The sequence below is a fragment of the Rhinichthys klamathensis genome, unplaced genomic scaffold (assembly GCF_029890125.1).
Source record: "Rhinichthys klamathensis goyatoka isolate OS25496 unplaced genomic scaffold, OSU_Roscu_1.1 h1tg000161l_1, whole genome shotgun sequence".
Taxonomy (NCBI): Eukaryota; Metazoa; Chordata; class Actinopteri; order Cypriniformes; family Leuciscidae; genus Rhinichthys; species Rhinichthys klamathensis.
In genome coordinates this window covers 3,887,905-3,959,993 of record NW_026606695.1, presented here as the reverse complement: position 1 = coordinate 3,959,993, position 72,089 = coordinate 3,887,905, and the positions used below count along the sequence as shown (strand labels likewise).

Here is a 72,089-nt window from a genome sequence, read left to right as displayed (position 1 = left end):
TTGAATGAATAATGTATTAGAGTCTGTTATAATAAAGACATCAACCTTACATTTCCATGCACCTAAACATGACACGAAACTAAATGAACTGTGATTTGTTGCTTTATATTTCAGTCAGATGTGATCTTGGGCATTCCTTGGCCAGTGAAATCTTTGATGGGGTCCAGACCTTCTGCCGTCAGTCTGAAGGTCTGGCTACGTGAGACTGATAACAACGCAACAAACAGGAATAAACTAAATGTATGCAACATGTTCTGAATCCACCTAAATCCCTTGTAAAGTTCTGGTCAAGTTAACATTGCTCAATTTCATTCATCACTGACAAGCAATTTTGCACTTCTCTCTTTCTTCCTGACTGCATGGACGACACTCAAAACATAAAATTTGATCTCAAAGACACAGTGATTGTAAACATCCAAACAGCATCTTGGGAAAAGACAGTGATGTCTATTCAGAGGTGCCTATTGTGAGCAATGCACTGGAGAGCTTGATGTGTAACAATCATTTCCATCCTAACCTCATTCAGCCTGGGGTCTGTTCTCTCCTGCTGAGAACAATGTGTTTGTCAATTAGCTTAGGAAGGTGTTTTTGCACTGTGGGGACAATATCTGTCTCCGGGCAGCAGACACCTTCCAGAGTCCACCATAATAAGCCTGAGATAACGCAAATGAGATCATACAGCATATTATTTTAGTGATGAGTGACTGAAAGTCCCTAGGGTGTGGAAATCCTCTGAGAATATTATTCCCCAGTCTCAATTCTAAAACAAATGCTCTGTTCGGCAAGACCAGAGTAACACTGGGTAATTTCACTTGGGCACAAAGGATAATGAATAACAATGGTGTTTCATGGTTTAATAGAATACTATAGAACAGGTTAGCACCTGAATCAGATTAGGATCATTTGTAATCCTAAATCTTAAGGAGTCTCAGACTTCCTCAACTGACCCAAGCCTAAAGTAGAAATGATGATATAATGCTGTGGGGACTGAATGAGAAAATTGTGATATCTGTTTATTATGAAGCCCCCAAATAGACATTTTCAGGTAAAAGACAAAACAAAAAAAACCTGACACTGTTTAGATAGTAAGGGTAGCATTTACATGGATGAAAACAAGGCTATGAAGTATCCTTCACAGACTTATAGGCCTGGTTTCACAGACAGGGCTTAGATTAAGCCAGGTTTAGGCTTTAGTTAAATTATGACATTTAAGTATTTTTTTAAACGTGCCTTAGAAAAATAAAACATTTATGATGCGCATCTTGAGACAAAGCAATGGCACTGACATATTTTAAGATATGTCAGTGCAAGTTGTTTTCAGTTAAAACAGCTCAAACATGCAATTTGGGACTAGGGACTAGGTTTAAGCCTTGTCTGTGAAACTGAACAGTAATCTTTATGTAACCCCTTCGGTTCTACTCTCTACACCGGTTCTACTCGCACTGTGTTGCTAACAAGGACGCTAAAAACCACAGCCTCAATCATCAGTTGCCGGTGCGCCTCTTGAGGCCAGGGGAGTGAGGTTTATTCGCACAGCTCTTACTAGCTGGCCTCCGTTACACTCACCCCCTGAACCTCACTCCCACCTGGGTCACGGCACCAATGTAACCCCTCTGGTTCTACTTGCATTGCTCCGATCGCGATTTGAACCAGCCTTTCCGGCATGGGAGGCTGTGTCACTAACAAGGACGCTAAAAACCGCTAAAAACTTTTTTTTTTTTTTTGAATAGAAGAGAAGAGAAAGTGTTAATTCTACTGAATCAAGTGCTGCCGAAAAAGATATGTCTTCAGCAGTTTCTTGAAAGTGGCTACTGACTCAGAAGCTCTGGTTGAGTTAGGCAGATCATTCCACCAACAGGGAACAGCCATGGTAAAGGTCAGAGAAAGAGATTTTGTGCCTCTTTGAGATGGTACCACAAGACGACATTCACTAGCAGAGCGCAGGTTTCTGGATGGCACATAAGTCTGAAGTAATGAGTTTAGGTAAGAGGGAGCAGTGCCAGTGGTTGTTCTGTAGGCAAACGTCAGTGCCTTGAATTTAATGTGAGCGGCAACTGGCAACCAGTGCAATTGTGTGAGGAGAGGAGTGACGTGTGCTCTCTTCGGCTCATTGAAGACTACTCTGGCTGCAGCATTCTGGATCAATTGTAGAGGTTTGACAGAGCAAGCTGGAAGACCAGCCAGGAGAGCATTACAATAGTCCAGTCTGGATAAAACAAGTGCTTGGACAAGGAGTTGTGTGGCATGCTCTGTAAGGAAGGGCCTAGATCACAAGTAATTTTCACAACTTTCAAAACTGTTTCACGGAGTTTTTGTGGAAACTTAGCTTAACAATCGGCATGTTGTTAAACAACAGTACAGTTCAGTGAACACACTGTACTTTTCTCCCTCACAGCATTGTTTTCATTTCTATCAAGAATTAAATATGGTACTATACTGATCAAAAGTCTATTCGGAATTACATACAAATATGTTCATTGTTCACAAGAACTTTTGCTTTCGCACTGAAAAATGTACATAAAATAACATGAAGAGCCATCAGAAATAAGGCCAGTTAATTGGAGTCAAATGAAAGCATTCATTGAGCCCTGTGCTCTGATTCTATAAAATGCTAAAAGATGCTAGAACAGGCCAGGTTCCACTGTCACTTCCTTACATCGATCCCCATAGCCAGAATACAAATCACCTGCACCTGACATCCATCATCTCACCAATCAGCCTTTTATGTAAGTGTTGCCTTGCTGCCCTTTCAGGCAATGACTTTGCAGGCAGCATTTGCACACGAAGGTTCCTCACAAAACTGATTTCGGACAGACTTCTTAGGCAGTGTTACGATTTTAATGATCTACAGCAAAATAGAGCGAGCTTTTGTGAAAACTGAATATTTAATGACTACAATAGTAACTTCTCGAGTAACAAAACATTGATCAAAAATGTACATTTACACAAACTGACGACCAGCCGCAACTTTCAGACGCCATCTTTATTTATCTAGCTCAAATGTCACAGAATGGAAAGCACAGGATTGTGGCATATCAAAGGCAGCAAAGGATACATCTATGCTGCTTTCAAAAATCGATCAGATGAAGGTATCTCAGGAGACAGGAAGTGAAACTAAAATTGCATTCAGACATGCCTTGATGTCTTCCGACCTTGAAATTCGTCCTCCGAAGGGAGCATTTATCAGTTTTCGGACGCAGCCATTGTCTGGTCTCCGACGTGGATACACGACTACTTACCTGCGCTGTACTTACCTGTGAAGATTATTATTCCTGCTCCTTCGTTCCAAGTTCTCCTCTCCAGCTCCTGTCTCTAACTGAGGTGTGTGCTATTCATCACTCCACTCCTGCAGTCCCGATATCCACCAATGTCCTGCAAAATAGAAAGAATGTGTTCAATTCATTCAAGTTACCGTTCTCCAGTACCATTACTATATTCATACTCACCCGTTTGATTTTCTTCATTGCTGTTCAATAAAGATCACTATTAATGTTCATCTGTTTGTTCTCTCTGAGTCTGAGGCTGTTTATGTTGTGTGCTGAATGGCAGATTGCTTGGCTAAATGAGTCTGATTTTCTCATAACTTTAAGAAATTGTTCTGCAGGCATTTTTCTTCATTCTGTGGCTTTGTGCTACCCGCATAACAACTGCAATAAAATGGTGCATTTCCACAACTAATATTGAATTACCTCTGAATTTTCAGTAACTTGTTCCAATATAGGCCACAGTAAAACATTTTGCACTGTGGTATGTTTAGAATAATCCTTCATGATTCATATTCAAGATGATTCTGAGGGGAACACATTTTTCAGTACCCTAGGTTGTGATAAAAAAAAAATACTATTTGACATGAATCGTTGCCATTTAGGTGTAAATGTCATGGCCAGTGCTACACACAACATCTTAGTGCTCCACGGGCAACTCCCAAACTCTCTCTTAAATATAACTAATGCCATTTAAAAAATTCAAAACAAAAAAACATATTTATGAAGATTGATGTAAACTTGTCGCAAAAATGTATGGCTGTTCTGAGGAGCTGAAGAAATGTACATATGTCGTTTTCCAACCTGCTAGGCTGATTTTGACATTTCTGTCAGTTTATGTCCATGTCGTTTATCTTGAACTGTGTCACCATCAGGTCTGATCAAATTGATGAAAGAGTCTCAAGTCACCAGTCTGTCCTTCCCTGTCCCGACTGAGGGGAAATGGGGGAAGAATGGGTGCCTGCATCTTGATTTAGGCATGATGGCAGTGGGAGGACCTGACTGAGTCTCTGGGCTTTCAAGAGGCCAAGGAGGAGGACATCCATCACCTAGCGCTGAGCTCAGCCGGAGAGTCTCTCCTCCAGCCACTCCATACTGTGATGGATGAGCATATCACATTGGATTTTTATTATTTCAAAAGAGGGCAACGGAAAGGCCAGTGAGTTCAAATACTGAGCGATCAGTCGCAGTGGTGGATCAGAGTTTTATCTCAGAATCTAATCCATTTATGGGCCACTTACGCATTCTTGAAGTTGTAGTTGGGGGGAGTGAGAGAAGTACAGTATTCTTCTGAGAGGATAGTGTCAGGCATGGGCCAATGCTCCCTATAGCACCACTGTATACCGGGTTTATTATAGGTTTGAATTTATTTTTTATTGCTAATTTAGGTTTAGTTTGTCTTTCCTTTTTTTTCATTCTATGACTATGAAATGTATTTTTTCCCAAGTTTTTAGTTTTTCAGTATTTTTGTGGTGCTAAATATTTTTTGAATAGTTGCATTATATTTCTAAGAGCCAAATTGTGTTATTGTAATGGTTTAACTCCAAGGATGAAGAAGGTATAAATAAAGACATTCTTGATTAAACATAAGCCTACATCTCAACAGTGTGCCATGCACAAACTGTCAGGTTTCTGGTAATTAAGGACCCAAAATCAGATAGATGCTTAATACAATCTTTATTAAGCTCAAATAACTGTCAGTGAGCCGTAGAGCTCAGGCCCGGGCTCAACCCATTAGAGGAGAGAATAATCAGTCCAGGCAATAGTCCAGATAACCAGATAATCAGTCCGTGAAACGTCTGGTCCAAAGGAAAGCAAGGAGAAGAATCAGCCAGGAGAGCAGTCAAAGCCCTGGCAAATGGCGAACAAACATAGTATTAATCCAGGTCTGTGATAAGTGACAGGCAGCTATCGTTAACAAAGATCAGTCCAGAACGGGAACAAAAATAGGGGGGAATTCCAGAAGTACGAGTCACTAACCAATGCTTAAAGTTCACTGATCAAGGAGTTCAAACAGTCAAAGAATCCAAAGGAACAACTTCCGTCCTTCGGATGAGACGTTAAACCGAGGCCCTGACTCTCTGTGGTCACAAAAAATCCCAAAGATTCGTCTTTCGAAAGAGTAGGGGTGTAACCCCGGCATCCTGGCCAAATTTGCCCAGTGGCCTCTGTCCATCATGGCCTCCTAATCATCCCCATATATATATATACCAATTGGCTTCATCACTATGTCTCCTCTCCACCAGTAAGCTGGTGTGTGGTGGGCGTTCTGGCGCAATATGGCTGCCGTCGCATCATCCAGGTGGATGCTGCACATTGGTGGTGGTTGAGGAGATCCCCCCTTCTATGTAAAGCGCTTTGAGTGCCAAGAAAAGCGCTATATAAATGTAATGAATTATTATTATTATTAAAGGGGTCATATAATGGTACATGCACTTTTACAAGTTGATTGTACTGAAATGTGTGTTGGCAGTGCCTGTACACAAACATCATATAATGATAAAAATCCATCCAGTGGTTTTGTTTTAATCTCCTTATATGTTTTCCCCTGCCTCTAATCGAGCCGTTCGTTTTTGTGACGTCAATAAAACGGACGCCCCTCCCACGATTGTTGATTGACGGGAGCGTTTCAACACAGACCCGCCCTCGCACATGAGGTAGCTGTCAATCATAGTCTGCGCGGACCGGACTGGACCGGACCGGCGCGGTCATTGTTGATGTGCCGGAGCACTGTCTATGAGCAGAATGGCGTCTAAGCGATTGTGGTGTTCTGTTCTTGGGTGTAATAACGAACACAGTCATTTTAATGTTCCTGAATCCGAACCGCTGAAGACGCAGTGGCTGAGTTTTGTTTTCGAAGGGAATATTCCACACGAGCAACGTCAATGCTCTCATGTTTGCTCTCATCATTTCACACACCAGACTGCTTTATAAACGAGGGTCAGTATGAGCTGGTTTTGCTAAGAAGCTTTGCTAAAAAGGATCGGTACCAGATATTCGTGTTCCTGCTGAACCTCCAGAAGAACGGAAGTGAGTGAAACGTTTTATTAAACTTTATATTAATATATTAATCTTTGCAAATCGCTAGCTGCACGCTTCACAATGAATGCGTCTAAGGTTTACACTCAGTCAGGGTACATTACGGCATGTTTTCTATGTATGACGTTCTCAATATAATTCATAATTCCACGTTTATACTGAACAACGCGTTATGGTTATTGTGTTATTGTGTTACAAACGGTGTATGCACAGAACAGAGGGGCGGAGTGAGCGCAGCTCATGATCATTTAAAGGCATATGCACTGAAACGGCGTGCTGAAAACAGAGCTGTTTTTGACCAGGTAAAATAAGTGTTTTCTTACAATACTAATGAGAATTTTTAATTAAAGTATATTACAAACTTTTAATTTAGACCCTAAAGAATCATATTAGCTTGTACAAAAATGGCATTATATGACCCCTTTAACTGGGCAGATGACAGAAACACAAGAGAGAAACACCATACAAGACCAAAATTTGGTTAATAGAACAAAATGTACAAGTGAATCGAACGGGAAACAAAACACACTGGCAAAAAGTGATCACCTATCACTGAGAGCGGCCGCCACGTGCAGAAAGAAAACAAAAACATAGAGTAGTGCAAGAGAAAAGGGACGGATCAAAACTGAGTCCTGACACAAACAATAACAGACAAAAAATGAGTGAGGGTGAGAGAGTTAAATTCACATGGTGATGAACTAAATAAATGTGATGAATATGCATGGTAACTGATTATGGCTGATTAACACAGGCAAACAGGTGATTAAACAGACTGATAGAAAACAAAAACAAAACTAAGCATAACTGTGACAGAACGACCCCCTCCGGCAAGGCGCAGCCTTGCACCGTAAACTGGCTGAGGTGGTGGTTCTGGCAGTGGATGAGGGCCTGGAGAAAAACAAAGGGTGCAAGGAACCAGGGAGGTGGTTCAGGAGGTGGACAACGGACTGGTGGAAGATGAAGCCCCGGTGAAAGGAACCAAGGTGTCGAGGATAGGAGGAGTGGCCAGGTGGTGGTCCAGAGGTGGGGACAATCCAACCGTCTCCATTGACTTTGCATTGCTCGAAGCCTCCTTGTCATTTCTGACTTATAACAAACAACTAAACAATGTCTAAAAGCTGCAATGTGACAAGGTGTACAGCAAACAAGCTAAAAAAAACACAGAAATAAGTTTTTATAAGATGTCGACCCCCAAAAAACAAGTGCTTATGGACACAAAAGTGGATGGCAGGCGTAAGCTCCCCGTCTGTGGTTTGCTCTGGTTTGTAATCCATGTGGCTGCATTGGGGGTGGCTGTCTGGACTTGCTGTGTGGTAGGCTTTGGGTCTGCAGTGGCTGTACCAGATGTTATCGGATCGGGTAACACTGCAGGCACAGGAGAACTGCTTCCCTCCATGTGTCCTCCTTCAGTTCGGGTAAGAGTCGGGTAAAATTTTCGGGTAATCCAGAAAGAGACTTTAAAGGCTCATTATCAAAGTCTCTTCGTTCGGCAATCTGACAAAAGTGAAGGGAAAATTTCAATAATGGAAGCCCAGCATGGGCAAGGACTATAAACTGTTCGGCTTGAGCCATTATCCATTTGTATGTCCTTTTGTATTCTGTAATGGTTTAAGTCCACAGATAAAGAAGAAGGTACAAATAATGACAGTCTTTATTAAACATGGGCCAACAACTCGAAACAGTGTCCCATGTACAAACAATAACGGGCAAAGAATGAGGGATACAATCTTTATTAAGCTTTATTAAGTGAAGATGAGGAACTTTAATACACATGGTGATGAACTAAATAATGAACAGCTGTGATGATTAAATTAATATCCATGGAAACTGATTATGGCAGGAAAAGGAGAACAAAGAACCACAGGTAAACAGGTGATTACACAGACTGATAGAAAATGAAACCAAAACTAAGCACATGTGACAGTTATTGAGTGTTATTTAGTGATATTTTCGTGTTTAACGAAGGTTTTGTATTTGTAAATCTTTCTCTTTTTTTCAATAATCTGTAAATGAAACTTAAATTGCTATGTTGCTGTTTTTATTTGTTTTGTCATGAAAATATATTTTATACACAACATTTCTGTGTATAAAACTCTGCTGTGTGTGAAAATAAAATGTCAGTGAATGTAAAAATGTGTGAATTTTTAAACTCATAGATCATGAAAGTACACATATCTGAGGGTCGTTGAAGTCGTGCACTAATTAGCACTTACAGTATGTGGTTCTCCAGAGTCTGTTAAACAAAACAAAAAGATCAAATATCTTAATTCAATTTTGTTTGCAAATATTGTTCTTATTTTTCTGATATAATGCAACATGGTTGGGAGAAAAAAAGCCATTATTGTGTTTAAGACATATGGGCCACGGATCTGATTTGCAGTCTAGACTGTCCCCTCGTGTCCTTACATGTTCTTGATGAGAGAGTGAGCAACAGAGAGAGATAGAAGGGTGGTGGTGGGGACGGTTGGGGATTTGGAGCAGAATGCAATGCAATGTCATTTATCTGTGAAGTGCTTCACAGAGAGCTGTGCCATTCTTTAATGCCGCAGTAATCAGGTAACGTTATCCCAGACTGGTCTACTCCACAGTTCAATGTTCACATCTCATTTTGTCTCTTCACATGCTCAAATGGGAATAACTTAGGACAAGTGTAATTCTGATCAGCAGCAGTTCTTGTTATCTTGAGTTTTAAGGCTGTGTCACCAGAGGACTGCTTTTGTGGGAGAAGTGTTCTTTGATTCTAGTCACACCATCTGGTATGCCTTCATAGCCTGGGGATACAGCTGATAAAAGGCACCATCCCAGATGAAAGTTTCATGGGCTACTGTACCTGGATGGGTGAGACATCAAAAAAAGAGAGAAGAGTCCAGAGAATGATCTATGCCCTGAGGTAAAGATTTGAATGATTTATTTTGCCAGTCTATTTAGTGGACCGGAGAAACCTCGTGGATTTCTTCAGGGGTTTTGTTGTGTTATTGTATGTTCTTTGCTGATGAAATTGTATGTGAAGGTAACCAGCATGTTCAGGACTGACTAACTTCTGTTTTTGAACACAGATATGCTTTTGATTTAAAACAAACAAAAAAATGGGGTGAAAAAATGGGTGAAGGTGAAGTCTGCTGTGCCCACGGTTACAGGTAGATGCAACACTTTATCAGTGCAAACGACATAAAAACTCCCCCACTAACAAAAGAAAGTCAGATATCTGAAAAGGATTTTGCTTCCTTTTACAGTCCTGTTACCCATGTACTTACTATGTACTTATTATAGTAATTATAATTACTGGGCAATAACTAGGTACTAACCCTGAACCTACCCCTAAACCATGTGCTTACCTTATAGCCAGTACTTTCTAGGTAAGTACACTGTAAGTACACGTAAGTACTGAACTGTAAAAGGAAGCGTTACCGGATTTTTATGAGCATGTACGTTACACTATTGTTTTGACTTGTAGAAAACAACTATTTTAAAATAGTGTTACGAAAGTTTGGCAATGCTGACATTAGACATAATTACTATTCATATCAGATTCTGTAAAATGGTCAAAACTATTATAACTTGGCTAATAGGCTATAAGGCAAATGGACAAAAGTAGTTACTAGCTTAAAGATTGGCATTGCTATCAGCATAAACACTGTTGTGTGAACCTTGTCAATGCACAGCAAATGTGATATGCAAACTATCTGAAAAGCCAAGCCAGTTATGATTTGTGTTTTATTATGGATCCTTCTTATTCCTAGAACCCGCTTGAAAAAGAGGGGAAATAGAGCTTTTGAAGTGGTGGGCCCCACTCTATGGAATAATCTCCATTTTCAACTTAAAATGGCTTCCACTCACTCTGAGTTTAAAACAGCGCTAAAAACTTTTTTATTTAATTTACTTTTATATTATTTTTTTAATGCACCATATTTTGACTGACGATAGGAATGTTGTTGGTGCAATGTGTTTTGTATTGTGGTTATTGTACAGCACTTTGGTCGGCCAAAAGCCGGTAGTAAATGTGCTCTAGAAATAAACAAACTTGAACTTGATGGACGCTGTTTTTTTTAAAAACCTGTTTCAGTTTGAGGTTCATTTGTTGTGAATTTAAGCTAAATTTCCACTGCATATAGTAATATAGTCTGCACATCTTTCCTTTATTTACGGATATGAAGTAACCATGCCTGGAAGAATTCATTTTTTGTCATTTTGAACAAAAATAAGATAATGTAGCTTAAAACAAAACATAATTTGTGAAAATAATAAATTAACATTGATGTTGTTTTCAGTTCTATTCAATTATATGTATCCATTCATCCTTATTGTCTAACTGTCTCTTGATTCTTGGAATCTCTTTTTAATATGTTTTTACCTGATTTTACCTCAATTAATACACTACATCATTTTGGAAACACTTTACTTAAAGCCTTTATATATAAAACATTATAAAAGTATTTTAATGCATTAATTACGCCATGTAATGCACCTTATAGTGCATTGTATGGTTTCATGAATAACTGTAACCACTGTTATAATACTATTCACTGAACACACCTTAATGCATTCAAATGCATTCCAAACAACCAATTTCAAACATAACAATTAATCTATAATGCATTTTCATTTTGGTTACAAATACATCTGAAAAGATATAATGCATTGTAATGTACATTATGAATACTATTATAAATAAAGGCTAAAGTGTTACCATAGTTTTTAACCCAACAGGAAATAAATGCCAATCAAGCAAATTGATAGGCTCCTAAACTTAACAGCACCAGCAATTAAGCATCAGCAATCCATAGGTACAAAACACTTCTGGGTTAAGATCCAACCCACTTTTCTTACATGTAACAGGAAGTATCAGGAACACAGAGTAATTCCAGATGATGACCAGAGAGCGGCTTCCATGTGTGAAACATCAGTTTCACAGCCCGCTTGTTTCATAATACATTGGGCACCTTTTTAAATTGGAAGGGTGATTGTGTGGTACTTCTCAAGGCAAACAGAATAAATGAAGTATTGAGAGATGGAAGGTTTGCTTTTCTTTTTAATGTTGCTTTAATTTCGTGACAATCTCTGGGGAAGGCAAGGCGTGTTCTACTGCAATATAGAGCAGTCTAAACCCTGGCGACTGAAGACAAAAAGCTAAATGCTCCTTTCTTTGCCTCTTTTCTTGTTATTTCATTTTGTTCATTTTGTCTCTATGCTCCAGTAGAGAGGTCACAGCTGCTGTAACTAATAAGACAGAATGATCAAAAAAAGGCGACACCGACAACATTAGATCTGCTCAATACTAGCATGGTGTTGGTGTAGTTATTTTTAGGACAAATCCTCAAGAAAACTTTGTTTCATCTCAGATAATCCAAATTCGATTGTCCAAACAGCACAAGCAACACTTTAGAAAATACAAAAGCAAATACTATGTAATGATATTCAATCACATAAAACACTTGATCCATTAGATGAGATGTACTACAAGTATAAATGCACTGAAACCTTAAATTTGAATCTCATAAACATTATGTAATACAAACATGAAGATCAAATCTAAACCTATCTAACATTCTAAAAGGGGCAACATCAAACTTCAAAATATCTTAAAATTTATTATGCAATGTATGCAGTGAATATGCAAAAGACACTGGTTCAGCTAAAAGAACAGAAAGGCCCTCTAGGGGTCCATAGTCTGTTAGATCCAGTTATCCATTATGCTATGATTAGAGCAAAAGGCCCTTCACTGGTTTTATTTTGGAAAATCTTTGGATTTGAATCAAGTTGCTAAATATTTGAAATGTTTTGATAAAGTCACAACACATCATTGGCATTCCTCTTCCAACTTAGCACAACTTTACCCCAAACCTTTTGAGAGGGATGTATTCCCTTTGAATGAATTTTAAAGAAGTGTTTGGTTCTTTTGTTTTGCTACACCACTCAGTGCTATACTAAATGTGGCTTAATGTTGAATGTTTTAAAGTAGTCCATTGCTGTACCACTTTGTGCCTTTACTTTCTTATTGCTAAACTTGGACTAGACTCCAAAAGTGCAAATTGTACCATTTTATTTAAATATCAGTCATTGTGTGCTTATATTGACAGTTGCCTGTGTTTATGTGTGACTATATTTAATTACATCACCACCATTATGCAATCTGTGATCTCCTTAATTATCTGATCATATGATAGTGGAACCTAGTTTATCAGAGACTAAAGATTTTTTTCTAAACATTAAAAAATGTCTGACCCCTCACAAAATCTCTATGTTTCCAATATTTCTGAGTCTGTTCCTGAATGTTTAAATGTTTTTAATATATTTGGTACTCTCTCAGGTTACAAAATTAATTGGGATAAATCAACATTAATGCCCCTTAATGACGCAGCGAGACAGGAATCCAGTAGCTTACCTCCCTTGATCCCCATAGTTAAACAGTTTACATATTTGGGCATCACTATATACATCACCGTCCAATTCATCTTATCCCAAAATCTAATTATTATCAAACTCTCCTGAATAAGATCAAGGAAGATTTAGAAAGGTGGTCCCCCTTATGTTCAGCTCTTCATGGAAGAATATCTACTATTAAAATGAATGTACTTTCAAGGGTAAATTTTCTGTTCTCTATGTTACCACTAGCACCACCTGAATGTTTTTTCAAAGAACTCAACACGGCTAATCTGGACCAAGAAAACCCCCAGAATCCGACTTAAGACAATGCAGCGTAAGAAACTTGATGGAGGTCTTTCATTCCCTGATTTTAAGATATATAATTTAGCCTTCCAAACAAGAACAATCCAAACCTGGGTTAATCCTGATTCTCGGGTTCCATGGCGAGATTTAGAATTGAATATTACCCATCCGGTTCCCCTACAAGATCTACCCTTTTCAGATGTTTCTAAATGTTCTAAGAAAAATTATGGACCAATCGTTGAGTACTCCCTTGAGGTATAGGAAAAAGTTGAGAAAAGAATGGGAGGCCCCTTCTTATACACCAAAATAACACCATTGCATAATACTTGCCTGCGTACTGGTAACAAACCTTTTGTCTTTAAAGCCTGGTCTGATTCCGGTATTCATACCTTGAATGACATTTTCTGTACAAAAGGCATCAAATCGTTTCCGGAATTAAGCTCAGAATTTTCTTTACCTGAATTTTCTTTTTTTTATATATATTTAAGACTGAGGTCAGCCCTGAAAGCGTATGGCATTCCTTGGACCATACAACCACATCCACTAATACTCCCTCTAGTGGCTTAGTTTCTAAGATCTATAATTAAATTATTTTATTGCAATACACTTATATCTGTCCACTCCTGGGAAAGGGATGGTTTAGCTAAACCTGACTGGGATGTGTGGGCCAGATGTTTCACTGCATCTAAGAACCTGGCTCACCAGATGATTCATTATAAATGTATTAATAGGGCTTATATTACTAGTGTATTGTATAAGATGAAGGTTAGATCTGATCCATACTGTCCACTGTAAAACCCAACAAGTTAAGCTAACTCAATTCATTTGAGGAAACCGATTGCCTTAATTCATTTAAGTTTAAAAAAATCAATAGATATGAGTACTCTGAACTTATTTTAATCAAGTCCACTAAAACAATAATATTTATTCATACACAATTAAACTTTACACTGCATTTAATACTGTATATAGCTGAAACTTCACTTTGTTGAGTAACAACAGTGAAATGACAAACTTTAAATGAACTCAGAGCACTTGCAGTTACTGCTAGCTCACAATATCACACACAAAGTCAAATCCAATGAGTTAAGCTAACTCATTACATTTGAGGAAACAGATTGCCTCAATTCATTTAAGTTTATAAAAAACTAAAAGTAGATATTGCGGTCAAGACATTAAGTGATTAATTAAGTGATTAATTAAGTGATGATTGAGCAATAGTGATGAACACCTGCTGTTAACATGCAGAATCACTGAAGGAAAGAGAAACACAAGAACTACAACTGACTTCCAACCACAACATTAAATGAAATCAACGATAAAATAAGATAAAGATAAAATATGTTTAAATCTCTTAAGATCTCAGAGGAGGATTGAACAACTCCACAAACAGCATTACCAGCTTCACTTATTACTAACCAGTTTGACTTTTATCATGCGTCTACAGAAGTTGTTATTGTGAATGAACAGAGGTTTAGATGAAGATGATTTATTGAGTTTCATTTAAAGACACCATGATAGTGGTCAGTGTTTGCTTTAGTTGGGCTCTTGACCCTTGACTTTATAACACCAGGTTCTCCTCTGGCTACTGTAACTGAGTGTTTATTAAACACATTTGTTATGGTACAAAAGCCAAAAGAAAATATGAGCATGTGGTTGTGTTTTGATGATGATTTATGGAATGATGAATCATCATTTGATGTCTTGATTCTCTGATCTTTTCTAGAGAATAATCTCTGATTAAACAGGTGATATATAACTTGTATTATTCATTATAAAAGAACTGTGATTCTGCTGTAAGGCCCATTGTTGTTACAATCAGATTTGAAAAACCTCTATGGTATCATGCTGACTTACACAGACATCAAGAATCAGCATATGAATCTCAACAATGGTGACCATTAAAAAACTATTCATGCTGCAATACAAGTACCCAGCATGCATTTCAGTATGAATCGTTTTAATGGTCACCATTGTTGAGATTCATATGCTGATTCTTGATATCTGTGGTAGGTTTAGTAATAAATTACATTTTCTGTAAAATCCTTCATACTATCTGATACTCATAACATTGCTAGTTCTTGCCCTTTTTATCAGAGACTAGACTCTGAATGAGATCAGTGAATCAAGTCATTAAGTGATGATTGTCATCATTAAACCTTGACCATCATCACCCAAACATACTTTTCCTTGGAATTTTGTGCCATATCAAATGTTTCATAAACATTCAATTACAGCAGCCAAAGAAAAACTTGTACTCGAACGTCAAGGGTCAAGAGCCCAACTAAAGCAAACGCTGATCTCCATCATGGTGACCTTAAACCTTGTATTTCTTGTGTTTCTCTTTCCTTCAGTGATTCTGCTTGTTAACAGCAGGTGTTCATCACTAATGATCAATCATCACTTAATTGATGATTAGTTAACTTAACTATACAATTATTATTCAATTATCATTCTGGGATCTAGAAATGTTCTATAACTCATTCAGTTTGAGCCCTGTTTCACTCATTCAAGCCACTTCAAGTTTCGGTATTATTTGAGTGCAGTGAACTCAATTTAATTGAGTAAATAGTACTGTCAGGGTACATCTACAGTAGGTTCTTATTTGCACATGTTTTGGGAATGCCCAACAGTGGTTCCTTTTTGGACTTTTGTAAGTACTGTTCTTTCGGATATTCTACATTTGGATATATCAAGACCCTTTGCTATTTCTACTTTTAGATGACTCTGCTCTCCAGTTGTATGCTCAACAACAAAGGACATTTGTATTTGCAATGAAAATACTATTTTAATGCTATGGAGAGAACCATCCATACCTACAACTTTCATTTGGCTATCTTATTTTACAGACATTGAATCCCCCCCCCCCCCCCCCCCCCCCCCCCCCCATCCCCCCTTCCCCCTTGATATGTTCCTGGTATGATAAATAAAATAAAAAACATTTGATCACAAAAAGAAAGGCTGACATATTAGTGTTGCATAATCATGAAAGCCCATCTGAAGAGTTATTACAGGAGGAGACATATAAAGGGAAGCAAGTTTCATTCTCCACTGAAAAGTCAGCCAAGTCTAGTAGGGAATATAATTAATTTCGGGCTTATCCACTTCAACCAACTTCAGCTTAACATGGGTCACAGCTAATTTCCAAAGTAATTCCTATGAGGCATCACATCAGAACTTTTGTTTAAAAAACCGCTGAAACTTAGTCTTATTCAGCATAAATGATTTTTACTTAGATGAGTGCAGTATTGGAGTTCTAAGGAATTTGCAGTGGATTGAGACATTTCTCTGTTACCCATGATATTATTTTTAATGTCAGTGCAATCTTTTGTTGCACTATTAATGTAAGTGAAATCTCTATGCCAGTGCTGCAGTATTATTTTTATGTGCCATATTTTTCATGCCCATTTTTATGTTCCTTATAAACCAATGTGATTATGGTAATGGAATTAGTGAATATACAGTATAAATGGCATTTTTATAAATGGTGAATGATATAGAGATCCGTTGTTTATTGTTTATTTATTTTTTGGTATAGCTCTGGGAACTGAATCAATTTACTGACTGAAGTACCTGCTTTCAACTCAAAGATGTGCACTATTTAATTGTTTGGTTCCCTATTTGGGTGTATTAGCGCACTGATTTAAACCCACATGCCTCAAAGGCGAGGGAAATCTTTAAGCCAAAGCTAGGGGAAAACAAAAAGGAATGAAACTTCAATTTATTAAATTATAAAATTTATCGCATTAAAATAAATTAATCACAAAATGAAAGCAATGAATTAAACCATGTCCTCAAGCAATATTTTAATAACACATTGAACAATTCATTGTTCTCTTATAGCAGTCATAAACCTGACTTGTTATTTTAGAACATGTCTAGAGCATGCTAATTATAAAAAGGCAAGAGGAGAACCAAGCAACAGACTCTTTTCAAATTTAAGGGGCACACAATAGGTACAAAGACAGTTATTCCTCGTTGTAAAATGTTTTACCAAAGGTTAATTGTTTTTATTTCATGAGGTATCTGAGAGGGATTTTAAGTTATTTTAACTTTGCTACTCATAAATCCCTGCTGGTTTAGGAAAGTAACTGTGACTCGTTATTTGACCTGCTCATTATTTGGCCTTTTAGGCTCCTGGCCAAAACTGTCATTAAGCATTGGAGGAAGTCCTATCATTTCCTACAGTGTATTCAGGAGAAATGTTTTCTAATATAACCGAAATAATGATTACACTAATGGTAATTTTAGGAATAAAACTAAACACGTCATCTTTTAATGGTCTCTTCTGCTGTTTCCATTTTTATACATTTATTTGGGGGAGAAAGGTGCTCCTCACAAATATATTCTTCAGGTTTGTAGTTAGGTGATATATATGATGAAAAATAGCACCCTTGTCTCTGCTCTCAGCATGATCCTTGGATATTCTATGTTGAGGTATGAGTCATTTAAAATTAAAGTGAGACAGGAAAAAACAAGAGCAGTGGGACAGCAGTGTTAATGATTTAAAGCTAATAGCCTTGGTATCTTTAGAAAGTCTTTCCTCTTGTCTTCTTTTTGAAGTCTGTCCCAGAAAGCTGACAGGTTTCTGAATGCAAGCTAGCTGGCTCTGAACTGCAGATATGTGGGATGCAGCGAAAAAGAGTAAAGAATTTATCCGTGAAGTACAAAATACTACAATCAAACAAGCAACTGCTAGGAAATGACAGATTTTACAACAGATTTTACAATCCAACCGTCCATGCAGCTGTTCATCCATGTCTGACAAACTGCACTGCACCATATAGCAAACAAAAATCATATACATATATAGCCTACCTGCTGCTTATTTTCTCACTCTACAGTTTTATCAGAAAATGAATTCATTCATTCTGTCAACATATGCATAAACTGCTGAGCTTCAGAAAACCGAATCAAAGAAAGCAAAATAACTGCATTTTGAATATAAAAGTGTTATCAATTCAAAGTACAGTCTTATTGATGAATTTCATTTTTAACAGTTGCTTGCTTTATGCGGAGTCTTCTCCCTCTACTACAGGTATTAGAGCCCAGCTCCCGCCCCAACAAAGAATACAAATATTTTTGAATCTGTTTATTTGCAAAGCAGATGAACCAACCATAGTAGTTGAGGCAGCATTTTTCCAACTGTCTTCGCTGGCAGCAGAACCCGCAGAAGGGTACATCCTATAGCCATCCTATATGAAATCATTATCAGAAAATGAAAGAGCAACAGATGCATAAGACAATAAGGGGGTAATGAGGTTCGATGTATACTGACAGTCACCCACTGGCCTTCATTTGGTGTGGGCTGGGGGCAGAACAAAATCTACCCCAGACCTCATGAAATCATCCAAGAGCTAGTTACAAACACAATATTAAAACTGTTTGTTTTAATATAAGCAGCAGATTTTCTTCATACCTAAAGCATTCGAAAGATTTAGTGCAGGGATTTGTTTTATTGTAATTTGATGTGTACCATAAATCGTACATGTATTTACATAACAAAATTTGGGAAATATGCATGTCACTGTCCACAAATTATTCCTTTGCTGTACGATAGATTTCCACAGTCTGTTGCGAGGTGATTCGGGGAAATCAAACAGCTTTTGCTCAAACAGCTATACGCTCTATGGCTATGAAACAATCACCATCATTATTATGCATTCTCGTTGGTTGTTCTTTCAACTACTGTTCATATGAGATGCAGTTGACTGAAATGGATTAAAATCACCTATGCAGCTGATGCCAAGCTAACTCAATTAAATCAAATTAACACAAAGTAAACAACAACTGTATACTATCATGTTTTCCCAAACTTTGTGAAAATCCACTGCAAGCATTTTTCACATACGCAAAGTACACATTATCTGGACATGGATTAAAACGGTATAGCTAACGTAACATAATGACAGTTTAGGCAGAGTTCAATCGCAAAGAATGATCAGAGGATGGCTTTTGTCTACAAATAAGGTAGAATAATGGTTATACTTTTAAATTTACACCTGCTATGGTTTTTCATCTGTGATTTTTATCTGTTGATTGAGTTTGTTCTCAGCTGACGCACTGCACCTCATTACAGTTTACTATCTGTATTTGTATGCATCATGGAAAAGGGGAGTGGGCCATGGATGAAAAAGTTACCTCTCGGCACTGCTTATGTACCTATGCAGGAAATAGTGATGTACTAGAAATATATACCAACAATGCAAGGTTCTTTACCCCGGTTCAAACTCAGAGCAGGGTCACATTATATAAATCGATGAGATTGGTGTTATCTGTTACGTAAGAATTTGGAGTGATGATATTATGCTTTTTCTATTTACATTAACTGTAGTGACAGTTAGCTATGGCAGTTAGCTATACCCCTCAGTTAGCTATGGTTGAGTGCCTTACTCTCTAAGCCATAATGGTGATAAAGACAGTGTTATTCATAACTCTCCTTTCATTAGACCACAGAATAATGGAATAGGGTGAACAGTATATTGCACTGATTAAACTGAAGGCTCATCTAATGGACCATGTCTCCACAAACGACTGATGTTTCAATTTAAGGTGAACTAAGCAAAAAAACAGTTTCAGGTAGATTTGCTACGGAGCACCCAAAAAACAAACTTTATATTCTCAGCCTATAAGGTTTAAATATGATGCCACATCCCTCCTAAACAATAAATGTATCAAAACAATATAATGAGGCCTGGCAGGGCTAACAGTGCTGACATTGACCTGGAAAGATAGACTCTACCACACCAGGTTAATGTCAGTCCTGGTGGTCCATATGATCATTCATCTAGACCAGCGAATCACCGGCTTGGTCGAAGTCAAACCAGCTGCCATCATAAGCTGCATTTTCCAGAAGGGAACACGAGTGTGCTTTAGCACTGCTACAATTAGCTATTATAGCATTTTAGGAATCTCCAGGCTATAAGACATGCTATCTCCAAATAGCATGATAATTAGATCATAATCCAACAGAACAATTATACAAAGTGTTCCACTTTATATTCTTTATAGAAGCTTATGCTCACAACGAGCATATACATATGCCGCTAAATATGTATGTATGTAGATCAGATTGAGAGAAGCTTGATATACATTTTGAGGATGTCAAGCAAAGTAATTTGAGGATTTAGGATTTAGGATACTTTTAGGTTCATCAAAAGGCATCCCTTTTCCTAGTTACTTTCAATCACTTTTGTCATTTCATAATATTTCAATATGGATGGACCCACTTTGCACATGTATTTGCAAATCTCCCCCCCCCCCCCCCCCCCCCCCCAAAAAAAAAACCCTACTTATCAAAAATAATTTTAAATAACGCATTTAAAAATAAAAAAAGAGCTGATTGATATGATTAATGGATTCACAAAGAATTAATTAAAGCTGCATATCTAGGTGTCTACTACACCTTGGTCAAAAATAAAACAATGAGGGCCCAATGCAGGAAAGGAAGAATCGTTAAAAAAATTACCGACAATGCTTCTCTGTATAAAAGTTAGAGATGTAGCTAGTGTTTCTGGTGATGGTTGGCTAATTGGCAGAGACCAGAAATATCAAGAGGGCGATGAATGCCGGTAGGTGGCAATCGCAAGTCAATTGTTGCCCAAAAAAAAATCACTATATGGAGAAAATTCACACATATTGATAAAGCCCATTTTAAATAAAGATATCGCGCTGTTCTTTTGGCTTTGGACGAAATGAGTAAGTAAAGACTGGACGCGCGCCCGCGCGCACACACTATGATGCGCATCATCCAGCAACAGATGCGTTTCAAACGCGCAGTGTCAGGTTTAACACATCATCTGTCAATCGCTGCAAATATTCCCTTCTCCTGAGCCACATTTTCACAGACGGTGCCTCTTTTCGTGTGCTTACACTTTCTATTTACATTTTCTGACGAAACATAGAGCTGGCCGGTGCAACAGCGATATTTTGTAAGCAAAACTAAAGAAGGGGAAAACTGCAGCGCCAAACAAACGTCGCTTTAAATGAACCCAGACGCTGTGAGCTGAGATTCACGAAGGCAACGTATTAAGTTAATACGCTGACATTGAACGACAGAATTAGCCAAGATCCCTTACCAACACGAATTAAAACCTTTTTGTTGTTGGATGTTGAGTAAGTGTTCATTCGAGCCTATGGTTCAACTTTGAGGAGGCTCTGCAGTGGACATCGCTCACGAGAAATGAAGGCGTGCAGACTCAAGGAAGGAAGCTGAGAGGTGATGCTGTAACACATTCAACAGCATTCAGCGGAGTCAGCACGTTATGTTCCATCTATGGACTGCGGTGGTGGATGTGGGCAAGATCTGAGCGAGGGGCCAGAATGCGTTGAAGAACGGCGGTATATGGCAGTGGTTTTAAAGGGCACATCTCGATCAGAGAAACCTACCAAGTACTAACTCTACTGGATTTTACCCAAAGGGGGGCTGTCGAAAGCCCATTTGGTTTAGACATTTCCTTCCCGGATGTGGATACTAAGCTTATTTTATGTGTCCAGCAAAACATGTCAACGGTGGTAGATTTATCCCCGTTTTCTTTACAGATTTTGTAGAAGATTTGTTCTCTTCCAGCCCCCCCTCCCCCTTTTTTTGCACCTGCTTTGCTTTGTCAAAGCTCACCGAGCGCTTTAGAGCGCACTGCTCTTACTTGCATCTCCGTTCATCGTGCATGGATTCTACATGAACTGGGGTTTTGTGAGGGCTGCAGTAATGCTCCCATTTACTGATATCGCTTCACAGCTCGCATTTCCTGACAAAAATGGGTAAGGAACCGTAGCCTAATCTAACCGGTCTGTGCAGATCTATTTTAAAACGAACCTTTTTTCTAGTAAGTTGACGCTGAATGGATCATTGAATCTTTTTGAACATTTTCCTATCTATCTATCTATCTAATTATCTATCTAATTATCTATCTATCTATCTATCTATCTATCTATCTATCTATCTATCTATCTATCTATCTATCTATCTATCTATCTATCTATCTATCTATCTATATATCTATCTATCTATCTATCTATCTATCTATCTATCTATCTATCTATCTATCTATCTGTGCTGCAGGCTGTAATGGTTTTGCATTATTTCTGTGGCTGTAACGTGGTAGATTGTGCAATATTGTGCATTTTTATCTGTCTTATGCTTTTCTGTTGCTCTACTTACCATTACTTTTGCTAGAATATGGCGTTGGGTCATTCATATTCTGTTCACATGTGCATTGCTATGCTCTAAAGAGACAAGGGGAAAGAGGCAGTGTATCCATGATGGTCGACACAACTGTCCCTCATTGCTTCTAATAGACCCCAGTGACTTTTGAGGCTTCCTGAATACTGCAAGTAAAGCTTAGTAGTAAACACCTTGCATCATAACCCATTTTATAATTATTTGGTGATTGGAAAAAAAACTCCCTGCAGTGTAGTTCCAGGAAGGCTGGCATCTCGCACTGGTGCTAATCTGCATTTAACATTCAACCCTCACAAGGCTTCAGAACTTCACTAGGTAGAGACTGGGGTTCTGTAATAGTCACTGTAAGCAAGTTTGATTCACTGGGAAAGCTTCTGAGCCATGTATTGGTTTTTGAGAGAGCTTACGCAATTTTTGATGGATGATTCATGGGTTCGTGGGTTGTTGCTTCACCAGAGGTATTGAGGATTGAGGAGCTATCTTTTTTTGGGAAGGTGCTGAAAACCATTGCAGAAAATCACATTATAAGATGACAACCTCTAGCTAGTATCTCAATTACAGTATTTTATAGAAAATGAATTCTCTCAAATTAAAAATAATGTGGGGTCACTTAAAAAATCATTATATTAATTTGTAGTTTGCAAGGATGGAGTGATAATGTTTCCAGTAAAGTGTCACCTGATAAACACATTTCCATTGTGAAAACATTCTTATTCAGTTGGTACTTATCAATGTTAAAAAAAACAAGTATTGGCTAATTTAGTTGTATGAAAATTCTGTCAAATAAGTCTTAGACTATTTTGTAGAGGCTAGCAATAGCAAGCTAGCTTTGAAAGCATGAGATCCCACATGAACGCACACAGAGCAGAGTCTGCAAAGCGTCATGAGAGACGACATTAAATTACCTTATGTCTCAAAGCACATAACATTACAATAAATATGAACTTAAACAAATTACAGAGCTCGGACTTGTACCACCTGACTGCTGCAAATTGATTTCAATGTTGGCAGTGTTGCGATAGAAACGCATAAAATCGAGTCTGAGGATGTGAACAGCTCCGGGTAGAATGTCACAGGTTGCCATCTCTTCAGGTGTGAACACAGCCTAAGCTCATTGTTTTGGTTCAGGAGGAATCATAAAAGGTGGCTGCTGTTTTTTGTTTTGTTTTTTTGCGGCACTCGGTGACTGTCTGTCTACAACTCTCTGCATAGCCTTAAGGAACGCACTGATGACGTGTGATGTCTGCGCGAGCAGGGTGCGCGGAGGTATGCAAATACATAAGTTGACAGGCAGGTATAGGACATCCTATTATTGCATTCGGACCAAATGAAATGATTGGCACTTCCGCAAAATATATAAGTATATTTTTTAACATTTAAACCACTTATATTACTGATTGCTATCAGGAGAGTTTCAACCAGTTTAACAAAAAGTGTCAATGAAAAATATTGCCTATACCTTTAAACAAATGAGCTAATTCATGATGGGGTTTTTATGGGTGCCCTTAATACATATTTTCCTTCAAGCACTTTTGTGCTCTGCCTAAGATCCTATGAAGAAAGAGTAACAAATAATAACAGAAAAGCAATAATATTTGACAAGTTAATGCTTGCAGATATAATAATGATTCTCTACGTTTTAGATAAATATACTAGATGGGCTTTAATTTAGCCTTTTACTGCAAATAATCCATGACAGATGTTCTGACCATTTTCAGTCCACTGTGGACCATAATCATCTTAGCCAGCTTAAATGAAAGCATCAAATAGCTTAATTACAGAAAATGAATTCTCTAAAATTAAATGTGTGATTAAAATCGCATATCCATTGGGGTCACTATTTAAAAATTTAAAAAAAGAAGAAGAAGAAGAAGAGTTGTAAAGAATGGAGTTATACTGTTCCCAGTAAAGTATCACCTGATAATCACAACTTTCTGTGTGAAAACATTTTTCTTTTCTAAAAGATTGTGTCCTGAAATTAATTCCTGGACATTCATTATCCACTCTTGTTTGGTTGATAATATTTCACAAGCAGTTCAATGAAACAAGGTTCAATGTGTGATGCAGACACTGACGTGCTGTCATGAGGATGAGTGTTAACGTATTGAATGTGTCTTCTGATCCAAAAAATTGCCAGATACCATTCAGTTCCCCTAAGGCAAGGAGAAGCCTGTAAACGAGAGAGCATTTAGCCAATATCACACACATTAACCTCAGTAATCTCTGCCATTTAGAGAAAAATGAAGCGGTTCAAATGTTTCTGCTCAACCTGATGTTTCATAAAGACCATCTCTAATGTGGGTTAGGCTGTGAAAATTTTAAAAAGTTTAACAACGGTGACTGAATGGATTGTGTGGACTAACTTCTTCAAAAATGCAACAAAAAAAACTGCATGTGCAAAAAACAAGAAGGATTGAGCTAGCAAATTTTTTGATCTCATGACCACACCGTGGTGTACTGTTCTCGGGTCAGAGGAAGTGATGTTAGACAAGATATAATCCAGCCAACAGTGAGCCCTGCTTCTGCCAAACACACAGCCTCACTGGCTTTCTCTTTAAAAATGGTGTTTTATTAATCATGTGGCGTCCCTTTTACTCTGCCCCAGCAGAATTTAAAGTAACAATAGTGCAATGATGGAATATTAAGTGGGATAAATGTATGACTTCCTCTTTAGCTAAAATGTTTGACCTTTGGACCACTACTGTAGAATCAATAGCGCTTGTTAGATGCATTCATGCTTATGTCAGCCATTGTGAAATGCACAACAACAAACATTTAATTGTTTTTTGGTTATTGATGAAATCTCTCTGTTATGTTTGAAGACAATATCAGCTACTCTATACATCGCTAACGCCAGACTAGCAAAGATAGTCACTCAAAAAAAAAAAAATTTGCAAAAGAATATCTTTTGAATTATACATTTCTGTTGAAATGTTTTAGTATACTGCCAATAAATTAAAGATTCACTGTGCTAAAATATTGGATACAAGAAGACTACAAGGCACAAGCTTGTAAAGCTTTGTTTATCCTGTAACTTTTAACAATCCCCATATCTGATCTAGTGCCCAGTCCACTGAGCTACGAAAACCCCTCTGGTTTTTACGTGTTTTATTCATGCTTTATGTTTATGTTTAATAAGGTCTCCAGTGGCAGATTCTTGCTGATGATAATTCTGGAAATCACCAAAAGCTGTTGCTGGGTCATGTGGCCTCTGTGAATGCCTGTTCACATTACTCTTCTGTGAATTTGTACTGGAGCGAAGATACCGTGGTTTATTACCTGCAGTATGTTGGTTGTCACAGTAGATCTCCCTTAACAATTTCGACTGCAATGAGGTGAATGTGCTCCTGGAATGGCCTAACCTGGTTTCCTTGCTCATTGCCTACCGAGCAATATTGGGGTCATGGGTTCAAATCCCACTTGGAGCCATTGTAAAATTCATCAAGCATATATGTAATGAGCTACCCTGCATAGTGACACAATCTAACAATTAGATCCATCCAAAATGGCTTCATTTAAAGCCCTGTGAAGTTGTGTGAACTGATATATAAGCATGCCCTATTGATATTTTTGGCTCAAACTCATTTTAGAATCTTTATCGTCTCTTTTATTATGTGATAGTGCAATGAATCAGTTGTTGATGTAGATATATCAGTCTGTGATTTATAATTAGTCTGCCTGTGGCAATTGCAAGGAGCAGAACGCCTAATGTGAATTACGTAAGCAAAAGATGTAGGTCTTGGAGAACAGGATGCAGCCCAAATGGCTACAGATAAATGATGGAGTGAACATGCTGCACTGGTTTTAGTTCTGCAGCAGATGTCTAATGCCATAGACGGACAAAAAAAAAACCTTTCTGAGAGACATTTGGCGCACTGGAGAGGAGCCAGGGTGTTCCACAGATGCATAGGCACAGAGAGGTGAACGTTCGTGCATTTTAAATCTATGATAGGTCCTTTGAGCAGCTTATTAAGCAAACCTCTCTTTTCAGTGAAAATGAAAATTGACTCCTATATCCTCAGGCCTCAGTAACTGTAATAAATGTCTGTGCATTTGAAATAGTCAGCCTTTGCGGTTCCGACAGAGCCACCATGGAGATTGTGCTGTCACACAATAGCGACAACCTCTGTGTTTATTGTTAATTCAGAAATCCTATGTCAACACTATATCCTACAGATGAGCCAAATGGCATAACTTGTACTGTTCAGTGAGATTAGTCAGTGGAGACAGAGAGGGAGGTGTTCTCAGCTCAGCTCAGCTCAGCTCAGCTTATAAATATCACTTTGCCTTGATTGCACTGTATGTTTGTCATCACCGCCGTGGAAAGCACAGTACAAATCTGGGTTGCTCATTATATTGGAACCCCTTTTCAAACAGCCACCCTCCCCTCCCCTAGAGGATGTCTTCTCCTACTCTCAGCATATTTCGGATATGGGAGAGGAACTTGAAGGCAGTTGGCTTTTTCAAGCCTCTCAGATCAGTTGGCCTGGATTCACAAACACAAGTGTGTCAAAGAGATCCATGTCTTTGAGGCTGATAAATCACAGACTTCCTAGAATACATACTGTTGTGACAGGGTCCAGGAACGAAGCTGTTCCACAATAAAAACATTTGCCAACTAACAGACTCTCCTAATATGATGGCAGAGGCGGATATAGATTGAAACAGCTTGGCATCTCAGCAGACACATCATTCTAGGGCATACCACTATATATGAGCCAGTGTCTGAACAGAGCGCTCGAGTCGCAAATGCTGTAAATAATAAATAAATTGGCTTTCATTGAATTTTCAATTTATTTTATACAAATCTATCTACCTATCTACCTATCTATCTATCTATCTATCTATCTATCTATCTATCTATCTATCTATCTATCTATCTATCTATCTATCTATCTCTGTCTGTCTGTCTGTCTATCTGTCTGTCTGTCTATCTGTTGTTGTTCTATCTATCTTTATATCATTATCTCATTCCATGTTGTACTGTTGTACTATTGTTTTATGATTTCATTTGCCTGTAAGGCCAATAAAGCTTTAAACTTTTAAAGGCTTTTAAAACTTTTCATAAGTTAAAAAAAAACCCTGTCAAACATTTCTAGTAAAAAATTGAAAGGTCAAAAAAAGAAAGAATTTGCCGCATTTCTATCATGAGATTCTTGACAATACGTTCTGATCTCTAAACGATACGTTTCTTCGGTAACGCTTTAGATTACAGCCCGGAAAGTACTGAGTAATTAAAGCGATTTTACAGTTAAACTTTTGGTAATTATAGTGTACCTGTACATGTAAGTATAAGGGAACAATATGTAAAGTTTGGGGAATAAAGGGGTAACAGCCAGGAGAATAAAAAAATATTTATACTGTAAGTATTATAGAACTATGGGGTACTTATTCTACTATTATGATACAACAATCTTACATTTGAGAGCAATTTAGCAAGAACATACCTTTTTGTAATAATGGTGAACCAATACATACGGTATAGGCTTTTTTATAGGGTACATATCTATGCATTTATACAGTAATCTTTTTAACAAAGTGTACTGAAACCTAAACCTATTGCAACTTTTGTTTAAATATTGGGGAAAGAGACTCTTGTTTCATGTAGTGGTGCTTGTTACCCTCTTGTTTCATGTAGTTACAGGGTAAGTGTGACATTACGGGCCGTAAATTAAAGTGTTGCTTGTTACCCTCTTGTTCCATGTAGGTACTGGGTAAGTACAATAAAAATACATACACAATCCAATATCACTGACTCTTTATTTGAACCTTTATTTGAAAAACAACTTAATTCAAAACAGATTTACAACACTTTTTTTTGTTTAAAACGGCTTTTTTAATCAACAATTCATTTCAAATGCTTAAGTCTTAACAGAAAGAAGCACGTTTTGTCCCCCCTCTTTTCTCTTCCTTGGCTTCTTCCTTTTGTTTCTCTTCTTCTTTTTCCTTCTTTCCACTGATGAATCTGAAGAACAATAAGTCATTGTAAGTAAATTATTATATTTTAAACTTTTTAAACTGTAGACTATCGCTTCAGACCAACTCTGCCGTGCAAAGGCAAAAGACCGTAACTTCGTGTTTGGTCGAAAATTAGTTTTTTATATTTTTGGCACATTCAAGACCCCCTTTATCATGTGGATAAGTATCTTGAGTCAATTCCGTCATTTTTTCGAGAAAATAATGGGTTGTCTTAACAGTAACTTCTAAAAGCCCGTGAGAAACCAAGGCAGAACACCGTAACACCAGTTACCGCTCTTTGGCTTTGTTTTGGAACGCTCATTTTGAGTTACGGTACTCAGCCTTTGTTTAGCCGCGCGTCAATATGAAGTTACGGTGCTGGCGTTCTATCAAATATGCTACCTTTCAGATTGTACGGTGTTCTGCCTTTGTTTTGCTCTCCATTAAAATTGAAATTACGATATAGCTTTGTACAGCTGCCATCAGTCCCTGTAACTTCTGATGTCCTCAGAGCTTTGTCCAGCACAAATGCGGTCAGAACATTTAGTATGGTCTGAACCCGCTCCATCGACAAACGTGCGATAGGCTATCCATCGCGAATGATATATGCAGAGTTGACAGAAAAAAATGTTACACACGCCGTAGCAGGTGAATACAACAAAGAACTAAAGCCCCGCCTCACCCAGATCGGGTACCGGACCTGGTTGAAACAATCATGCATCTAGCTGGCAGAGTGCCAAAACTTCGCCGGCGCCTTCAGCTCCGCCCTGAACACAGTCGGGCCGACGCGGGACTAATATGTCACAGGGAGTGATAATAATGAAGCAACAACGGTATATTGGTGCATACAACATAATGAAGCAAGAATTGCTGGTGCATACAACATCAGACAAGCTGTTACAAGCGGGTTGTACCTACAATCACACTGTCCGGAATAAATCCGCAGACAGCTGAAACCACCGCTACTGAAAAGACGCAGAACACAGAAGGTTGTGCTATAAATGCATTAGTCGTCTAGGTAGTCCAGAGCGCGCTACCCACCGAGTCTCAAGATGGAAAGCACTGCGTTCGTACTTCGTACTTTTCGTGAACGTACGAGGAGCATGACACCTTCGAACACGAATATACTATAAACGAGTCCCCGGGTCGAATGTGCGCGAGGACCTGTTTTATCGTGATCATTTTGAACGCGCGTTTATCAAGTCTTATGCCACTCGGTACCAATTGAAGATCTTACGGCTATGGAGGTATTTTGCCATGTCTCATGTATTAATAATGCCACCAGAATGCAACCAAAGCACAGGGTAGCAATAAGTAGATGTCTATAAGTGTAAATCATACAAAATAAATGCCATGATCACTAGATTTTATACAGGTGTTACTATAATGATTTTGTTAATGGTGATCAGCAACCAAAGATTGATAATGTGGAAGTTACTGCCTTTTGACTTGGCATGACTTCTCACTTTTTGCTGACAATGCAAAGGCAGAGTGTCCAGTAACTTTAAAATAGTGGTCAAAAGTCAAGTTTGAGCTCAAGATTTTTTTATGTAGATAATTTTCATTACTAAAACATCTAATTGCCAGATTTACAGTGTCCTACCTATAATTAATTTGGAGGGACAACTGAAAATCTTTAAAGTCATTTTTCTCAGTTCCACACTCTGAGTTAAGGTCTTTCTCATTATTTTTTAATTTTGTAATATTTTGTAACTATTGATGTAATATTAACCCTTACTAGACAGAACTTACTAAATGTTATTTTAAGGCTATTGTTGTTATCATAGAAATGTTTGTATAGAGTGATAAAAGCCAAAATGGTCAATAAATTAGAAGTTAAGGTATTTTGCCTTTGTATGACCCATTATTGTTTTGCAGATAATGCAAAGGCAGAATACAGTAACTTCCGAATAAGGGTCAAAGGTCAAGTTTGAGCTAATTTTTTTTTTATGTAGATAAATATATTCATTATGACAACTACTTGGCAAATTTTCATTGTCCTACCTATCATACAATTGGCTGGACAACAAAAAAACTTTAAAGTCATTTTTCTCAGTTTCACACTCTGGTGAGTTAAGGTCTTTTGCCTTTGTAGGGCAGAACTGTAATAAGTTGTTTTTCAAATAAAGGTTTCCGAGTCAGCGATATTAGATTGTATGTATTTTTATTGTACTTACCCTGTAACTACGTGGAAGAAGAGGGTAACAAGCACTACTTTAATTTACAGCCCGCAATGTCACTCTTACTCTGTAACTACATGAAACAAGAGGGTAACAAACACCAATTATTTAAACAAAAAATTGCAATCGTTTTAGCTTTACTTGCCTTGAAACATGAAAAAAAGTAAGATTGTTGTATCATAATAGTAGAATAAGTACCCCTTAGTTCTATAATAATTACAGTATAAATGTTTTTTAATTCTCCTGGTTGTTTTCCCTTTATTCCCCAAACTTTACATATTGTTCCCTTATACTTACATGTAAGTACTTTATAGGTACACTATAATTACCGAAAGTTATGTTGTAAATTCATCTTAATTACGCAGTACTTTCCGGGCTGTAATCTAAAGCGTAACCGTTTCTTCTTCACACCAGATTTTAATTTCTCAATTAATTTAATCAAATTGTATGTGTTTTTGGCACATGTGTGTAAAAGAGAAATATAGTTATAGTTATAGTATACTTATAAACGTTCTTTCATCTTGTGAGCCATCACATGCAAAACGATCCATTCAATTATCAAAATCTGTTAGACAGATTTTGTACATCTATATTCCATAAATATAAATGACATTGAATGTTTTTGAAAGTTGCATATTGCTACAGAAATAAAAGTACTGTAAACATACAAATGTGCTATTTATTTTAACTACAGTATTGACTTTTTATCAGTAAACTTTATTTTGATGGTCAATTTTGAACATTCTGTTCAATAAGTAACTTTGCAACTACATGTCAACTAACTCTCATTAGAGTTATAGTAGTTTGTCTGCTTAATATCTGCTAATACTTTATTGTGATGCTCCCCAACAGACATTCTACTGACTGTAAGTAACTTTGCAACTACATGTCAACTTATTCTAACCCTAATCCCACCAGTCTACTAATACTCTACTAACACTCTAATGAGAGTTAGTAGACATGGTGCAACGTTACTTATAGTCAACAGAATGTGTTAAAGGGACCATCAAAATAAAGTGAAACCTACATTTTTACTAATTTATTAATATATAATACAAGCAGTCAAGCAAAAAAAAATGTGTTTGAGAAAACTGCAATATAGAATGCAGCTAATATGTAGTCATAGGCTTCAAATTTAACTGCATCTAATCAAATTTTAGAGGCAGATCTGTTTTAAAATTGCTCTTAATTTTTTTGTGAAGTTTAAATGCATTTGGGGAAGCCAGGTGTTTTTTTTTCTCTGTTTTATCAATCGCTTTTTGAGAGCTTGATAAGTTATGGTATTACATATGGAAACTTAACTGTTCAATCGAAATCGAAGCTTGCACGAGTAGTATAGCCTGGTTAAAACCAGACCATTCTCAGTTGTAACTGAGTTATGGTCTGGCAAAGCTTCATAGACAAATAATTTCCAAAGGGGCGTCACCAACGGACGTAGCTCAAATGCCTCTGGGCGCAATTGGATAGACGTAAAACCAATCAGAGCGATGAAGGAGAAGACGTACGCAGAGCGACGTTCGTCTGTTATAGAACAACTTGAATAAACGAGCAGACACTGATTAGCTACTTGCTCTACGTTTATTTAAAATTAACCTTAACAAAAAAAACTTTGCAAAGAACTTTGCAATTTAGACGCGCAAACTGGGTGCCGGTGCGGTGAGACGTACATGCTCGGGCAGATTCGGCTTGAAGTCGTTAATCCTCGGACGCGGCGCCGTGCCGTGTGCTTGCGCTGTTACAAAAAAAGCCGTGCACACAGCCAAGCGAAATGGGGTCTTGCCGGTCTTGCGCACCAAACACGTCATTTTTGCACCACTCGTGCGGACGCGTTGAGTATAAACAAGGCTTTACTCCATGTCAGCGCGCGCTCTGATCGGTAAAGGGGCAGAGATTTACAGATTTCTCTTCTTGGGAGGGGGGGTGCACAGACCTTTCCCGAATCATCTCCAGCAGTAGCAGCCTCCGAAGCACCACTAACTCCACCTCCGTTTCCCTCGTAAGCTGATATTAGTATTTAAACATTCTCTATGATACATTTTTTTGGTGAAAATTTTTTTTTTTATAACATGGTTTTGGCGGTTATAGAGTTCTAATGACGGTGTTCAACTATAACCGTCACACCAGTTCCACGGCGGCATCCATCTTTTACTAAATGTACAAAATCTGCTTCACCGTGGCTGTGCTGTCGTCATCGTGTAAAGCCCGCCCCAACGTTTCTGATTGGTGCCGCGATTTTGACGGATTAGAAATGGGCTTGAATGGGCTCTTTGCCAGACTAACTTGCAGAGCAAATCTAAATTTGCCGGAAGTTGTCTGGGTTTCCCCAGGCTACGAGTAGTACATACTGCCCTAAAAATTATAGGGTAGGAAGAGAAGCGACCCATACAGGAGTTGTAGAAGTTGTACTAGGTGTCTATTTTAAAACAAGCTGAAAAAAACTGCTACTGACAACACACATCTTACATGAGAATTTTAACATTACCCTCTGGGAGACGATTTAAGATTTTGATGTGTAAATCAAATCATTATAAAAATTCTTAAATTATTGAATAGAGAATTCCAAAACTGAGATTTTTAGATTGGTATATAGTAGGCTTTTATATCTATTATATTATATTCCACACAAAAAAAGTAAGAAAAGTCTTGCATCAGAATTGATTCCATCCCAAGCCACTCGGGTAAGTTTCTGTTGGAGATTCGACCACACACTATCCAAATATTCCAGTTGTTCTATAAAATTGAAAACCAGAATGAATTGAGGTAATGTGCGAGCCTCCTCGGAGAGCCACTCAGGGGCTTGAAACACACTGGATTTATGTGTGCCGGCATGCTAGCAGCTGAGTGCTTCAATTGCCCAGGCTTCATGCAGAGTCAATACTAATGACGGAGGAGACTATACGGCCACATTCAGATTATAGCTTGGAGGCCCTCAGCTGCTCCTATTGTCATCTCAAGCAGGGAAAGTAATGCTTACCACTGTTTACCTCCCCTGTTCTCTTCTACACTGCATTGTCTGTGTTGTGCAGTCATTAAGGTTAATGACTAGGTGGATATATTTGTTTTGAACAGTGAAAAACATAGCTCACGGGAACATGTAGCTGTGCTGAATGAGATTTGGGGCAGTGTGCTTTTTCCTCCACCAGAAGTAAGTTGTTGGTCTGTTGTAGCGCGTTCCCTTCACTTCGGTGGAGTGAGCGTTGCCGCTCGAATGCGCATGCAGCAGAAGCTCACATTGTAATTCATGTTTTTTGTATGTGACAGCACCACGTCGGTGTGATAGATACCTCGGCAGAGGCGGCACTTCAGCCACATCTTATTCCCTCAAATGGATACAGAGTGTCCAGCCGGATAACACCTCTGCCTGCAGGAGTGCAAACTAATGAGGGCGTTCCATACGTTGCTAAATTAATCAAGATTGTCATCACCAACAGCCCATCTCATTTGAAAACTTAAACACAGGCCTCGTTTCATCCACCACTAGTCGATATAAGAAGCGTCAACCCCTATATGTCCTACTTTTCAGAGGAACAGTGGTAGGTGTGATAATGACAACGGCTAGTGTCTCGCTAACGGGGCCTTCATCAATATTGAGCATGGTGGTTGATGAGTAAAACAGTCTTCCTTGTATTAATCGACCATGGGGGACCACTTAACTGAGTGAAACTGCCCACTTCCACACACTAAGGCATGTCAGTGCATTAGAGGAGCAAAGGCTCTTTGAGTGGATTGGCTGTGTAATGCAATCTGTATGCATGGGATGAGCACCATGCTAGCTGTGGCTCCTTCATTTGTGCTCAACCAGCAGGGTCAGGCTGTTGTTGTCTTTTTCCTCACTCATTCTTGCTTGCTCTACTTTTGCCTTCAACAATCATCAAGTACAGATGCACAAAGCAAAACACCAAGTTCTCAATGCAACACTGAAACTGCCACATATCTGTGCAGTGACACATCACCATCGAATGATTCTTTAGAATGCAATAAAAACCCAGATGTACATTCCTATAAATCTAACAGCAGAAATGAGAGCATAGAATCATCTTCTAAAGCAATTTCTGTTTTAGACAAAGATTTTGTGTTTTAATTACTACACATGGTAACTTAGCTAATGAATAATGAATGTGGCTCTGCACTGTATGTGCTCTGCCTTTTAATGCACCACTATCACTCTTTGCCTCAGTCTCCTGACTCTCTCTATTCTGCTCTGTCTTCGTCTGTCTCTTGAGTTCAGTTTAAGAGGAAGACAGGATGGATATGTCTTCACATCTGCAGAATGTGGAATTAGGAGATATTGAAAGCTAAAGTTAATGGCTCTTTCTGATTGTGGGCAGAGTAGCATAGTCTCATTAGGAAACGTCACTCCATAGACTTTTATGCTACACCACCAAAATGTCACTCTTGTGTTTCAAATAGACTACCATTCCAAAATGTGGGGTTAGTAGGAAATTATTTTAATGTTTTTGAAAGACGTGCTCACCAATACTGCATTTGTGTGATCAAAATTACACAAAACAGTAATATTTCTAAGTATTGTTACTGTTTAAAGAAAATGTTTTCTACTTTAATATATTTAATAATGTAACTCAATATGTTTTTTTTTATGTAAAATGTAATTTATCCCTGTGATGGTAAAGCTGAATTTTCAGCATCATTACTCCAGTTTTCAGTGTCACTTGATCCTTCAGAAATCCTTCTAATATGCTTATTTGCTGCTTAAAAAAAACATTTCGGTAGCACTTTGTTTTACAGTCCTCTTCCGCATGTACATACTATGTACTTATTATACAATAACTGAGTTATAACTAGGTACTACCCCTAAACCTAACCTTAACCCATGTAGTTACCTTATATTACCAGTACTTTCTTGTGTAAGTACACTGTAAGTACATGTACTGTAAAATAAAGTGCAACCAACATTTCTTATGATTATTATCACGGTTAAAAACAGAAAGTTTTAAAAAGTATTTATTTGAAATATAAATCTTTTGATACTATGTAAAAATCTTTAATGTCATTGTTGATCTGTTTAATGCACAATTGCTGAATATCATTTTTTTTATGATTCCATTACTTTACTCAAGGCAGAACTGTTAAAAAGTAAAAAATAAATGAATGAAAATGCTGTCATTGTTTACTAATTACTTTATCATACTTTTTATTTTTATTCCAACACAAGTATCATAAAGTAGGCTATTCCTTTATGTATGTACATTTATGCTGTGGAGCACAAAAGAAGATATTTTTAAAGTCAGTGGGGTCCAAAAACACTGCACCCCATTAACTTTCATTGTATTTGGCCAAAAAAAAAGACATTCTTTAAAAACGTCTTCTTTTGTGTTCCACAGAAGAAAAAAAGTCATGGTTTAAAAAAAACATGAAGGTGAGTAAATGATGAGAGCATTTTAATTTTTTGGCTAAACTGTGCCTTTACAAATCTTTCCCTCCACCAACACACTCTAATCTCACACTCATTTAAACATTCAGAAGTTGCTGATTCAAGAAGTGCTACAACAAATTTGTATGAGCGTTACTAGAGTGGCATTCCCCTGTTAGATGCCCTAGACAGAGTTAGTGAACATGTTGAAGTTTAGGCCTAGTGACAGCTACATTTTGTGACTCTCAAGATCTACCTGTTTTCATGTCCACAGAGACAATATAGGCCTATAGGGGATGGAGATTGACCACTCATAGAAATATAGCGACTATATGGATGGAAAGTCCTGCTGCATGAGTTTGTTCACTCTAGTATGCACATTCACTGGTCCAAACAAATAAATACAGTTTTTAGTGTGATTTGTGCTAAAGAAGTACAATTTATGGTAACGATGTTGTGAGGGTATATATTTACAGTATATTTAAAATATAAATGTGTTTGCCGTTTTTAGAGATTTCCCCATTCAAGTAGATAGTGGCTGTACTTGTATGCCAATTACCCGCATTAAAAATAGCACCCCTGAGGGTGTAACCATGATGGTCGCCGATTGACTTGTCTTAAAGGGACACTAAATAAATGAGAGGTATCTTGCACAAATGGAAAAGGACCCTATGTGTTTGCATAACATAGTGTGCCAGCAGCATTGTAAATTCCCATTCCTTCTGATGTGAGATCTGAGATACAGTCATGCTGTATACTCTTGACAGTATCTCTTTCTCGTTGCCAGCGCAATGCTTTATGGACTGGCTGTGCAAAAGATTTAACAGGAAACAATGACAAGAACTTCAAAGTGGAATTGAACTTGGTTGATCTCAGCCATTATTAAAACACCCATTTCGAAGATACCGACCATAAAAAACTGTAAACAACCATATCAATTTCCTTTTGCAATTGTTTAGCAGTGACTGTAGAGGCTGTAATGCTACGCCATGAATTATTCCTAAGCAAGCTGTCTGTGTGAGAGAAAGGGAGACAGAAAGTAGTAGACAGACAGAGGGACAAGAGAGGGAGTGAGTGTACTCTCTGACTCACAACTGCTGTGCAACAGCCTGGACACAATGTGGGGTCCAGTCGTTGAATTAAAATCACAGCAACTTGAAAGAGGAAAGCCTGAATTCACTGCCGCAAAACATGGCACGGTTCTCTGAAAAATTATAATAGATAGTGTGTTTTACTCTGCCCCCTTTTTCTTAAATCATAGTACCATCAACCAGATGCCACAGCAGTGCAGAGCTAGTCATGCATTTAGCCCTGGGTTTTAGATGTCTTTTTTTATATTTTTAGCCTGTCTTTGCACTATAGGACTGGTTGAGGAAAGTTGTAAACAGACTTTAATTTAGTGGTCACACAAAGACAGATTTTATTAGCATAATGAGTATATTCACAGGGGTGCACATAAGTTTTTCAGTGAGTTACTCAGGTGAGTACCAGGAGATGGTGTTTGGTACTCACCCCATATGTAGCCTGGTCTTAATAAGTGCAGTCCTCCTCAGTGTAGAAGCTGTCAATCATGATGTCACATTCCCGGTTTTATAGCATCAAATAACTAACTAAAGACCAAACTTATTTTAAAAAACGAACACTTAAATTTACATCAGCGTGAATAAAACTACCTAAAATGACAGAAAACATCTTTGGAAATAATTATTTTGAAGTGTAATTTGATTGTTTAGTTTCCATCGCGTTCATTAGACTTCATGGTGAGGATTTTGAACAACTCACTGTCAGCGGTATTTTTTAAGTCAAAAATAGTCGATCTCCGAATGCAACTTAACAGGGAGGAGAGTAAAGATGGAAAGCTCCTAAAGCTTAGTTCCATTAAAAATTCACGGATAATTTGTTGTTTTGTCATAAGTGAAAAACAATATTGACCTTGTATTTGAAAAAGGATCCTCATAAGAAACAATACTAAAATTCAGAGTCAGTTCATTCGCATTCGGAGATCGACTATTTTTGACTGACAAAATGCCGGTGTTACTGTTCCGGCGGACACAGCTACAGTGAGTTGTTCAAAATCTTTCTTTTTAGTAAACTCTGTGTACACAAACAATGTTCTCAATGCTGGAGTTCATGTCCCCTGGTGATACTTTGAGCAAAGTTTCATGTTGTGTCGAGCCTTCTTAGTGTTTTAAAAATAGCGATTTTTGTTGCTATCATATACGTGCCCCTAGCTCTCCGAAAACGAAAATACGGTCAAACTTAAAAGTGGCGTTTCCATTCTAATTATGCTTTAAAACGAAAGTTTGCCTCGGGTAGATTAACAAAAAGACCCTAGGTTGCATTTTGGCGACAGTTACGCAAAGGCGCGTAGTAACAGAAGTGGCATTACGCATTCCTGATTTATGTCGCGCATGCGTACCTGCGTACCAGTTATGTGCACCCCTGTATATTCAATATTTTAGTATATTTTAATAGAGTGAGATACTAAATGCTACAATTGTAGGCTAACTACGCATGCAATATTTTTGTCTTAGAGATCAGAATGACTTTTAATTTAGAATGACAAATGATATCAGTTCAGGCAGTTCAGAATACATGACACTTGCTAAGCTAGGTCTATTTACTTGCTTGATGGTTTCTCATTTCTTGTCAGGATGCTATTAAACATACACCTTGGCCATGTTCAAACTGCCAGCAAAAATCGGAATTTTTTTTTTTTTTTTTTTGCATATCAAGATTTAATGCAAATGGGTTTTTACGTCTGGACAGCCAAAAAAAAAAAAATCTGATTTCCAGGTGGTTTGAAATGCGATCCAAATCAGATTTTTACAGATGCGTCACAGTCTGGACACTATGGCTGCTCGGTAACACTTTATAATAATACTGTTCAGTCATTAATGGATAACTACACAGGAACAAACGAGTAACGCACTATTAACATTCTAGAAACTACTATTAACTAACAAGAAACTCTGATTAATGATTTATAGTGCTCAGTTAAATGTGGTAGTTCACTTTTAGCTTATCAGTAACTACAATTTTTTTCATACCTCCCAGAGGATTACTAAGAACTACTATAGACAGGTCCATAATTAATGTGAATAATGCACAATGTATAATTCATTCTAAAGTGAAGGTCATGGTAACCCACTAGTAATGTCTCAAGTATCGCCAAATCCTTCAGAAGGAAGGACTAATTATTTGTATCAGTTTACTAAAGTAAAAAGCTTGATAACTCCCTAATACTGACTGAAGTCATTGTAAGCTCTTGAGGTTTTTGTAAGGTTTTGGATAGTAATGACTCAAGTGTTAGAACACCCTTCTAAAGAATTAGTAATTATTTGGATCAGTATTCTAGAATGAAGATCATGGGAACCCACTAGTAATAACTCAAGTGTTACCAATCCTTTGGAAGGAATTACTATCCAAAACCTTACAAAAAACTCAAAGGCTTACAATGATTTCGGTCATTAGTAGAGACTTATCATGTTTTTCACTTTAGAATACTGATCCAAATAATTCCTTCTGAAGGATTTGGTAATACCCGAGTCATTACTAGTGGGTTACCATGATCTTCACTCTAGAATTAATTATACATTATGCATTATTCATGTTAATTTTGAACCTGTATAAGTTATTATAGTACTCTGGGAGGTATGAAAAACAATAGTAGTTATTGATTCAATAATAGTGAACTACTACACACAACTGAGCACTACTACTTACTAATTTGTTAATACGAGTTTCTTGTTAGTTAATAGTAGTAACTAGAGTGTTACTCATTTGTTCCTGTGTAGTTATTCATTAATGACGGAACAGTATTCTAAAGTGTTACCAAATTGTCTTTTGCATCACTCTTAACCTGACACACAGTGATAACTTTAAAACTCACTAATTTGAAAAGGGAGATATGATGCACCTCCATTTTTCCTGCATCCGTTTTTCGTGAGAAACGTGGGTACGCCTATGTCGTAACCAAAGCAACCGATACAGATACATTGGTTATGTCTGGACACACAAATCTTATTAATCACTTTGAGAAAAAAAAATCGATTTGCCTGCAGTCTGAACATAGTTCAAGTTCAAAGTGCTTTATTGTCATTCCAACCATACAACAATAGTGTACAGCAGTATGAAATTGCGTTTCTCCAAGCTCAAATGTGTACAAGCATAAATAAGAAAAAAAAAATAAGGGTAGTACAAGCAGGACAAAAACAGGTTGACAAAACATACACTATAGATAGACCAAATAACAAATCAACATATAAGACAATCAAAACTAAATATATAGCCTTAGTTGAGTCTCTAAATCAGGGCTGGACAACTATGGCCCTCGAGATCCACTGTCCTGCAGAGTTTAGCTCCAACCCCAATCAAACACATCTGAACAAGCTAATTGAGGTCTTCAGAATTACTAGAAAGATACAGGCAGGTGAGTTTGATCAGGGTTTGAGGTAATCTCTGCAGGAAAGTGGATCTGAAGGGCCAGCCTTGCTCAAATGCTACTGTATATGCATATATAGCTAGATATCTTCACTGAAAACACAGTAATAAATTATATTAGTACTAAAGGTACTATAGCGTAGCCATGATATCTTAATTAGTTTTCACAACCTATCAAACTATTGCCTTCAGCATGACACGTCTAGACGCCGGTTTGACACTAGGGACCCTATTTTAACGATCTGAAAGTATCAAGCGCGAAGCGCAAGTAACTTTGTGGGCGGGTCTTGGGCGCTGTTGCTATTTTACCGGCGGGATAAATGACTCTTGCGCCCGACGCAAGTTTAAAAGGGGTTGGTCTGAAATAGCTTCATTATTCATAGGTGTGGTTTGGGCGTAACGTGAAATAAACCAATCAGAGCGTCATCCAACACATCCTTTAAGAGCAGGTGCGCATGTTGCATGGCGGATTGCTATTATAACGGCAGATTTACCAGGCGCGCGCCAGGAGCGGTTCACAGCCGAGGAGAGCAACGTTCTTGTCAGTGCAGTGAAAGACAGAGAAGTGACGTTGTATGGGGATGGGAGAAACCCACCCAAATCAGCGTCAGTTTAACAGGCGTGGGAGGAAAAAAACTAATTTTTTTATATCTTCATGGACACCACAATGATTTCCCTCGTGTGGTAATATTTTTCCTTGTTATAATGTATGATTTGCAAAAATAAAAACTGCTGCATCTGTGTTGATGAGAGAATCAAAGTGCGCGTTGTGCACCCGCTACATTATGGCCAAGCATGCGCGCTTAAAATAGCATGAACAACGCGCAACGCGCCTGTCACGAACTGCACGTGGAACAAGGACAGAGGTGATCCAAATGCAGGCTTTATTATGAGGAGAATCCAGAGACAGGTACAAGGAAACAGGCAGGGGTCAAAACCAGGTAAGCAGTCCAAACAAACATCAAATCCGTGCAGGGATAAAGCAAACGGGAATCCGGGAACAGGCAGATAATCAGGGAACCGAAACACTAGAATACAAGGAAACTGGAAACAAGGCTAGGCAATGCAGTCAGACACACACAAACAGTACTGAGCCCTGAACAAAGGGAAAACTCAGGCTAAAATCAGGGACACTCAATCTAAAACAGGTGCAACAAATAAACCATAATCAGTCCAGGGTAAAACATAATGGAAACAATAAACTAGGAAGGAGTGCCCTCCAGAGGCTCAAGCGGGCACTCCAGCCGCAGATCGTCACAGCGCCACTGACTTTAGACTAGGTTTGTTCTGGTCAGTGGCGGAATTGTTTTCTGGAACTGCAAAATAGCACTAGGGAATGTTTGTGCCGAAACACGCCTCCTTTTTGCGCCAACCCGCCCAGGGAGCGCAAGTTCATTTCCTAGTTTACCGACGTGCGTCTGTGGAGGGAAAAGCTCGCTTTGCGTGGGTGCAAAATAGGAATGATATATGCTTCAGTGTACAAAGTCATTTGCGCCGGGTGCAAGATAGGGCCCTAGGAGTTGCTGTGGGCTATTTTAATTTTTATTTTATTTTTTGTCTACACAATAACGTAAATAGTTTGATTATAAACTTTGACATAAAGATAAAGAAAAAAAAACACTTAAAAGAATTAGTTCAACCAAAAAAAAAAAAGAAACATGTACAGTGGTGTGTCTGAGAGTATAGAGTGCCTTATGGAAAGATCAAAGGAACTGCGCATGTGTCTGCTTTACTAGAGTCACTGACAGAAACAACTAGCATATGCACGATCTAAATCAACATAGAGAAATAAATAAATGTTGCTGATTGTCCTCATTTTCAGTATTTAGCGATAGCCTCAGAATATGATATTACCTCACTCTACAAGCAGGTACCATTGTTTGTTACCACAGCAACTATTTGCTTCCACAATAAACATGCTTCTTTAATGTAAAAAGTACCTGTACAAATGAGAGGCGGCAAGATCACAGGATGCTCTGTAAGATGTCCATTAGGAGACAATACAGTAGGCTATTTTGTTAGGATATCGATTTAGGAACTGTAAACTTGATCTCACAGGACTTACAAGGTGGCAATTTTGTGTGAATGTGTATGATGTAAAGTGTATGAAATTTTTAAGATTTTTTGATAGAAAGTAAGAATGATGGTCCATGCACCCCTGAGATTGAACGAATTCATACAAATTAGCCAACAATTTGCCAAAACAAATTGTCATGAAATTGTGTTGGAAGTTCTTGGAAATAGAAGCTTTTGGAACTTTTTCGGTCACAGGGGTGTCAAGAATGTTTCATTCATAGTTTTTCCCTCCTTTAAATTGGTATGAAATCTCATTCCAGTATGATCCCTTGTATAACCGATATACTGTGGCTGGTACTAAAACCACATTTTGTGCATTTTTCTAATGTAATCCTTTTTCTATTATTAAAAACACATTGGCAGCATAACAGTTGGAGTGAAATTAAACATGAATTTCTTAATGACTTAGTATTTGCTTTAAGAAAAGTAAAAGCATAGAAGATTTATTATTTTATTTTTTGCTTTAACAACTCCATCTCTCGAGCTGCATGAACAATTTTGTGTAAAATCGAATGTTCTCCATCAAACTAAATTAAAGCTTGAGCATTAAATCACTTAATGGCATATTTAACTGATTTAATTAGTGACCTAGCCATCTTTAATATTTTTTATATATTTTATAAAAAGTTACTTTTTTGTTTGAAACTTTTCAGTGCAAAAACTTTACAGGTTTAAAAAAAAAACTGTCAAATACAGTATAAAAGATTCTCATTGTACAGCATATTTTGTGTACATGGGCAGAGGGTAAGGTCTAGAATACTGTAAGGTGACTCTTGATTTTCCATTTCATATTTCATGAGGTACTGTCCCTGTGATTCTGGATTCGTTTATATTGCATTCAGGGGTCAGAGCGGTGCGCTTTTAAAGATTGCTGTCTGCTGTGTTTTAGCATGGTCAGCACACTGCCTCCCTGATTTTCAATTTGAACACTGAAGTAAACTGAAGGGGCCAGGCTCAGGAGTGATCGCTCTACTTACATAGTCTGGAAGAAAAGCGTCTTGTGCCCTGTCACTACAAGTACTTTGACTTAGCAGGGGGAAACAGCAGGGACAATAAGTGTTTTAACTAACCAGGTGTTACTAACTCATTTTTCCTCAACCTTTCTCTGCACTTTTTATGTTTAAAATGCATTCACTTTTATTGAGTTGTGAGCTGCTTACTAAAAAAATCCAGAACACAATGAGAATATGTGAGATCCCCGTCCCTCCAGTTGTGTATTTCCAGCAAGGCCGTCTTCTGCCAAGACTCTCTTTGTCTTGTAATTGTATTCTTACTCAACAACTTAGCCTATTACAATATGGATATTCTCCCAGGGATGTGGTTGGAGAGCCACATACGAGTCATTCGAACACTTCCGCTCTGAAAGATTATCTGCTCGGGTCTATTGTGTCGAAGATGACTGATGTCATTAAATGGGCAAATCTGATAAAGTCCTGATGTATAGACTAGATATAGCTAGACATAAATATTCAGATGCAGCTATGCCGCAGTGACATCAATTTGTCGAGAGCTGCTTTCAGTAACCCCTTTAACTGGCGCAACAGTGCTATATGTGCTTTAGCTTCATTTCCTTTTCAGCGCAACAATATGATAAAGATAGAGATTCAATTTTCAGTAACCAGCTTTTTTTTTTCCACTAACCTTCTGCAGTGCTGTGGGATGTGATTTTGGCAGGAGTCCTGACAGTTTAAAAGTGCACCAATATTTTTGCTAACAAGGCCCTCACGACGTCAGGAAACATGGGGGTGCACCATCCCACAGCCAATGAATTACCCCCACGGCTTCTGCCTCTGCCTGAAATTTTGCAGTCACATGCTTACATGCCATATCTCATGGTTAAATGATTCAAGTCAATATTTAAGGCCATAGCAAGACCATAAAACTGACTATCGGCATGAGGTCCTCTAATGATTTAGCAAATGGCCATAAATATAGACAGCTGATTTGATTTAAGTCAATATCTGTAACTCATCTATAACTCTGTGTTTCCCTGTAGTATTGTACAGCTAAGTGTTGTTCATTAGAGAATGCAAGTTCTCTTTTTGCTGTGAATATAAATAGGTGACTAAATTAACTGCAGAAGGTCATAATTTGCCAAGTGAGGGTTGCTAACATGCTTACAAGTAATGATTGCAATTTCATTTTCTTGATTTAATAGGCCAGAGGAAAACAATTAAATTGCAAGTGATTCTCTCTCTCTCTCTCTCTCTCTCGCTCTCTCTGTTTGTTCCTGTGTTTATCTCTGTAGATTCAAACTCTTGAAAGTTGCTCTCAGCTGAAGGCCCAAAGGGAATCTGGGCTGAGCTAATGATAATTTTTCTTGAACAAGTTCATCAGACTAATACAATTACTATATTAAAAGCTCCAAGACTAATGGAATGATCAAATATCAATAGTAATTACATGAATGTATTAAATAATTGTAAGCAGGATGCCTTAAGGAGATCCTAATACTAACATTATGAAGTTTTGGCTTCAGACATATTTGGTGGGAACATTAGATCCATGGACAAGATCTCCCTGCAGTCTGATCCACCCACACAGCCAGAAAAGAGCGAGAGAAAAAAAAGAAGAAGAGTGATTACGGCCATTTCATCTGATTATTCATCAGTGTCATTATGATAATGGAGGCAGCATAAGTTATTTTGGCACAATCCAATGGTTGTGGTGATTATACCTGGCCATAGACGCTTAGATCTAAATTACATTACAAACTAAGACTCCTACTGGATGCGCAGGGGAAGTAGAGGAGCTGAGGAAGATCTATGTGGGAGTAATTTGCATTACTCCCTCGTTTTGTATCTATTTTCTCTGGCTAAACTGCTTGAAAAGGCCTTCTAAGAGGCAAGTAAGGTATTGATTTTTTACTTGTTTAAACACACCGGTAGGATAGGGCTTCGATCATTTAAAAGATGTGCATCACTCTCTTTAGAATATACTGAAGCTCAGATGCTGAATTAAATTGTATTAGACACCCTACTGTTAATGCAGAACATTTTGGTTGTATTTGGTTGAGCTTTAACATATGATCATTTTAATGTGTGTGAAATAAATCGCAGAAGGATCATACTTTTCAAAGTTACTTTAAAATCGCATTCTTTCAAAATAAAACAGTCAGTTTTATCCCATTGTTTAATGTTACTGTCTACTCAAGGTGAACATGACATGTATTTATAGTGTACTTCAGTCTTTGCAAATTTAAATGGAGGGCTTCCATTTGTAAAGCCTCTTCTTTGGCTTCAACACAGTCTCCCCATTTAAGTAAAGACCTTGGCAGGCATCCCATAAGCAAAATCCTTTCGGTATGCCATTGTTTCCAGGTCCTGAGGAGTCAACACAATGTCTCCTGAGAAGTCACTTTAGTGTGTTGTTTTGGTTTGTCCTTTACTTCTAGGGCAAATAAGCAGAGCACGTTCCAGAACATTGTACTGTGTATGTAAGAGTTTTAACATAATATTTAAATTTAGTTAATAACGGATTTTGCAATTTTGTTACCTCTAACCCAACGATGAAAATGTGAAAAGGAGATGCTGCATAAACTATTTACCTTTTTTAACGGCATTTAATATTTTACACAGATTTTATTAGGTGCACATTTGTTTACAGTCAGAGATGTTCACTGCTTGTATGCACAGCACAACCATGACTTGACTGCATTTGGATGTGTAGTCTTCCATAACACTGAATCGATTGCTGTTCTTGTGGAGACCCTTGGTGTCCTAAAAAACGAGAGGAGCACAGAGTGTACCGAAGGATTGCTTCCAAGAATAAGCTACAAGATTCTGTGAATATTAATTGGCTGATTTACCACCAAATAAATAACCCTGCTAGAAAAAAAAAGATCTCAGTTAATCATTCAGATTATTTTGAAACTATGTTTTATATTTATCATATTATATTTACATATTTTTTTACTGAAAATAAACAACATAAAATAATAATGAGCAATAGTGGATGAATAGAGTGCAGTTGGTATAATGACTTTAATCAGTGTCCCTCCCAGTGTCCTTCAGGAGCTGTTATGAAATAGACCTTCATCATATGTTTTCTCTCTGATGTCTTAGAACGCATTTGGAAGAGTTATCAGATATTGATTGTGATGTAAAATGCAGAGGATGCCAGAGAACAAGTTATAGCCACCAGTGTATACAGTTGTGTTTTTTGATAGCGAATAAGCCTAGACTGTAGCACGCATGTGAATATAATATTTGAGCAAGGGTAGGGTGTCTGTTTGAGACACAATTAAAATGAATTAGTCTAAAAGCTACACAAAAAACCTGTTTTCAACAGCTCTCTGAAGGAGGTTAGTGTTTATTAGTTTTTTAAACTGATGTCCTTTGGATATATTCATCTTGAACTTTATAAAGAAGCTTGTTTTAATTGGTTTACTCAAAGAACCTGTTTCATCAAACCTCATCTTTTATCTTTATTTTTGTTTGTGTGTTATATAGAGCTTTATCTGTGAAACACAGGTCATTAATTTGATTGGCATAAGAGACCTCAAGGAATATGCAGGCTTTGGAAAGAGCACTGCAGGGAAAAATGCAGTCAAAATGCACTAAATTAGCACATTATTCTCAAGATTCATCATCATCATCAACAAAAAGCAAGGATAAGCCTTGCTTATGCGTTTGGAGGATTATTAAACTGCTATTGTTTCTTATGTGACTCAAAAAGTGTTTCTATATCATCAAATTATTTTGAATATTTCCCTGCAGCATATTTATGTCTTAACTCTTGATTATACAAAGATCAGTATATACCGGTAACAACATATAATGAGGCCTTTGCAGATAGACTGGTTTGAGATACAGTATGTAAAATACATGAGTTTGAATGTGACAATTTTGAAAATGTGTGTCAGAAAAATTACTGTAGGGTGATGTGTGGATTGCTATTATGTAATTAGTGAGATAAAAATGGGTTTTAAAGTAATTCTCGTGTTTTTTATGCAGGCCTCAAGCTAATCACTCAATCAATACCTGAGAGATTAGTGTGCTTCCTCTGTAAATTCCTTGGTTATTTTTGGTAATGAAAAAGAGGCTCCTGCCAGGACATACCCTGATTACCTCACGCATCTCATTAAATGTGTGTCCATCGGCTTCTCACAGTAAGGTGTCAATTATGCTGCTGCTAACTAACATTCATTGCCTACCAGCGAGATTAACGTCTCACTGTGACTAAATCAATCACAGTCCTCAGTTTAACAATTCTATAAGATGATCAGGAGCACAGATGCACAGTGAGACCATCTGAGACATTTCATAGTATAATGGGGTCAAAGACAAGAAAGACGGTTTATTCAAATTGAATTGTTCATTTTATCCTAAGAAGACTGAGATATGTGAGATACACATAATATTTAGACTTGATCATCACTGACAAAAGCATGTGATATTTCCAGTCAGGATTTAGACTGCTTCTTACAACAGACTGCAATCTAATACTCATGACAAAAGTCAAGCTCACAATCATCTGGAACGTTTATTTACTGTATAATGCATTTATCAACCAACATACAGCCCTCATTCATTGATGTTGTTTAGGAGGTCTTATTGGTGCCATGCGACTTTATGGAATTACCTTTGTGCCAATAATAATGAACGTAACTTTTCAAGAAACTAATGCAGATATAAATTGAATTTGAAGAAAATATTTGTGAAACTGAAGAAAAAAGTCGCAGGCAATTTTTTTTTACTTTGTTTTTAATACACTGCATGTTTTGCTAACACATCTTTCTTTTGCTGATCAGAACTTACAAATGCGCTCCCCTAGTTTTCATTTACGCTTTTGAAGTTTTCGTTTACGGAGCGTTTTCGTTCGCCAATCTGGCACATATCTCTAAATATATATATATATATATATATATATATATATATTTGGTGGCCATTGGCTCTGTGAAAGCGCTATATGTACTGTAAATGCAGTTCATTTATATTCATCCATCAAGAAAGTCTCACTTAAACCAGGTAATCAGGGTTGGCAACTATGGCCATCCCACTACTCATTGTTAGCATATGCATTTACACCATCACAATTAATGATCACTTAATTAAAAGGAATTTAAACAATTTGAAAATTACAATCGTGTCTTGCTGTCAGATGATACATACCTCTAAGGGCGTGTGAACTGTGAACTGTGTTTGTTTTAATCTAGAGCTCCAAAGAAATGAAAATATTTGCATAATGTCAGGTGTCTGAAGATCAAGATCCCAGTCATTCAAAGGTGATGTGTCTGAACAAAGTAAGATTATTGTCTGATGGGGACAGTGGATCTCTGGTACTACCACTTCATCCTCTGTGACAGCATCAGAATTTTGTTTATGGAAAAGTGTCTGCACTCCCTGGATAACTAGAAAGGAAATGTATTATAATCTAACAATTCAAACTCCTTTGAACTCCCACATAACAAATTGCAGACTTAAAATATTGATTTTTCAAACTAACTATATAATTTTTTTTAAGGGATTTTACAGTACTAAATAAATATACCTCATGCACCATTTATTATCTGTAATACTGTTGTGTAACTGTAACCAGTAGTTGGCTGTATAGCCCTATATATATATATATATATATATATATATATATATATATATATCCATGGCTGTGTGTATTCCCTGGTTGCTGGAAGTTTAAAGACTATTAAAGATTAAGCATTTATCTCTGAAATGTTCATTTAAATTGAGCATTTTTTAATTATTAATATTCAAATATGGACACAAAAATAATTGTGTTACTCATATTAGCTACATATAATAGCTTGATCAGTCACACAAAAGTAATCAGAATAAATATTGACTCACTGCGACCAGGGCGATACTTCAAAATAACTGAGTGTTTACATAATGAACAGAGACGTGGTCTGTGGGCAAGTCATGTCTTTCCTCTTTCAAAAACTATGCATCGCAAATTAATCAGAAATTTAAAAATTCTGGTTTAAATAGCTTTATTGGTATGGTAAAAAGGCTTTACATTGCCAAAGTTGAATCAGGCAGTGATTGACAGCGCTCTGGTCCAATAGCATCGGTTGTCAGATACAGTACTTTTTGTACTGTACAGAACAGGTACAGTACTCTAGCCCAATGTTGTTTGGGGTGGCTGGGGGAAATATGATCTAATCAAAGTAAATATGATCTAATCGAAGACTGTAACCGTATGTAGATAAACAGGCCCTGTAATGATTGGGCTAAATCAAGACAACACTGCTGTACAATGTTATGGGCTCTCATTGAGCTGTAAAATACCTCTCCACCTGAAAAAACAAGTAATGTATTATAAATAGTATTAGTATATTAAAACTTTTTTTTTTAAATCGGACTTACCACGAATATCCAGTATCCTGATAGCAACGATGACTGATGATAATAATTTCATTCGTCTGAACTATTCATTCTATAAGAAATAATCTCAACAATGTAGTGTAGCAGCAGATAAATACAGATATAAACTTTATATCACTAAAATGAAATAGAAAGCGGCGCTTAAAGACGCTTACATCCACACATGTAAACACAACACTGACGTCTTCACTTCCAGGTCAAGAAGCTGTCAATCAAAAACTCAGTAGCCAATGAGAACTGACTGCTGCTAGCCCCGCCCCCACGAGAGTATGTGCCAGAATGGCGAATGAAAACTCGGGGAGCGTAAATGAAAACTTCAGATGCATAAATGAAAAGTTTGGAAGCACATTTGTAAGTTCAGATCAGCGAAAGAAAGATGTGAAAACAGTTAGCAAAACATGCGGTGTATTGAAAACGAAGTCAATTTTTTTTTTTTTTTTTTGTTTCACAGATATTTTATTCAGTTTCAATTTACATTTGCATTAGTTTCTTGAAAAGTTACGTTCATTATTATTGGCACAAATGTAATTCCATACGACTTCCGATCCTGTTGCCATTTTGATAGGAAAGCTCTCTGTCGCATACTTTATTTACTTTCCTACTGTGGTGGGAGATTCCGAGAGTAAAATGTTGTAATTATGACAGAGCTTGCTTGATCTTGTAAATGAAAGCGTTTCTATTTATTTCAAGATACTTGATTGCCTTTCATAATACACTGAAATTAAATTTTGCTTGTCAAAGTGAGTTTGTAAGAGACTTGTCAGGGGTCCTAAATTTCTCTCTCCTTTTATTTCCCTCTCATTATTAACGAGAATACTGATTATAGTAACCTATTTGCAAACAGCATAAGTAATAAGACATCTTATTTTTCATTAGAACACTTGAGCAGATAATGAGAGCAGAGACTGCAGAGAGGTGAAGGAATTTTAAATTTAGTGTGTGCTGTAGCAGTGGCACATTTCTTGTGGGTTTTGACAATTCAGTTTCTATGTATCTTCATAGTATGTGCAAGCATAGTGCTGAATATACAAGCCAAATACACATCCTTATCTCCTAGATATGCCCAGTGGTGGACCTGTCTGCAGCTTAATCCATCCCTCTGACAGCTTGCTGTGACAGGATTTCCATATATCTCATTTTAGTGCATAGCATACAAGATTCAGGAGTGTTTGTACTTATAATATTATAGTAAAAGCACAACATTACAAGAACATCACAAAAGCATTTTCTTTACTGGGTGTGGCTAGTTTTTCCTTGAAAAATGCTATAATAATATAATAAAATTACATTTTATTATTCTCTTTTGAAACCAACTATTTTTTTTCCCCCTGTGTTAATTCCAGGAAGTCTCGATTGCGTCAAGAAAGTGGAGACAGAAACTTAGGTTTGGTCAAAGTTCAATACTTGACTAAGCTCGTGTCTGCTATATACAGTGCACAAACAAACAAAAAACAATCAAGAAAATGACATCTTTCCGTCCCTTATTCTTTGAATTATTTGTGGTGTGTTTCTTTGTGCAGGCTCATTAAACTACTGCGACAGTAATTATGCTCAATTTATCAGCCACATTGGAGAACTATATATTGCATGTACATTGCCTAAACAGCAATACTTGTTTTTTTCCCCGACATCATCAGGATATCAGAAATGTACATGCAGCGCCATTTGACGGAATAATGTTCTTTTTGTTGTAAAAAATTGCCGAACATCAGCGGAATGTGATGTTCTGTTTGACTGCCATCATGCTACACTGACATTCACTATGACACATTTTGCTAACAGATTTATTTTCCTCTTCCTCTTTTTCAGACTGCCTATAAATGTTTGGTGAGAGAAAATCAGCTGGCATTAAATTATGAATGTTGAACAAGATGACCTCTTACCATCAGCGCCAGATGTTGAGAGGTCCTAGATGGAAAGGGGCTTGGTTTGACCCCTTGTTTCTCCTGCTTTTAGCCCTACAGTTGCTTGTTGTCGCCGGATTGGTGCGAGCCCAGACCTGTCCCTCTGTATGTTCCTGCAGTAATCAATTTAGTAAGGTCATCTGCACGCGCAGAGGGCTAAAGGATGTCCCTGATGGCATCTCCACGAATACACGGTATCTAAACCTTCAGGACAATCAAATCCAGGTCATCAAAGTAGACAGTTTCAAGCATCTACGACACCTTGAGATTCTTCAGCTTAGCAGAAACCACATCCGTAACATCGAGATTGGCGCCTTCAATGGCCTAACCAGCCTTAACACTCTGGAGCTTTTTGACAATCGCCTCACGACCATCCCAAATGGCGCCTTTGAGTATCTATCAAAACTGAAAGAGCTGTGGCTTAGGAATAACCCTATTGAGAGCATACCGTCTGATGCCTTCAGTCGCCTGCCCTCCCTGCGGCGGTTGGACTTGGGAGAGCTGAAGCGTCTCTCCTACATCTCGAGTGGAGCATTTCAGGGCTTGAGTAACCTTCGCTACCTGAATCTGGGCATGTGTAACCTCAAAGAGGTCCCCAACATTCAGCCCTTGATTCGCCTGGATGAGCTGGAGATGTCCGGGAACCAGCTCACCGTCATCCAGCCCAGTTCTTTTAAGGGTCTTGTCCATCTTCAGAAGCTGTGGATGATGCACGCCCAAGTCCAAACCATAGAGCGGAACTCCTTGGATGACCTGCACTCTTTGCGAGAGCTCAACCTGGCTCACAACAACCTTTCCTTTTTGCCCCATGATCTCTTCACGCCTTTGCACCACTTGCAACGAGTGCATTTGCATCATAATCCCTGGAACTGTAACTGTGATATTCTTTGGCTGAGCTGGTGGCTGAGAGAGACCGTACCAACAAACACCAGCTGCTGTGCACGCTGTAATTCCCCTCCCAGCCTCAAAGGGCGCTACATCGGGGAGCTGGACCAGAGCTACTTTCAGTGCTACGCCCCCGTTATCGTCGAACCACCTGCTGACCTCAATTTGACTGAGGGAATGGCGGCAGAGCTCAAATGTCGGACAAATTCAGTGACCTCGGTCAGCTGGCTAACACCAAATGGCTCCATCATAACACATGGGGTGCTCAAAATGCGCATTTCTGTCCAAAACGACGGAACACTAAACTTCTCCAACGTCACCGTCCAGGACACAGGAACATACACTTGCATCGTAAGCAACATGCAAGGCAACATTTCAGCCTCTGCTGTCCTCAACGTGACATCCGTTGACAACAGTGGCTTTAGTTACTTCACTACAGTCACCGTAGAGACAATTGAAACCCCTATCGATGGGGAGAGTAGGACACCGGTTCAGCCTTCTTTTGGCTGGGCATCCTCCTCGACCACAAGGGGAACACCCATTGCCACCGAGAGAGCGTACACTATTCCTGTGACTGACATAGACATTGATGGCGCTCTCAATGGTTTGGAGGAGGTGATGAAAACCACCAAGATTATTATTGGCTGCTTTGTGGCCATCACGCTCATGGCTGCCGTCATGCTTATAATATTCTACAAGATGCGCAAGCAGCACCACCAGCAGGATCATGATGGGCCGACCCGCACCATTGAGATCATCAACGTCCACGAGGAGCTGACGAGGGTTCCGGCCATGGAGAGTCACCTGACTCTTCCGCCCCTAGAGCATGAGCATTACAACCACTATAACTCCTACAAAACTGCTTATAACCATGTGTCTGCTCTTAGCTCGCTGCATAGTTCAGTGCATGAACCTTTACTAATCCAAGCCAGCTCGAAGGATAATGTACAGGAGACACAAATTTGACCATGTTGGACGAAATTAATTCTACCAATGCTGTTTAAATTTTGGTTGTGGACATGCTGTCGTCATGAAGATGACAGCGTGCATTAAGACGTTCAGCAATGTCAATGAGAGCCAGGGTGTATGTATCATTATTTTAACAAGTGTCTTTACAAATCTTATTTATTTAAAGATATGTGAAGTGACTGAATCATGAAATCATAAGACAAAAATGTTAATATTGTCTTCTTCTTTTTTCTTTTTCAGTTCTATATTTTATAAACTGGGGTAATCAATGGTTTACTTTAATGTGCTAGTAGAATTAAGGTCAACTGTCATGCTTTTGAGAGCAATGAGACAACAGTTGTTGCTTTTTTGTTTGTTTGTTCTTTTTTTTAGTTGTGGCATATTACATCCCATTGCTCCAGTGTGTTTTCATTTTTTTGAGACAGTGAAAACAAAAACTGCCCACTGAAAACTGCAGACTTTAAATCGCATAGAGCACTTAGATATGAATGGTGGGCCTGATGGATGCAGCAACTCTAGAGAGGTGTATAAATGGTTACATTTCCCCATGAAAAATCCTGTTACTGAACAAAAAAAAGGGAAAGCTTTCATTATCAGGGCCTGGATTATTCTGCAAATGCAGCTAGTGTGAAAGGAAACATTTCTAGTATTTATAGAAGCTACAGTACTGTTCTGAACACACATCAATTGACTTCAATTCAGAAAATAGGTTTGCATAATTGCCTTGAATTACAGTTCTTAAGTCAAGGTATTATCTAAAACGTGGCATTTGAAATTCAGCATTTTGTTGTTGTTTTTTTCCCCCCAAAATCTGTAAATATATTTATAACTGTAAATGCCACAGACCTATAAATATAAAAAACAAATTTATATACATCAGTGAACATCAGGGTAGTTCAAACATGGCCCCAATGTCACATGTGTGTGGGATATGATCATGAAAGACAAGAAATTGAAATTGTAACGATTTTTGCGGCTTTTAGACAAAAATGGCTATGAGGGAATAAATAATGAAACAAAAAATAGCCTGTTAATGTCACTATGGAAACTGATAACCTAGTGAAAAACACACTGGACAAAATCAGAGTGCGCCTAGTGCATAAAACGTTTATTGTTTATTTGAGAACTGCATTATTTCCAATAGAAGGGATTTTTTAAACACATGTTTTTTACTGTGAATGTGTGCTTTTGTATGTTTGTGAGTTGTATCTGCCCTATACTGTACCATCAGTTATTATTTTACCATTGTCTATAGAATATTACGTTCATTCTGTTTTTCGGTATTTTGAAAATAACTCTTGTATGGTTTATTTAACTGGCAACAGCATACCTCACCTAACATGATGATGATGACGAGTGTGTGAACGTGTCGTTGTGTCTACATGTGCAAAGGGTTGTATGCTCTACCATGAAACTCTGTTTTTCACCAGCTTGTGTATTGCTTTCTCAAAAGATTGATAAAAGTGTATGTGTGATATCTCTCTCCCCCCTTTTAATCATTTTGGACAGCATGATAAGAAGATGTGATACTGGTCTCACCAGTCAACTGCTGAAGTAAACCTAATAGGTTCAAATGTCAAAGGCATCAGAAAAGTACATGAAGAATATACCTCTAATTCATCACATGTACTGACAAGTTTCATTTTAAATTCAACCCCAAAAGTTTGGACATTTTGTAAAATGCATTAATTCAAGAATCTGATTTGTGAATTCTCTTTCAACTTTATTTAACTGAGAAAAGTGCAAAAAAAACAAAGATTTACAATGTTTTCACTTTATTGTATTTTGTAAATATAAACAAATTTTGATTTTGATCTGCAACACACTCCGCAAAAGTTTGGACAGAGGCATGTTTACCACTGTGTCACATCACCCTTGCTTTTAATTACACTTTTCAATAGTTTGGGAGTTGATTATGCTAATTGTTGCAGTTTTGCAAATGGATTTTTTGCCCAATCTCGCCTGATACAAGAACCCTGCTCAACAGTCAATGGTCGTTTTCCTTGTCATTATGGGACATATATTTTCAATAAGAGTCAGATCTGGACTGCAGGCAGACCAGTCAAGCACATCGACTCTACAGTGTAGTGTCTACGAAACCACTGTTGTAGCACATACAGAATGAGGCCTGGCATTGTCTTGCTTCCCAGGAAAGCTGTCATCTTGATGCCATTAAATGTCTCTGTACAATCCCAATATATGCCTCCATGTCAGTGGTACCTTCACACACATGCAAGTCACCCATACCGTTTGCACCCCCATACCATGACAGATGTTTGCTTTTGCACCTGTCGCTGATGAAAGTCTGGCTGTTCCCTTTCAGCCTGAGAACTCAATGTCCGTTTTTCCCAATGTGGACACATCTCCATTGTGTTTTGGACCATCTGAGATGAGCTCGGGCCCAGAGAACTCGGCAGCATCTCTGCATTGAACTGATGTGTAAATTTCTCCTTGCGTATCAGATTGGAGTTGCATTTCTTGATGCAGCAGACTGTGTTAAGTGACAATGGTTTTTCAAAGTACTACCGAGCCCACATCGCTGTATTTAACACAGTTGCATGACGGTTTCTCATGAAATGTTACAATATTATGTATGGTAGATGGTGAAATACATAAATTCTTTACAATCTTGCATTGAGAAATGTGATTTTTATTGCATGAAATTTGGCACAAAGGGCTAAACCATGACCCATATTTGCTTGCAAAGACTGAGATGCTCCTTTTACGCTCAGTCACGATACCCTCTATTACCAATTTACCTACTTATTGTGGACTGTTTCAAAAGAGATTACCTTGGATATTCTGTAAGATTTTCACTTTTATTTTGCCTCTGTCCCAACTTTTTTTTTTTGGAGTGTGTAGCAGCCATCAAAATCAAAATTTGTTTATATTGACAAAATGCAATTACGTTGTTCAGTGAAAACATTGGAAATATTTTCTACTTTTGTCAGTTAAATAAAGTTGAAAGAGAATTCACAAATCACAGATTCTTGATGGTATTTTACAAAATGTCCCAACTATTCTGGATGTGGGGTTGTAGATGAGTTTGCCAGCAGGGAATTCATCACACAGCAGGTTGTATGTAAAGATGCACTCTTACATTTGATCATTTAGCGTCTACTGAATGTGTCAAATTTTACCATACATGTTTGCTTTTATATTTAATTCTACATGTTTCATTTTTTGGTGGCCCCAGTCTTTTATTTTCACCCTCATTGCCATTCATATATGGAAGATGAATTGTAACCACATGTTAAGCATTTCATAAAGGATCAACTGTTGCTTCCCAGCATATGTGTTTTTTAATCAATTAATTATTTTTTGTATCCAATTAAAAATGTTCCAACCATTTTTATTGTACATAATCGATGGGATAAATTGGGACCCAAAAAAAAAACAGCATTGTGCTGTTGAAAAAAAGATGAAAATGTTTCTGTTTTCAGAGGGTCTGTACATGAATGCTAGCTTGCTCCTATCTGCTTCAGTGTTCCTGAGCACTGCATCAGTTACAGAAGCTACTATGATAGCTCACTGAAACCTACATGGCCTACATGGAAAATCTGTGGTGTTGGACTAAGCGGATTCTCTTTTGTTTTCTTCTTGTGGTTTGTTTGTTTGTTATTAGATTTCTATGCTGAACCGAAGCGATTTTTTTGGCAAGAGAATGTCTCTTTATTGACATATTTCTACAAGAACTGTTATTGAAAATAACCAATAATATTTCTGTCAAACTACATATTTGCTGATCAATTCATAATGCTATGGGGATACAGCTAACTAAGCGTTAACCGTGAAAAAAATATAAAATACCAGAGATTGTAGTTCATACGGTACATGCTGTAAATGTAAATAAAATGTTTTTTTCTAAAGTGTGGGGACTATGTATTTTTCAGTGTTTTAAATTATTTGCTTTGGTTGTTTGTGCTCATTTCTACAAAACCTATAATTCCCATATTTCTTTATTTTCTATGTCTATTACAAAAAGAAACAATTATTTCAGACCAATGGAGAATCACACTCAGCCATACCATACAATGCCATTTGGTCTCGGGGGCAAATGTTAACCTCATCTAAGCCTTGAACTACATTTTAATAATAAGATGTTTCCGAGGTGGAATAACATGAGAAATGGAAATATTTCTGACTTGTGGCTCAAGCCTTGATCGGGAGTGTGACAAATCGACGCTTGGGACATAGGATGCATTAGCTCTATATGTTAAGTTTTCAATATTTAGTTCGTATTACACCAAGTAATCTTAAGAAGTTAATAAATAATTGATAATTGCTGTTGTATTAAATAGGTGTCAAATCACTTAAATAATTTTTAAACTAGTAAATGAAATGATGCATGAGTCAGTAAGTCAGAGTCAACATAAGTTTGTTTGGAAAAGCACAAAGAGGCAGTACAGTACATATATGAAGCACATTTTATGATCTTGATTTCTGATTTGGAATATGTTATTTAAATATAATTTCAACAAACTGCAATAGATTTCTCTTTTTCCCCATTCAAGTAAATATGAGTTGAACATGGCTGGAAATAGCTGCCTGGGCATTAAAAACATGGCTGAATAAGTGAACTGATGTGCCTTAACAGGACTTTGGAAAAAGCCATGTTCGTGATGTCCTATGTGAATCAAAAACTATTTCGAAACTATTCAGAAGTCCTCCACAATAAGAGCACAATAGCTGACATCAGATCACCTATTGTTACTCTATAAATGTGTTTTCATCTTAAAAAATTAGACACACAGGTCAGAAACTATAGCATTTCAGTATGTGGGTGGAATGTCAAAGATGTTGATAATGAATCCTTAGCATATCTCTATGGTCAAGATGTTTGCACTACCACATTAGGATACCACCACAGTTAGGATACAACATCCATTGACATACAAACATATGTGCAAAATCTAATGTCTATTTTATGTTATCACTGTATTTTCATATGATTTTGAAAGCAAGCTTTTTGTGCTCCTGTGGATCTGCAAGCCCATTGATACTTTATTTTCCATGCCAAGAAGAAGCTGTCTTCATGCGTTATTTCATTTAAATGAGGAAGCCAGCATGAAGCAAAGCCACAGGTTCTCACTGAACACTTTATAGCACTAACATCAAATTGAGAGACAAGTGACCCCTAAACACCCAAAGGCATATTTTGGTTTAAGATGGACTTGATTTTACTGCACCTTCTGTTGAGTTATGAGCCACTTGACATCTAATCCATAGGGCTTAGACTGAGGGCTGAACACAGCGCTACAAACTTGTGAATTGGATTTATAGGTGCCCTGCATTGTCTCGTTCCCCACGTGATTAATTGTGCAGGGCCTCCTGACAGACGGAAGTACATCAGTTAATTAATTTTGCCAGGACAACGCCATTAGCCACACAGGAAGAGGACGGGTGTGCGTTGAAATAGAATACAGGTGCAGTCTGTGTGTCTGCATGTCCCAGCCCACAGAGCCGTCTGTAATAATTAATCTCTTTCAATGATTCACACAAGCTGTCAGCAGCCCTCGTCATATTTACAGGTAGCAGTATCTCCCATCACTGCAATTACTGTGATATGGAAGGGATCAGTTACAACAACATATCGTTTGAGCGATGACTGGTTCCTCTACAAAGAAACTGTGCAGACTTTGGCATCTTTATCTTTTAAATAGTGCTGATATAGTTATCTGCCGTTATGATTCTGCTGTATTGGCAGCGAAGAGGCGATGAAATACGGAAAGCTTTGCCTCTGCCAGGAAGTCCACTTACTCCTCCCTCTGCAGAAACATTTAGGCACCACATCAAGTAATCTTCATCTCATATTCTTAGGCTAGGCTGCTGGAGGAGAAGATATGAATAGATGAATCTGACAAAAACAAATTACACAGGTAAAATAAAAATAAAATATTTTCTTTTTCTGTTGTGATTTTAAAAAGCTTCTTTAACAACAAAACATGTAGGGCGGGACTTGATTTTGTCCATCGGGAATTAATTGAATTGGTGTATTTTAATATTGCTGTGATCTCATGTGAGTGATAGGTTGTCCCGGCCTCCCTCCGAAAAAAAAGAAGAGAAGAGAAGAGAAGAGAAGAGAAGAGAAGAGAAGAGAAGAGAAGAGAAGAGAAGAGAAGAGAAGAGAAGAGAAGAGAAGAGAAGAGAAGAGAAGAGGTGATGTTATTTTGATTAAAGATTACAAGGGCACAAGAAAAAAATAAACCGATGTGCACGGATAAATCATGACCAAAAAATGCTACAATATTCCTTAAAAAATTAAAATAAATATTATAATATTATGGTTCACTTTAAATATTGATTAAATTATTTCATAATTTTACCTGTAAATTATCTTTCTCTACAAAAAAAATAATCCATTACATTGTACAAAGCAATCAGCCATGCAACATTACAGTAATATTAATACCGAAGTCCTATGTGGCCATTTTCACTATAATCGTTAATTGAGTCACAAGATGGAATTTAAATGATGAGGGAGAGCGTGAGTCCATATAGTGTGATGAAAGAAGTGTGGTCTGATATACACCATTGCCATGATGAAGACGAATATTAGAAAATATCAGACTGCAGAACACAGCGATTGACCAATCAGAATCAAGTATTCCAGAGAACCACAGAATGGGTAAATATAATGATTTACTGGCTGAAACTCCATGCTGATGTTTGCTGTAGGCAAAATTCTGACTGTTTTGTTTTTACTCATTTGACATTATTATTTCATGAGGAAAAGCTGTCTAGATGCCAGAGAACCAACCCAACTCACAGTGTTAATGCTGCATAAATTCTCAGGTCTGCTTTCCACCTCTTTGATTGAGGGGTAACTGTTCCATCATTAATGACAACAGGAAAAAATGAGGAACGAAATATTAACATTCAAGTATTAACTAAACTTTGATTAACGACTTAGTAAGTAGTAGCGCTCTGTTGAATGAGGTAGTTCACTAGCTAACTTTTTTTTCATACCTCCCAGAGGATTCATTATTAATGTGAATAATGCACAATGTAAAATTAATTCTAAAGTGAAGATCATGGTAACCCACTAGTAGTGTCTAAAGGAATACCAAATCCTTCTAAAGGAATTGCTAATTATTTTGATCAGTATTCTAAAGTAAATATCATGGTAACCCACTAGTAATGATTCATGTTATAAAAATCCATCAGAAGAAATCGTTAATCAGAGTTTCTTGTTAGTTACTAGAATGTTAATAATGTGTTACTCGTTTGTTCCTGTGTAGTTATTCATTAATGGCGGAACAGTGGTGACCCAGACACAACATTGTGCACAACACAACAAAATTTAAAAAGCAAACATAAGTTCACATCACTACGAAAACAAGCCACAACACAACGGAAATGCTCCGGACCACTTGGGGTAAAGTTTGTTTTCCGTGCCACTGTTCTATAGAGTTGCCATTCTTACAAATACTGTATATCAATACCACGATCAGTTTTAATAGTATGTAACCATTGTATATCAACATGAAATATTTCATTCAAAATCACCTAGCTGCATATTTATACTCGAGAATGCTTTGACGCGCTACCACGGTGCACGATGCCTAAGGGAACGTCTGCCAATTCCACCAAGGGGTTAAAACGTATAATTTGTATTAATTAAAATTACTTTTAAAGTCCCCGTGAACCGGAAGTTGCAAACGACTTTTCTCCAGTGTTGTGACGTATTTCCGAGAGAAACGGAATACTAAATGAGGCAAAATAGTGGGCGTGGCTTTTTTTCCAACTAGCACCTGATTGGATCTAGAAAAGTAGGTGTTGTCATTCAGCCTGTCTACTGTCAGTTGGAGGGGCGTGGTTACGGATGTTAAAGTCGGCATGAAACGGAAGTTGAGATTGTCATTTTTTCCTTGTTGTGACGTATATCCGAGTGAAACGGCTTCTGAAATTAGAAAAAAATGTAGGGCGGGGCTTGATTTCGTCCTTCGGGAATTGATTGGATCGTTGGAGGTTGGGCGTTGCAAACAAAATGGAGGCAGATTTGGATGTATCTTCTCTGAGAGGCGGTGCACCGATAGCCGCACCCTCATCGGCTCTGGCCGCACCCTTTCGCCATTGCACGTGACCGAAAGAGAAGAGAGGTCGTTTCGAGGGGGGAGGGAAGGGTAATGTATTTGATTAAAGATTATAAGGGTACATGAATTTAAAAAAAAATAATGAAGTGCACAGATAAATCATTTATAATAAACACTACAATATTACATATAAAAAGAAGATTTGTCAAATTTCCTCCAGGTCCTCCAATGCAGAGGGGAGGGGAAATTTCAGATATTGATTAAAGATTACGAAGCCAAAAATTGTTTTTGTGTGGATTGACTTGCATGGATGAATTGTTCACCACAAAACGATCAATTTAGGCAAACAAAGTAAGTATGGTCAATTTTGAATTCATGGGGACTTTAACATATAAAAACGGACATGTTCAAATTCCATTGTATTGCTAAAGACTGCCTTACTACAGGTGACATTTTGCCAATACCTCCCTTCACGTATTTACAGTAAACAATTATTTTACGAAAAAATTACTGTAATACACGAAAAGTTTTTTTTTTTGTTCATGTTCCAAAGGTTGTAGTACGTTCCTAGTGACCAGACTGACTTACTACAGGTGAAATTTTGCCAATACCTGTCTTAATGTATGTACAGTAAACAATTATTTTCCTAAAAAAAAAAATACTGTAATTCACCAAAAGGTTTCATGTTATATACGTCTATATACGTTATATATCTATATACCTTCCGAGAGCCCCCTAGTGGTCGGGAGCATTTCCGTTGTGTTATGGGCGGCTTGATTTCGTTGTGCTATGACTTGTTTTCGTTGTGTTGTAAACTTATGTTTGCTTTTTAAATTTCGTTGTCTTGTGCAATACTGGGCCACCGTAAAGTGTTACCGATTAAGCAACTGACATGGCAATTTGCGTATTATTTGATGTGCAGAATTTGTGTAGGTCCCATGCTGAGCAGCTTCTATTGAGCGCTTGAGTTTTTGAGGCCAGGGTCACCCTGGAACATCCACAGAGATTTCTCTGCGACCCGGGGGGGCAGACATTTTTGGCAACTGATGTTCCCTGCTCTCTGAAGTCACAACATCCTTCTTCAAACAGCAGCTGTGATTATAACGCTTATCTTCAGTCTCTTCATCTTTAGCAAAGTGTAATTAACAGCTAGCAAGAAGAGTCTGTCTGGTGCTAAACCGTAATTACAAGTCCCATTACTCCAAGGGGGCGTTCAAAGCAATTAGCATTTCTCATACAGAGGTTTGAAAAGAAAGTTGAGAGCATTTCATTCAATTTGATTGCGTTACATTCTGAAGATGCACGCAAACTGTTGCACCACCAAGAATTTAAGCGGAGATTTGCTTGATGTTTACCCACTTTGATCTAAACTGAATTACACACCGATGTTCTATATATAGTCCATTCTATAACATAAAATTATAGTCCTTTCATTATGCATCTTTAGCCTGTAGTCTGGATGGTTCAAATTTTGGTATAAAAGAGGACAATAGTCACAGTTTTCATAGCTCAGTCATCTTCCAGAGCCATTGACAGTGCTTAGAAGAATCCTAAACTTTGGAGTATGAGTTAAAACCATCGTCAAAAAATGTATACCTCGTTTACGTCTACCATTAATAACCATAATTTGTGGTTCCACGTAACCACGTAAGTAGGTACCGATACTGAAATGTCACAGCTTTTATAATGTAATATTATTCTAAATGTGTAATATTTGTTATTTAAAAGTGGCTTTGTTTTTGAGTAAGACTAAAAAAAAGTGTTCATATTCTCATTGTTCTCATTAATGAATCCCTACTCAGACCAATGCAATACTGACTGATATGTTTTTCTCTCTGTTTACCTGTTTTGTATTCCGCATAGGCCAGTGTCCTTAATTCTTCGTTTCACTCCTCTTATTGTGTCTAAGCGCAATCACTTTTTCTTGGTCACATGGGAAACATCAGCATACCGCCACAGTTCAGCGTTTATATGGGACTTTCTTCATGGGTGAAATAGAGATCACATGCATGGAATAACGAGTATTGCTCTGTGCCATATTTGAGTTGACATTGTAAGACAGAATTGAAAGAAGAAAAAAAACATGTGGCTACACAAAGAGTGCCAGCACTGCTGGGACACCCTTTTGACTATTCTGGCACATATAGTGCTGTCTTTAGGCATTCTTGATGATGTGTTGCCTCCAGAATTGGCATTCTTTGTGAGTGTTTTTGTTCCAGGCTTACTACAGAGAAAACAGTGGGTATTTGCCATCTGTAGATAGATACACCTGCTGTGCACTCCAGATTACATAGGAACTTCTCCATTGCATTCATTTGTAAATGTCATGTATGAATATAATATAATTTAGGCTTCATTTCTGCCTCTGATTGCCTCATCCTCTTTGTTGGGAACATCACACTGTGAACTGATGAAAACTGTGAAGACTGGGGTGGTTAAAAACTTCTTTATTCAATAAAATTTATTCAAAAAATATGCTTTAGTTCAGGTTTTTCAGAAATAATGAAGTATTTATTATAAAACCACATTTATGTGGAACAGATAGTAAGTTAAGTGCACAGGCTTGGCACTTTACTTCTATAAATGAGTAATGATACCATGAAAGAAAAAGAGAACTATGCAAAAATAATGCGTTTAGAAATGCTGCATCAATACAAATGCTGTATACCCCATTATAAAAGTATCTATTACTTTATGTATTGCATGCCAAACTGTTTCAGATGGACTGTAATGCTAAAAATCAATATATTTTCAGTATATCTGCACATAGCTATAAATGAAAATGAATAGATATTCTGCAAGTATATTATCATGCATCTATTATCATAATAATTTTAATATTAAAATAATAATATCTAATAACTCAGAAAAGAGCAAATTATTATGCAAGCGTGTGGTTTGATTTAAGGTCAGTCATAAAGAATCAATTTGTTTGGAATTGGTTTAGTGTTTTTTGAGTGGTTTTTTAACTAGACCAAGAAACTGGCAAGAAACTCTGTTGCGAGTCTAAAATTTAAGTTACTCGATAGTAACATCTTGTTAATTGAACTTTTATATAAAAATAATGTCACACTCACAATAGAGCTGTTTTACTTAATATCAGCATGGCTGGATCATAAGCATCTGCAGGTATTCAAAATAAAATAAGCACTCTTGCTTATGTGATATTGATTCAATTCATTCTATTCTACTATTCTGTGAAAAACCCAGTCTCCGTGTGACACTTGCAAATGAGGAGCTAAACACATGCGCTACATAAAATATATATGAGGCCAGATTTGCAGAGCTCCTTAAGCACTAAGTGCCCTGATGCAGAACAGAAATATATGTATCATGCAACAAAACAGCTTCCATCGTAAATCCCTGCAAATGGCATGGTGTAAAAGCTCCGCTGACAAGGAATTTATTTCAACAGCAGGCCTGAGATCTGACATCAACCCCTGTAGCTTAAATAGGAACAACGAGGGGGAAGAAATCCAATTTGAACAAGAAAGGAGTGGGGCAGATCCACCTCAGCACTAAGATTCTGCGGTTCAAAGAGAGGTGTCTGACACAGACACAATGGTGGCGCTGTCATCTCTCACTGTGGAAGAGATGGACATTTGATACTGGAATGAGTAATGGAGGTTTGTGCTCAGAGCATTTGTCACCCGTGCTTGTTCGTGAAGTACAGAGCGAGGCTGATATTATGTACTGCATGTCATTAATCTCTGTGCAAACGGTATTTTTACACTGCTGAGATTCTGGCACCTGCTACTACCATTTACATTTATGTTGGGAGTCATAATGAATCACAACATAAATGGAAATGGAAAAAAAATCCACCGCTCAACAGTAGCTGTCATATCTCATTCACCAATCATTTTTGTTATCGTTGACATCTAAGCTGCATTTCCCTTTGCATTTCCTCGTCTTTTGTCGAGTCTTGTTTTTATAGTTGTTTGCTGATTTTTTCATTTTCTTTTTGGGATTCCATGTTGAAAGATTATTAATATCTACACTTGGGTTCACAGTTCAACTCGCCTGTAGCTACATGTTACAAAAAAAGAACATACGATACAAATGACCTCTGAGATCTGAGAAAAAGGCCATTTTACAGAGTGAAACTATTCTCCGGCCTCAGGCAGTCGATTGTTGGCTTCAGCCTTTTATAGAAATGTGCTTACTCTCACAGTCCATGACTATCATTATAATATTCAGATCGACAGCCTTGACCAACACTCTTTTGTTAAATGAAATATAAATCAAGGTTACTTGCACCCTATGAGAAATAATTAAGAGTGCATAATATCCTTAATCAAAAGCTACTGGCGAAGGATAAACGACAGCTGTCTTTATATATTGTTGATATTCTCATTTAGACGGAGAAAGTCTATTTTCTTTAACCTGCATAAAAATATAGATTTGCAATTAAGTTTAAGGATTCCCCATTTAAATTCAGTCAGCGCAACCAATATATTTTTGCTTTATAACTGCAGACAAAAAAATATATAGTTGCACTGTGCCTTGCAGACAGACGTTATTTGTTTTTTTGGAATATGTCTTTGATTTTCTTCCAGTTATTTGGCACTAGCTCATTGAGTGGGTGATTGTTCTGCTTTACCAAGCAAGTATAGAGTACTTTTACACCTGCACGTGGGCTTCAATGCTTCTGTTTTCACAGAACCATTGCAGAATTATTCTTTGGATGAACTGAATTCAGTTGTAGACAGTGGTTGTAGAAAATACATTTTCCGTTAAATGAAAGTCCCATGTAAATTCAATTACTTTGTGAAGAAGAAACTAACTGTAACTTAATTGAGTACAATAAAATAAGAAATGATAAAGAAACTCAAATAATAATCTTTCAGTTTTCAAAGAAAAAATAGAGAATCATTGCACTTGCATTTCCACAGTAATTGCTCACTGAGCAAATCATCATACGCTTCAGTCTTTATGTAGCCACTCTCAAACTAAGCACAATCTCCACCTTACTCAGCTTAATGGTAACCCTCAAAATGCCAACATAACAGAAAAGTTCTCAATCCCAACATAACTAGGACATCAAAGTCACCATGAAATTAACCATTCTTGTTTTTTTATGGAATAATTGTGTTATTATAAATGATTAATCCATGCACATAATTCATGTGCACTCATAATCTTTAATCAAAAACATTAACTTCATTATCATTAACATAAATGCAACAACATCTCTTCTCTGATGACTTGTTCAATGATGCAAGGGCAGGACAATAATCCATCCCCTCCAGCAACCTGTCAATCCAATCAATTCCCGATGGACAAAATCAATCATGTTCCCTCGTTTGAGAAGCTGTTTCACTTATATATGTCACAATAGGGAAGAAAATACTATCACAATTGCAGTTTCATACTGACTTTAAACACTAAAAAGATTCAATCTTGCTCACAAACAAATAACATTATTTTACCTCACCCATTACCATGCAAAGCATGCATGCTGGGAACAGGAAATGCCATGCCCAGTTTCAGTTAATGCCAAAAACAATTATTCATGTAGTCTTAACTGTAACGTGTATATTATGTCCCTGGTTGCTGGGAACATTTGATTCAGACATAAATAGTTACTTTGTGTTTGGTTTTGCATTTGGATATGTATATTAAGACATTATTAAAGACAGATTTTTGTCAAAGTTGAGTTATGATGTTGATTTGAAATGTCAGTTTTTGCATTCCAGTCAAAGCATTTTGTTACTCAAAGCTACATAATAGCTTGATCAGTCACACGAAAGTTGTTGACACAATATTGACAATCAACCAGGACCACATTTAAGAATATATAATTGAGTGTTAAAAACCATGAACAGAGACGTATAGAAGGAACAGAAAGCATAGTGCTCTGATCCAATAGTGATGAGCATTTTCAGATTATCAGTACTCTAGCCCAGATTAACAGTGGGGGGTGAACATCAGCTCAGTAGTGTAAACAGATTATATAATATATTAGATGTCAATGCAATGCCAAACCAATCCAATAACGTTAACACCAGCTCGAAATTCAGTAACACATGGTAGTCAGCCTAATGGCACACAGCTTATTGTGATCTATATAAGTAATCATGCTTTAATTTATTTATGTTTACAAGTATGTGTGCCTTAAAAGTACCATTTCGGCAAAGAGAACGATGCTGAGCCAAATGAAGATAAAGGTATGTTCTGGCGTATGGCATGTTAATTGAACCAATCAGATACGAGTAAATCGAGAGTCAGTGAGAACCTCATTTGATAGGCTGAATGAAGAAGGTGGACCCGCCTTCCCCCTCACACTTGCAAAACTCCAATGAGTGAGAGAATCATGCCAGAACTGTAAGCGCAGCTAAAAGAAAGACGCAACAGTACATATCGGGTTATTTAGAGATTATTTATTATCTTTTTGGCATAATTTTTCCTTCATAGAGCTTGAGCGAGCAACGATTCTTGGTTCTCAGTCCCACCACCAACTCCGCCTCAGACCTCAGGTACCGTGGCTCTGGCTTGGACGCTTGTTGCCGTGGCTCCACCTCGCCCTCCAGGACAATCAGGTGGGGTGTAACGTGTGTGTTCCGTTTTCACTCTATTTGCTCTGTTCCAATTCTCCTTAGCTCCTAGTTAGTTTCCCTGTGTGTTAATTAGCTTCCATAGTTCCTGATTTCACGCACCTGTTCTGTTTCTCTTTTGATTACATTCTCTAAGCATATAAGCCCAGAGTTTCCCTAGTTAATTTGTCCGATATTGTTTGTATTTAAGTGGTTGTTCTATGCGTTGCTTAAGAGTAATGTTCAAAAATAATGCTGCATTAGCTCTTTTTATTTAGGTAAATTAAATAAGCAGCAAAAATCATTTTTTGAGTGAGGGCCAGTATCACTTATCATATTTATCTTTGTTAAATTGCTACCTTACACATAATTCACTCTCTCTTTTTTTTTTCGATTTATTGAGCAGAAATCTTTTAGACCAACTCTGCATGTCATTGTAAACCTGACAGGTGAAAAGTGAATCTATAAATGATTTGTACAATTTGCTACACAGAAGTCAGTGGCGGCAGTCAATTGACAAAGCTGCTATCCACTTCAATAGTGGACATTTGATGATCAAACAATAATGAGTGAGTGATGCTAGAACCGTTGTTTGCAAAATGTCAGATGCTGCTAGATGCATCAGCAGAGATTTGTCGCATTACTGCTTCAGAAAAGAGTAGTACAGCTACTGCATGGCATGAATTTTTCAAACTTTAAAATATTACAAAATCTTCAAAGAACTACTACTGAAAATAATAGCATCATGATACTAACAATTGGAGGGACATATGGGTAACACTTTACAATAAGGTTCCATTAGTTAACATTAGTTAATGCATTAGTTAACATGAACTAACCATGAACAACACCTCTGTTCAGTATTAGTTATTAATATTTGTTAACGTTAACTCACACATATACTAATTCACATTAACAACATTTACATTTGTTTACGTAGCAGTTGACACACACTAAGTATGAACATTTCTAACTCACCATGTTACCCTAAATGTAAAAATACTGTTGTGTACCTTATCAACACTCTTTCATATTTATAAGGCATTGATTTGTTGGTAAACATAATGCTACAGCGGAAAACAAATGTTAGTAACACTGTCACATCAGTTAATGCTGAATAGTGTACACTTTACAATAAAGTTTATAAATTCCATTAATAAATTCTTTATTAATGGTAAGTCATGTCAATAAAGAGTCTACAAATGTTAGTTACACATCAGTTAATGTTGAATAGTGTACACTTTACAATAAGGTTTAAAAAATTCCATTAATAAATGCTTTATTAATGGTAATTAATGTTAAAGGTGCTCTAAGTGATGTCAGGCCTAAATATTTTTTGTCACATACAGCAAACATCTCCTCACTATCCGCTAGCTGCCTGTCCCCTGAACACACTGTAAAAAAACGTGGTCTCTGTAGACACCACAGGCTCCACAAACGGCAACAAAAACAAACTTGGCTTACCCGCACCACGAAACATAACAAACAGTGTTCCAGCCAATCACTGGCAAGAAGTATTTGAGGGTGGGTCTGGGGGGTTAGTGCGCGTGCACATGAAGGGGGTAGTGTTGTCAAAAATATCGATATTTCGATAAATATCGATACTGAAATATCTGAACGGTACCAATACTAATTTCCCGAAGTATCGATACTAGCCGAGCAGTCACTTTCACTTCTCTCCTAAGGCGCGTTGACAAACACCACACGTGACGCACTCGTCTCATTCGCTCTGGTTAAATAGCAAAAGTGAAGTGAATGGAAAGATGGCGAGGGCGGCGCCCCCGCGACCGGCTTTGGTTGATTGATAAAGAACACCGCGAGCGGGCATGTCGGAGAATAGCGCGGACACGCGTAAAAAACACACCGCGAGCGGGCATCTCGGAGAATAGCGCGGACACGCGTAAAAAACACACCGCGAGCGGGCATGTCGGAGTCGGAGAATAGCGTGGACACGCGCTACACACCGCGAGCGGGCATGTCGAAGAATAGCGCGGACACGCGTAAAAAACACACCGCGAGCGGGCATGTCGGAGAATAGCGCGGACACGCGTAAAAAACACACCGTGAGCGGGCATGTCGGAGTCGGAGAATAGCGTGGACACGCGCTACACACCGCGAGCGGGCATGTCGAAGAATAGCGCGGACACGCGTAAAAAACACACCGCGAGCGGGCATGTCGGAGTCGGAGAATAGCGTGGACACGCGCTACACACCGCGAGCGGGCATGTCGAAGAATAGCGCGGACACGCGTAAAAAACACACCGCGAGCGGGCATGTCGGAGTCGGAGAATAGCGTGGACACGCGCTACACACCGCGAGCGGGCATGTCGGAGAATAGCGCGGACACGAGTTACACACCGCGAGCGGGCATGTCGAAGAATAGCGCGGACACGCGTAAAAAACACACCGCGAGCGGGCATGTCGGAGTCGGAGAATAGCGTGGACACGCGCTACACACCGCGAGCGGGCATGTCGAAGAATAGCGCGGACACGCGTAAAAAACACACCGCGAGCGGGCATGTCGGAGTCGGAGAATAGCGTGGACACGCGCTACACACCGCGAGCGGGCATGTCGGAGAATAGCGCGGACACGAGTTACACACCGCGAGCGGGCATGTCGGAGTCGGAGAATAGCGTGGACACGCGCTACACACCGCGAGCGGGCATGTCGGAGAATAGCGTGGACACGCGTAAAAAAAACACACCGCGAGCGGGCATGTCGGAGTCGGAGAATAGCGTGGACACGCGCTACACAGTACACCGCGAGCGGGCATGTCGAAGAATAGCGCGGACACGCGTAAAAAACACACCGCGAGCGGGCATGTCGGAGTCGGAGAATAGCGTGGACACGCGCTACACACCGCGAGCGGGCATGTCGGAGAATAGCGCGGACACGAGTTACACACCGCGAGCGGGCATGTCGGAGTCGGAGAATAGCGTGGACACGCGCTACACACCGCGAGCGGGCATGTCGGAGAATAGCGTGGACACGCGTAAAAAAAACACACCGCGAGCGGGCATGTCGGAGTCGGAGAATAGCGTGGACACGCGCTACACAGTACACCGCGAGCGGGCATGTCGGAAAATAGCGCGGACACGCGAGCGGGCTGCGGGCACCCAACAGATTGTTTGACTATCAATAATCCCTCACATCACAAATTTTTTTTTTAATTATTGTATAGGTGAAAACAGACTTAAGGAACAGGCTCCAGGGCTACTATTTAGCAGCATATGCTCAGCATCAGGGGTGTTTGTTGTTTGGACAGACCTGCCCCCACTGCTAAAAAAAAACCTCAAGGAAACACTGTAACTCTTCTCATTTGAACTTTTCTGAAACATTAACCAAGATGGTTTATGTATTGTTGTTGATAAGAGTCTAATGTTAACATAATCTGACTGAGGAATCTTAGACAAGTAAATATTGTAACGGTGGTCAAATGTAAATTAACTGGTGCCTATTTAACTTTATTCAAAAATTATTTAATTCTGCAATTTTCCTTCATTAGCGATTATCGTCAATTTGATTACACAGATATTAATTAAACTAAACAGCTAGACAATGGCATCTCTGAATTCAATAATGACATGCCTTTAACTGAAAATTGAATGTTTAATCTTATTATTATACATTACTGACTCTCTATCCTCCAATTTGATACTGTTAAGTGCTTTTTTGTTACAGTATATTTTAATCTTTGATAACAGTAGGTAATTAAAATACATCATGTTAGCTCTGGTCCAATTAAAAAATATAAACAAATAGAACTCAGGACATTTTTGTTCATGTAAAATATACCTCATTGTCATGTTCTAGACTTGTTATATTTAGCTTTAAATTAAAAAAAATACCCCCTTAATATTGTGGCAGTTTTTTCTCCGTGGTATCGAAAATGGTATCGAATATCGATATTTTTCAAGGTATCATATCGAAGTTAGAAATTCTAGTATCGTGACAACACTAGAAGGGGGTGTGTGAAGGAGAGAGAAGCATCAAGAGGGAAGTTTGAATAATGGCCGACACACGACCAAAGAGACGACGTTCCGATGATCAACTTACAAAGTGAAAGTGAAAGTGACACGTGATGGCCAAGTATGGTAACCCATACTTGGAATTTGACCTCTGCATTTAACCCATCCAAGTAAGTGCACACACATTAGGAGCAGAGTAGTGAGTAGTGAACACACACACACACTGCAAACGTGGATACACACACCCGGAGCAGCGGGCAGCCTTGAGTG

The 72,089-nt window shown here is 37.9% G+C and overlaps 1 protein-coding gene and 1 long non-coding RNA gene across 2 annotated transcripts; both read left to right on the top strand.

The window, feature by feature from the left end:
* The first annotated feature begins 21,408 nt into the window (after nucleotides 1–21,408).
* lrrc4cb (leucine rich repeat containing 4C, genome duplicate b) lies at nucleotides 21,409–53,337 on the top strand. Its single transcript, XM_056259036.1, has 2 exons — nucleotides 21,409–21,728; nucleotides 51,330–53,337. The coding sequence occupies exon 2, from the start codon at nucleotides 51,380–51,382 to the stop codon at nucleotides 53,273–53,275; it is 1,896 nt and encodes a 631-aa protein (XP_056115011.1). The 5' UTR covers nucleotides 21,409–21,728; nucleotides 51,330–51,379; the 3' UTR covers nucleotides 53,276–53,337.
* Nucleotides 53,338–61,106: 7,769 nt separating this feature from the next.
* LOC130091163 (uncharacterized) lies at nucleotides 61,107–61,456 on the top strand. The gene is made up of 2 exons (XR_008807780.1): nucleotides 61,107–61,169; nucleotides 61,204–61,456. It is a non-coding gene; the product is annotated as an uncharacterized LOC130091163 (long non-coding RNA).
* The last annotated feature ends 10,633 nt before the right edge of the window (nucleotides 61,457–72,089 follow it).

Bases quoted from the DNA above. Each gene is read 5' to 3' on its own strand.
- lrrc4cb (XM_056259036.1), top strand. From the start codon at position 51,380: ATGTTGAACAAGATGACCTCTTACCATCAGCGCCAGATGTTGAGAGGT.